This window comes from Eleutherodactylus coqui, chromosome 6 (genome assembly GCF_035609145.1).
Source record: "Eleutherodactylus coqui strain aEleCoq1 chromosome 6, aEleCoq1.hap1, whole genome shotgun sequence".
In the NCBI taxonomy this organism is placed as follows: domain Eukaryota; kingdom Metazoa; phylum Chordata; class Amphibia; order Anura; family Eleutherodactylidae; genus Eleutherodactylus; species Eleutherodactylus coqui.
Window position 1 is genome coordinate 3,964,779 of NC_089842.1, and position 71,917 is coordinate 4,036,695.

At 52.0% G+C, this 71,917-nt stretch overlaps 2 protein-coding genes across 3 annotated transcripts in view; both read right to left on the bottom strand.

Annotated features, from left to right (window-relative positions):
- POU2F3 (POU class 2 homeobox 3) overlaps positions 1 to 4,126 on the bottom strand; it is a 120,834-nt gene extending 116,708 nt beyond the window's left edge. The window contains exon 1 of one of the 2 annotated variants that reach the window (XM_066606083.1): positions 3,979 to 4,126. In XM_066606083.1, the coding sequence (XP_066462180.1) occupies positions 3,979 to 4,006 (28 nt within the window). In that variant the 5' untranslated portion in view covers positions 4,007 to 4,126. The remainder of the gene's footprint in view (positions 1 to 3,978) is intronic. The other variant, XM_066606085.1, reaches the window with a different exon arrangement.
- Positions 4,127 to 29,748: 25,622 nt separating this feature from the next.
- OAF (out at first homolog) lies at positions 29,749 to 49,739 on the bottom strand. The gene is made up of 5 exons (XM_066606086.1): positions 49,598 to 49,739; positions 47,224 to 47,485; positions 36,637 to 36,771; positions 35,448 to 35,628; positions 29,749 to 31,344 (listed from the first exon to the last, which is right to left on the bottom strand). Exons 2-5 carry the CDS (start codon positions 47,434 to 47,436, stop codon positions 31,070 to 31,072), a joined length of 804 nt encoding a protein of 267 aa, XP_066462183.1. The 5' UTR covers positions 47,437 to 47,485; positions 49,598 to 49,739; the 3' UTR covers positions 29,749 to 31,069.
- Between the last annotated feature and the right edge of the window lie 22,178 nt (positions 49,740 to 71,917).

Sequence of the window (71,917 nt, forward strand, 5' to 3'; positions counted from 1 at the left end):
CGGACTTTGGAGACTTCCTCCACAGCTGTTCAGCACATCTAGAGCACCGCCGGATGAAGCGCACTTGAGGCGTGAGCCAGGGTTGCTGCGGTCTGCATCGGATGACCTGGGTCACGGGGGGCGCCGCTTCATCCAAGGCATGTTTGAGGATTCTATTGTAATGTGCGTCAGCCAGGTTGGGGCAGGAGAGGAGAGAGATAGGGGACAGAGAGGACTGTAGGGACTCAGCAAAGTCCTGGGTGTGAACGGACTGAAGTTTCCTGTAGGTACTGTAGGTAGGTGGGTCTGGGGAGATACTAGGGTGCGTGACAGAGAAAGAGAGGAGATTATGGTCCGAGAGCGGGAGAGGGGAGTTAGTGAAGTTTGAAGCAGAGCAGAGACGGAGGAAGACCAGATCCAGAGTGTTGCCATCCCTGTGAGTGGGAGAGGCTGTGAGTTGTGAGAGACCAAGGGAGGAGGTGAGCGATAGAAGCTGAGAGGCAGATGGGGAGTTGGGGTCATTTATGGGGATGTTGAAGTCTCCTAGGATGAGGGTTGGGATTCCGCAGGAGAGGAAGTGGGTCAGCCAGGTGGCAAAGTGGTCCAGAAACAGGCGAGGAGCACCTGGGGGGCGGTAGATAACTGCTACTCGTATGGACAGCGGGCGGAAAAGCGGTAGGACATGTACCTCAAATGATGGAAAAGTGAGTGATGGTACCTGGGAGATGACCTGGAAGGTGCATTACGGGGAGAGAAGAGCACCTACTCCTTCCCCTCACCTGTCTTCTGTTCTTGGGGTATGGGAGAATTGCAGGCCATTGTAAAACAGTACAGCAGGGGAGGCCGTGTCAGACTGCTGTATCCACGTCTCTGTTAGAGCGAGCAGGTTTAGGGATTTAGCAGTGTCTAGTTAAAAATATTTGTATTTCTGTTGCAGTATTCCTTTAAGTGTAAACCAATCACATCCATGTCTGTGCCTTGTCATACGTGTGTGTGTGTATATATACTGTATATATATATATATATATATCCATGTCTGTGCCGTGTCATAAGTGTGAGTATATATATATATATATATGTACATCCATGTCTGTGCCTTGTCATACGTGTGTGTGTATATATACTGTATGTATGTATATATATATATATATATATATATATATATATATATATATATATATATATATGTACATCCATGTCTGTGCCTTGTCATAAGTGTGTGTGTATATTTATGCCCCTTCGGATCTGTTTCATTCAAGCCTACGTTGGTTTGGAATCTCGCCGTAACATCATGTGTGTTTGTAGCCATTACAAGGTCTCACATCTACAAGATTACTTGGTTTCTCCGGCTGGGAACAATCACATTTTGCTTTACTGGTAACACCGGACCGAACCTTTGTTTCATTTCACTATGCTGGGGAAGATGTAGCAGCATGATGGTCTGTGGTGGTCTGTGATGGTCTGTGATGGTCTGTGATGATCTGTGGTGGTCTGTGATGGTCTGTGATGGTCTGTGATGGTCTGTGGTGGTCTGTGATGGTCTGTGATGGTCTGTGATGGTCTGTGATGGTCTGTGGTGGTCTGTGATGGTCTGTGATGATCTGTGGTGGTCTGTGATGGTCTGTGATGGTCTGTGGTGGTCTGTGATGGCCTGTGGTGGTCTGTGATGGTCTGTGATGGTCTGTGGTGGTCTGTGATGGTCTGTGGTGGTCTGTGATGGTCTGTGGTGGTCTGTGATGGTCTGTGGTGGCGAGGCGCTGGCAGACAGAGGTGGAAGCAACACCTTTTTTTTTGAACAACTAACCTTTTAGGGTGAGGGTCAGATAATTACACTCCTTAGGAAGCCCGATAGATTGAACTTTGTATCAAGCATCACCTGGCGGTATAACTCATGACGTGGAACACTCGGGTACATCTGCTTTACAGTCCAGCTGGAACGGGCCTTCCTGAAGTACGCCCAGCACTTACCTCACTACCTGTATGTAGCCCTTTAATGCCCTGTAGGACACACACTTACACCAGGACAAATGGCGTCGCACACCTAAATACTGCCAAGGCCTCACATACTACAGTACTGTATCTTTCTGGACCGTAGTCGTCACATCAGACGTACTTCAATAATCACCAATTGCTATGCTCTCTCTATAAACACGATCCCTAACAATGTGCACACCTAATGTTGGGTATCCCTCTTACATGTCCATTTGTAGGAGGTATGACCTCGCCGACCTCCGGTGCCATTAAGTGGTGCCACGGCTATCTGTCACTGTCCTGACCTGGCTACTTGACCAGGGTATGCCAGACTCACCCGGCATCTACTATTCCTCTCCCCCTTTAAAGAAACAATCCAAACCACTTAGTTGGAAATTTTTGGCCACAGCAGCCATTTATTAAACAAAAATTAAACCTTATCAGTTAACCTATACGGGGAGGAGGCCCTTGGAGACCCAACCAAGAAATAAAGGGTCTGGCGTATAATAAACATAACCAACCGTACTCCGATTCAGAGGCCCAACGAGCCCCTCTGGGAGGCTATAAACACATAATATTACAGGCCACCCGGGATCCCTTCCCTGGCCTTCACCACCGCGCCAGACCCAACCAAAATACCAGTAGGGTGATAATCGCTCCAGGTGAGGCCGTCCCCACCGTAACTCCTTCCACCCACCGTAAACTGCCTCCAAGGACCCCCCCCCCGCCCGCCAAGCTGCCATGACATGGTCAATGCATTTCGACGTTCCCCCCGTCCCAGTCACAAACACTTGTATGTATATATATATATATATATATATATATATTTTTTTTTTATACTATACTCATATAAATGCATATAAACTTACTCTACGTGCATCCACACACGCACACATACAGACACCCCTCCATATACCAAAAAATGGGAGGGTGGGCTCTCAGATTTCTTTCAATAGATGGAGCTCCCGCTCAAAATACCCCCCTTTTATGCACTCCCCCCCACTGACCCCCCCCTTATTTTCTTAACCAATCCCTAACCTGCCTAACGCCAACTGACGCTCCCCCCCCATATCTTTCCTTATCAAATTAACCCTTCCCATGCCATCTTGTTTCCCTGCCAACCCTGTCATGCAGGGCCTCCACCTATGTGCCCCTTCGTGGCCCCTTACGGCCCTTTTCTTTCCTGCTTGTGGCTCCGGATGACAGTGGCTATTGGTCTCTCAGTCCTTCTCTGCCCACAAATTGTATCTATCAATTTCATCTATATCTATCTCCTATCTATCTATCTATCTCCTATCTATCTATCTCCTATCTATCTATCTATCTATCCATCCCCTATCTATCTATCTATCTATCTATCTATCTATCTATCTATCTATCTATCTCATATCTATCTATCACATATCTATCTATCTCATATCTATCTATCTCCTATCTATCTATCCATCCCCTATCTATCTATCTATCTATCTATCTATCTATCTATCTATCTATCTATCTATCTATCTATCTCATATCTATCTATCACATATCTATCTATCTATCTATCTATCTATCTATCTATCTATCTATCTATCTATCTATCTATCCATCTATCTTCTATCTATCTATCCATCTCCTATCTATCTACGAATAATGTTATGACTTATCCCACACATGGTATTTTGTACATTAGATGTATTCATAGCTGTAAGTATTATGTTGTTATTCCTATTATTATACATCGCAATGATATAATTTACAGCATCATTATAGAAGTATATATCTACAGAACTGCTGGGTACCCTGCATATATTGGGATAGTCTCAGTCTGGATAAGCAGTGCTCATCTCTGCCCATCATCCACCTCAGTGTGGCAGGATGGGGGCACCTCTGTATCACACGAGACTCTGAAGTTGGCTGTCTTCTTGTTTGCCTAAAGTTTGCACTGACGAAGAATAAGTTGCAGCAGGGCATCACACAGCAAGCAGGGGGTGCCCACAGCAGGCACAGTGGCAGACTGGCAGGCAGGAGAAGCAGTGCACCTACCTGGGTGACTGTACTCCACATTGACCATGCTGCTGGTGTGTAGGACTGTCGCTGTGTCGGTTGCCTGCTGAGGATGGCATGTAGGTGGCAGATGCTGGCACTAAGAGGCAGACGAAGTTCTAGAGAAGCCACCACACCTCTTCCATGCAGCCAACATTCTGCGCCTCTGGCTGGGGGCCAATGCAAAGCACCCATTTGCATACTAGGACTGTGCCAGGAGAGCAGGAAGCAGGGATGGGAGCAGCTGGCACCTGGGTACCTTCACAGCCCATTTCTGAGCTCCACACCTGTTTCTGCTGGCTGTGCATCTGCCACCTGTGCAGTATGATGTCTGACAACACTGCCACCTAGGGGAGAGAAGCTGGAAGTACAGCAACATGAAAACTGCTAATAACCCTCATAATAATAGTAACAAGTATTTACCTGAGGTCAGAGGTCAGCTTAACCCCTTCAGGACCACAGAATTTTGAATTTTTGTAATACTGTTAAAAGGTATCTGCTAACGGAGCAGAAAATAGTGCAGCTTGTCCACAACAGACAATCCACCACAAATTCCTTCATCTAAGCTATGACTCAAAATGCGATGAAAGTTGTGCCCTTTGAGCGGACTGTGATGGCGCTTTTGATCCCGATCAGCAGCAGGCTTCACCCTTTCAAAAACTAGACAAAATCTGTGCGATTGGTGCAAATATTGACACAGTTTAAAACCGAACTAAAACCTGCACCAACAGCGCAGTGTTGTCTAATTACTGTCAGATTAAGATGCAGAACTTGACACTGTGCACCATTTTCGGATGTGCGGGAACATACCCCAAGGGGTGTCTCACATGGGACGGAATATTCCAGAAGAACATTACAGAACATGCAGTCTCAGAATTAAACACCAAAATCTGCACATCTAAGGGCTCATGCCCAGGATTGTCGCGGGATACGTCCGCAGATTTACGCCACGGGAGTACCGCGATTAACAACGAAATAGTGCCTGATGGTGATCGTGGATTTCAGCGGTCTCCGTAATGCTATATTAATGGAGACCTCTCGCAGCGTACAAACGCGGCAAATAGAACACGCTGCAATTTATTTCCCGCTGCGGAAATCTGCGGTAGAATTATGCATGTGAGCGTTGGCAGGAAGAAAGATATTAGGTTCAACAGAACCCAAAAGCTTCAGGAAACGCGGTAGAAATCCGTCCGTGGGCGTTTACCCTAAATGTGGGTATCGATGCAGGACTCCACGTAGAGGAACGTTCCGTCCTGAGCGAACGCCCCTCTGGATATGTTCACACGGCGGGAATCACCTTGGAATTCATTTCACTTGAATTCCACCTCTAAAACTACCGCCAAGTCGGCGTCCGTCTGCCGTCGCGGGGGGAGGGGCAGATTGTGCCAAGGTTTTTAGAAGAAAAATTGAGGTGGAAAATCCCATGGAGAATACCGCCGTGCGAACAAACCGGATCGCTCCGCATCTTGTATTGTTCGGCGACACGGCCGTCTGAGCGCTCGGTTTCTGCAGTACGAGTTGTTGTTAAAGGTACCATTTAATGAGCCCTATAAAGAACATAAAAAGGGGAGAACAATGACAAATTGTGATTTTTGGCAGGCTGAGTCTTCTTGGAGTTCACGCTCTAGCAGAAATGACGTGGACCTTGTTCTGTGGGTCGGTGCGATTATGGAGATCGCAACGTCGTACCGTTGTTTGTGTGGAAGAAGTAAAAAACCTTTCTTCAAACAAAAGGAGCTTTTTGTCTCCACATTCTGAGATCCAGAACTTCTTCTATTGATAATCGGCCGTGTTGGTGGCGGGCGGCCATCTTTACTACCATTTTGGGGTATATCTCTCATTCTGTACATTTTCCCTACAGTGTTCGTCATACAAGACAAATAATGCAACATTGTAACCATTTAGGCTTTTACAATGGGGGTATTTTCATAGTTCAGAGCTGTTTGATGCCTTCTTCTACACTCTATAATGCGGATCCTTCTACATCGGCTGCTGAGCTTCACTTTCCGTCTCTCTGCTCCGTTTTTTAAGCAGAGAAACGGAATTAAAACTTCAAACGACGGATCCGTTTTCTTCCCCATTGATGTCAACGAGGTTTTAAATAAAAAGAAAGGCAAATGGAAAACTTTCAGACCGATCCAGTTTCATTTGTTTGAAGGACAATTAGCGCAGTCTGCAGTGTTGTTCGTCCGTCAAAGAATGGAACCCAAGTGGGAAGCCTTCTGTTCGCTTTCTGTTTTTTAAAATCCCATTGAAATCAATAAGGAAGAAAACGGATCCATTTCTTTCAGTTTGAATTCAGTTTCTCTGCTCTAAAAAAGGAGCAGAGAAACAAAAAGCCCTAATGGAGCCCTAGTGCTGGTGTGAAAGGCCCCGTAGACTCCAGAGGGGACTTGAGCTTGTGATCATTCATATATAGTATGTTGCCTATTAAGCCGTCACAGGCTACAGGCAGGGCTTAATAGGTGTTCATGCATGGCAGCCTTGAGAGTCTTCACTTGGCTCCAAGCTGCCATGCTAGACTATGGGAGCTGTGCATTCGGACACCAGATGGGTAGCCAGGAGCAGAGGGATTTCAAATTTTCCGGGGCGCGAGACACTCTGAGTATGCGTCCGATGTATGATGTGGGGCTCGCATGTGCAGAAGGGGACTTCAGGTCCCGGAAAACCGGGACATCGCGGAGGACCTGGGGTGAGTATTTTCACCTTCCCCAGGGGTGGTGAGGAGAGGTGAAACCTGAACTTTTTTTAAACTTTTTAAAACTTTTTTGTGATCGACGCTATCCATTGGATAGCGGCGATCACAGGCCTGGGGACTGATCACCGCGGTCCCTGGTGACATCTCCTGTTTCCCAGCTACCTTTAGGAACCAAGGGCCAGGAGATTTTAAATTGGCCGCGCCTCCCGGGCCTTCTGCGCATGAGTGTGACGTCAAACGTCTGGTGCGCATGCGCAGAAAAGCGGCGACGGGTCCTGGAGGACCAGTTCACTGCAGGACACCACGGACAAGGCGGGTGAGTAATCTCAGCTGCCCTGATGGATCCGATCCATCAGGGCAGCTGAATCTCTTTTTTCTTCACTTTATTGCGATCGGCGCTATCCAATGGATAGTGCCAATCACATTGCCCAGGGAGCTTCCTGCAGCCCGGGATGACAGCTCCAGGCATGAAGCTGTCACGTCCTCAGCCAACAGGGCTTTAATCCAAAGAGGAAGCATGTTTTTACGTCCTCTAGAATTAAGGTCCACTTAGCTAGGACATAAAAATGCAATGGGGCTGTCACTGAGGGGTTAAGAGGTAAAATGCTAAAGCCAGTGGGGGAGGGGTGGGGTAAAATCTTGCTGCACTGTGGTGTTTGGTGCAGCTCCAAGTAAAGCTTGTGCTGCACTGTGGTAACTATCTGGTGATACTTTATGCTTCGCTATGGTAGTACTTTGGCACTGCTGGGGCGATATTCTTTGCTGCGTAAGGGTATGTGGTGTTGCTGGGACAATAGTCTCTGATGCACTGGGGTGTTTGGTGCTGTTGGGGAGATAGTTTTTGCTGCTTTGTGTCATTTGATAAATCATCACTATAGGCTATCACTCGTGGCCGAGCATGATTGCCTTCCAAGTATGAGGGCTTAGCGGTGAGTCTGTAGGTGACTATAAAGACCTATTCTTGATCCAGCGGTTCTTTCGCAGTGGAAACATCGGTTTCCAAGTGGAAGACGGTCCCGACAAGGATTGGCTTGGCGTTCTTTCCTCTTTATACGTTTCTCTTTTTTGCCATCCATCTGTGCCTCTTCAAAATTCCCAGCACTGTAGGTAACGGCTGACCCCCAAATTGAGCGTTGGGGCCAGGGCTTCCCTGTTCTCGATGTCTGTGCCGCAGCTTTTAAGGTTAGCTTTAAGCCCATCTTTAAATCTCTTTTGCCGTCCACCGGCATTCCGTTTTCCATTCTTGAGTTGAGAGTATAGTAGTTGCTTTGGGAGACGTGGCCAGCCCAGCGAAGTTGGTGGCGAAGGATCATCGCTTCAATGCTGGTGCTCTTTGCTTCTTCCAGAACGCTGACACTTGTCCGCTTGTCTCCCCAAGAGATTTCAGGATTTTTCAAAGGCAACACTGATAAAATCGTTCCAGGAATTGAGAGTGACGTTTGTAGAAGGTCCCCGGTTCGCGGGCATATAACAAGGTTGGAAGGACAATAGCTTTATAAACCAGCATCTTGGTATCCCCACGAATGTCCGGGCCCTCAAACACTCTCTGCTTCATTCAAAAAAATGCTGCACCCGCAGAGCTCAACGGTCTTGTATTTCGGCGTCGATGTTAGCTTTTGTGGAGGGGTGGCCGCCAAGGTAGTGGAAATGGTGAACACTTTCCAGCGTTCCACCATTAAGCTGTATTTCTGGCATTGCAGAAGGATTAGTTGGTGCTGCTGATAGAGCACTTTGTAACATAGTATATTAGGCTGAAGGGAGACAATGTCCATCTAGTTCAGCCTGTTTCATCCCCCTTGTTGATTCAGAGGAAGGCAAAAAACAAACAGTGAGGCAGAAGCCAATTTAGCCTATTTGGCAGAAAAAAATCCTTCCTGACTCTAGAATGGCAGTCAGAATAATCCCCGGATCAACGTTTGAAAGTTCCTACATGACTGTGAGACCCGGATCACCAACCGCTGGTCACCTAATGTCTATATCCTGTAATATCATAGAAAGACATCTAGTCCCTCTTAAACTTCTCTATGGATTTTGCCATCACCACGTCCTCAGGCAGAGAGTTCCACAGTCTCACTGCTCTTACAGTAAAGAACCCCCTTCTGTGTTGGTGATGAAACCTGCTTTCCTCTAGACATAGCGGATGTCCTCTTGTTACCGTCGCAGTCCTGGGTATAAACAGATCATGGCAGAGATCCTTGTATTGTCCCCTCATGTATTTATACAGTTATTTGGTCGCCCCTTAGCCGTCTTTTTTCCGGGGTGAAAAATCCCAGTTTTGGTGCCTCTCTGGGTATTCCAGTCCCGTCAGTCCATGTATTAGTTTCCCAAAAATAAGACCCTATCTTATATTAATTTTTATGGGGATGTCTTATTATACTTACCTAGCAGGCTTGGTCCAGGTCCCTCCCGCTGCTCTCCGAAGCTCAGCTGCGATCAGCTGCGGAATGGATTGGCTAATTCATAAATCACACCTCCACAACATGATGGCTATGATTGGTTCTTCAACCTCTACTCAGCCAATCAATGTAGCGTTCGAGAACAAATCAAAGCCATCGCTTTGCGATTTATGAATCTGGTAACCAGGAAATGATCTTCTGTGGGTGAGCGAGGACTGCAGGAGGAGGACCCGGACCAAGCCTGCTAGGAAAGCATTTATTTTTTCTTTAATGTAACGTAGATAGGGCTTATTTTCAGGGTAGGTCTTATTTTTGATGCCTTCCCGAAAATCAGGGTAGGGCTTATTTTCAGGGTAGGTATTATTTTCAGGGAAACATGGTAGCTGATCAGCTGAACAGTATTTTGGAAGCCCTGCCATGAGAGGAACACATGTGGCTGCAGGATGTGCTGAATACATCGCTGTGCTGTCATTGTCCCTCATACCACTACTAGGGGGACCGGCTATCATATGTGATGACCCCCTCAGACCATCACACCTGCAGGGGACAGGATTGAGGCGCTCACCCCGAGGTCTCCAGACATAAACACGGCTGTCGTCGGCGCCCAAACTAAGCCTGGATTCATTGCTGCAGACAACCCATTTCCCCCTCATAGCGTCCAGTTTCATTGTTCACAACATCACTGCAAATGGAGGCGACAGTGGGTGTCAGAGGTCATACATGTAATGGGGGCCATGAGACCAAATGTCCTTCAGCCAAGCACCTGGAAGTTGTTCCAACAAACACAGGGTGTTACGGTATCCTACCCGATGATACGCCAGCCTGGGTTGCCCTAGAACTTACCTGCAACCCCTGCTCCTGCCTACTTGCCTCCACTCCTGGCTAAGCCCAGGCAGGCAACTGGGCGGCGGTCCCTACACTCACTAGGGACCGAGAGGAAGGACTGGCGTACCAAGATGGAACAGGGTAGAATACCGACAGGAAGGGCAGATGGAGAACCAACAGGAAATACAGGCTGACCGAGGCGGATGGGAGAACCTGGCAGATATAGCAAAACATGACACACAGGAGACTGGCAGGCAGGATGCACGCTGACAGAAACCAATAACTGGCAGTGAACAGACCTCACTGCCAGCCTTATAAACAGAAGCCTCCGCCCAGGGGCGGAGAGGGGGAGGCGACACCTCCCAGCAGAATCCCATAAACAGGGGCTCATGCATAGAGTTGCACTCACAGGCGCACGCGCGCACGCCGCCTCCCGGACCCACGAGTGCACACACCGCGCCGACCAGCCACCCATGCCCCCAGCAGCCGGACAACCAGCCGGGGGAATTCGCCCCGACCACGGGACCCAGGGCCCTGCTGCCCCAGGAGGATGCACAGCCGCAGCATGGTAACACAGGGGTGTAATAATTGCGCCCCCTGTGTCTGGACGGCGGAGAATGAAGCAGTTAGAGCTGTTGGTGCTTGTCAGACAATCAGATGCTCTTCTCTACTGGCGGTCTGTAAGGGGCATCCTAAGTCCAGTCCCCTTGTGTGCCCTCACCCATCCACTGGTCCCAACACATTGTCTGGTCAGATGCTCCTCTCTACTGGTGGTCTGTAGGGGGTGTCTTGAGCTCAGTCATCTTGTGTGCCCCCATCCACTGGTCCCAATACCTCCTAACAGTCTGGTCAGATGCTCCTCTCTACTGGTGGTCTGTTGGGGGCATCCTGAGTCCACCCCCCTTGTCTGGCCCCATCCACTAGTCCTAACACCTCCTAACAGTCTGGTCAGAATGGCCGATGGGGGACAATTCATCGATACGACCATCCAGCTTCTCACATCCCAATAATGCGCCCTCAACAGTGGCTCGTGTAACTCACTGTTAGGAAGATAGGTCCCAAACTTTTTCCTCCACACTGCGATTGAATGAGGGAGCTTGTAGATGCTTGCTTCCTTCTCCGGACATCGATAAACCTCTCCACTCTGAGGAGCACCTCCTCTCACGTCCTCCTCCGATGACAACCTCCTCACTACTCCCTCGAACTCCTTCACTTCCTGTCTCCTCTCCCACACTTTCCCCCAAACTCCTACCAATATCCTGCCTCGCCCTGCTCATTTTCCCGCTCTAGGCTCTCACCCTTTCCCCTCTACCAATCAGGGATAGAATGACAAGCAGCCAATCTGCAGCCAGCTGTTGCCAAGTAGTTAGCTTAAGCTTGTGAAGAAAGGGGAAAGATAGGGTCTTTCTGACATACGGCACCCTCTATGTCTGCTAGGAGCATATAGCTAGGTGTTACAGGACTGATGATTGTGTGACTACCCTGTAGGACCCTCAGGCCACTAAAGTTTTCCCCAATTTAAAACACAGCTGCCCCCGGGCAGGTACTTAGATCCGAGGGATGGAGAAGTGTACCTACTGGGATGCGTGACAGCACATTATTTTAGGAATTAGAGAACTTGCAAGTATTTTTAGGGAATACGTTAGGCTGAAAGAATCTTAAGTCCCAGCTAGCTATGGGGTCCTTACATTTTTCTTCTCCCCACATTCAGACAGTTTTTGCATAAACACATTAATGCAGTAAAGGACATTTGTAAAGCATGTACTGTACAGTAGGCAACCTGGGAGGGAAGAAATTCATGAGTTAAGCAATAGTAACACATCATTAGTTCAAAGTCCTGTTAAAGAGTCTATATGCATGTAGTAACCTGAAAAAGAAACATGCAATATGACAGTAGTTTCAGCTTTGCAAACCTTTACTGGTGGCCGTTTTGCCACAAAGGGTAGGTGTAAGTCCATCCGGTGCAAATGAGCAGAATAACAAAGAGTCGAGGACCATGCGGTACACTTGGACCATTGTCTGTGTAAACAACAGGTTAGAGGTGAGCAATAAACATTACACACAATAACAGTAAACTTTTAGAACTCAGTCTCTTGAGGCAAACATACTTGAAAGTTGCTTTAACTTTTCTCTGAGAAGTCCCTCAGGGCACAAACCTGGCTGAACAAAACTTTAATAAATTGAAGGGTATCTGTAATTCATGGGATTTAATTAGTTGACGCAATAAAGTTAATCCTGCAGATGCAGGGGTAGTTGTCCACGAGTGCTTCTGGTGGATTTCCTCAAGACTGGTATTCCAGAAAGTCTCCTCCTGGGGATGGGTGCAATAGGCACTGGTGACAGTTGTGGTGATGTAGATTCTGGAGTTTGAGATAATATTGGTGGTAGTGGTGCAGATGCTGGTCGCTGATACCACAGTCTGGAAAAAGGATTTTGGTACCACAATATCTGATTCTTTAAATCTAAAGGTGAGGGACATTCAGTATCCTGACACTCATCTGTCTCAGATTCAGACTATTCAGGTGCGATGCGCCACATGTCCATTAGGCTGTGTTATATGGTACAGTCCTTTTTCAGCAGATATTACAGTAGCAACAGTATAGGGATGTAATTCCCATCTTGAATCCAATTTCCTTGGACGGTGCTCCTTTTTTAACCATACGTGGTCTCCTACTTCAAGATCTGTGGCGAGTGCATTTCTGTTAAAAAGTCTGTGGATTGCTTACTCCGCACTCCTTCCAGGTGATTATCCACAATATCTTAAGCTTCCTTGAGGCGACGCTGATAGTCTTGAACCTATTCTGTTTTAGGCATAGGATTTGTGTCGTCAGAAACTTGAACACCTAACTTCAAATCAGCAGGTAGTTTTCCTTGCCGTCCAAACATAAGGTAGTCCAGGGTACAGCCAGTAGAGCAGTGCGGAGCACTGTTATACATGTGTACATTAGTTCAGGTAACAACGCTGGCCAATGAGCTCGTTGACTCTGAGGAATGGTTCTCAACAGTTCTAGGATTGTCTGATTAGCTTCTTCACATAGTCAGTTCCCTTGGGGATGATACGCTGGGGTTTTCAACTTTTTACAATGGTAGACATCACATAATACCCGAATAGTTGGGATTCGAATGCAGAACCTCTATCAGACAGTATTTAGTTAGGGCATCCGTAGTTCAGTATGAAGTATTTCCAAACAATAGCTGCTGTAGTCTTTGTTGTCTTTTATTGGAACAACTACGGTGAATTTAGTGTAGTAGTCAATTAGGGTGGGTACATAACCATATCCAGAGGAACTAGTCTCTATTTTAAGATGATCAATTGCCAAAAGTTCAAGAGGCTTGTTAGCAACAATTGGATGAAGAGTGGCCTTTTGGTCATTTTTAGCTCTTCTGCGGGTCTCACAAACGGTTCACTCCTAACACCATTCTTCAATGTCATTGCTAATCCAGTAAAATCTCTGTCTTATTGTAGCTTCAGTCTTGCGTACTCCACAATTACCTGATTGATCATGGTATGCTAACAGTACTTGACTCGCATGTCGGTGGAGAATGAGAATTTGATTAACACGGTTTCCAGATTCAGGATCAGTGGAACTTCTGAGGATGAGATTCTTTTTTAGAAATAGTCTCTTTCTTTGTCTTCAGAGACGTTGCAGTTCCAGATCAGAAGACTTGCGGAGGATTTCTTTAAGTATAGTTCCTGACAACAAATATTCCTGCAGTTCACCAAACATTCTGCTATCCTGTTGTAACAGGAGCCATCTTTGAAGAGTATCAGTGGAATCACAAGTAGGATTAGAATCATTTGCTGCGGAATAACAATGTTGTTGAGCTTAATGAACTTCGAAATTGGGCATTTCTATTTCTTCCCACTGGTCTTACTCAGAGGTGTATTCTATTGCTTCGGATAATCTAGAGAGAGCGTCAGCGTTTGTGTTTGTTTTTCCAGCTCTGTATTTGACGATGAAGTTGAAGTTGAGAGTATAATCTGGGTATGCTAGAATAGGAGGGGTGATCAGTCTCTCTTTAAGGGTCTGGAATGCTTGTTCTTCCTCATTCTCCCAATTAATTGGTAAGGGTCTTTTGAGAGATTCTTTTTAGCGCCCCCTCAGGACTTCTTGTAGAGTGGAGGCTACATGGGTGAAATTAGGTATGAAGCGCTGATAATAACCTACAAACCTCAGAAAACTTCTGACATCTTTGAGCGTCTTGTGAGTGGGTCAGTTTCTGACTGCATCAATCTTCTCAGGGTCAGGATACTCTCCATTAGCACTAACAACGGGACCCAGGTAGCGCACCTGTGTTTGCAGCAAGTGACACGTGGAGGGCTTGATTTTCAGCCTGTGATTTACTAAAATTTGGAAAACTTCTCTCAAGTGCTGCAAGTGATCTTCATAGGCCTGATTACACCATCTAGGTATAATAGAACTGACTCAAAGTTCTTATGGCCTAAGCATCTTTCCATCAATCTTTGGAAGGTCCCCGTGGTATTACAAAGTCCAAATGGTATGCAATTAAATTCAAATAAGCCCATGGGGGTAGTGAAAGTGGTCTTCTCTCTGTCTAACTCACTGAAGGGGACTTGCCAATAACCACTGGTTAGATCTAGAGTAGAGAAATATGCGGATGTGCCCAGTGTGGTTCAGGACTCTTCTATGCGTGGCAGGGGGTGGGCATCTTATATATTATTTCATTTGCGATAATCTACACAGAATCTGATGCATCCATCCTTTTTTTCACTAGCACAATGGGTGCGGCCCAGGGACTATAGCTCTCCCGGATAATCTGATTATCTTTCATTGCTTTAATCATTGCTTTCACTTCCTGGTAGGACGAAGGGGGTATAGGGCGATACCTCTCCTGATTGGGGCATAGTCATTGGTGGGTATTGTGTGGGAGATGCCTTTTACTCTACCAAAGTCCATGCTATTCTTGCTAAAGGCAGCCTGTTTCTCCACAGCAACATCTCGCACACCTTGAATTTGGGTTGCAGGGGTCTGGGTATCTCCTATATGAAGATCATTTGGCCAAGTTGGCGAACTGCATTGTTATACTTTGATTGGCGGCGCCCCCTGCTGCACGCTACTTTCCTCACAATCCAGCACATCATCTGGTGACAGTAATGATACCGGAGCAACGGCCGTATATATTTTTTAGCTGTAGAGGGACATATCCTATAATCATCGGATGGATCGGGACTCTCCCATCAGTGACTGTGCTTCTAGCAGCCATTAAGAAAGGGTGTCCATCAATATGTATGGGTTCCACTAAGGCCTCGTACTCTCGTTATTCTGGGCCGCATCTGGCACAACAATATGAACTCAGACTTGGGGGACTACTACAGGTCTGATGTCTTATACACGGCCCCTTCCCACATGACCCTGTGATGGGCTGCCAATGCTTTTATAGCGGTCTTCAGCGGTGCCCGTTGGGCCTGTGATGCTGCCGGCACGGTTCGCTGTACAACCTCCAACGTTTCTACGCAGGAGATGCAAAGGATATTCATACCAAGCGTGATAATAATAGGGGTGTTTGTATCCGGCACATCAACAACAAGAATGCCTTGTTTATGCCGCTCAGCTTCCCCTTCAATGACTGTGGGTTCCCAGTCGCCGACTACAGGCACAGGCAGTCCGTTGCTGGCTACAACGCTACGTAACTGTTTGGGCGGGCGGCTTAACACACCTGGTGACCGTGGTGACTTGTGACCCTGTGCCCACTAATGCAGGCAAAGGCATCCCGCCCACAGAGAGCATTACCTCGGGACGTGGGCCCCCATATTTAGAGATCCCGTTAAGGGGTTTTGGACCTATTCTCTGTCCACCCGGGGTAGGTCTTTCTTCTCGGGGGTCGCTTGTTTAAAGCCCAGCAAGTCTTTTCTTCATGTCCACACTTGCAGCAATATTCACAAAATGACCGGGGTGCAGGAGAGTAGCCTCTGGTAGGCCAGGGCGGCCCAGGCGGTAACCTGCGTTCAGGGACTGGTGGCTGGGGCGATAATGTCTGGCCCTCTAACTCGCTCAGCTTCTTACACAGAGCCGCCACACAACGGGTTAGTTCTGCCATTTGCCGCTGCACCTCTAGCAGGGGCTCGTCAGCAGGTACACCGGCCTGTTCAGCCTGCCGGTATACTTCTCGCTTGCACGGGCGGGACAACTTCTCTTCCCCCATTAAACTCATACAGGGTTTAGCTTCTTCTGCCGCAGCCGTCAGGGGCGCCGTACCCAGGATCTGCATGGCTAATCCTTGAACTTAATAAAACTGCTGTCTGGATGCTGCAGAGACAACATCGTAAGTCGGCCCCGGGGGGTTCAGTTAACGCTCCCTCAATAAACTGCTCTCTCAGAGCCTGATCAGCGCCATCAGCTGCTTTAGGGTCGGCATGTACCACCGCCTTCATGTCCTCCTGTAGACGGAGCGTACTCTCTCAGAGATTCACCCATTTTCTGACTCTAATTAAAGAAGCTTTTCTTAATTTCATACATTGTACGCAAATCAAAAATGCTCTGCAGTCTTTCATAAATATTCTCTCCACTATACTTTGGCAGCCATTGAGCACCTAAACAGTATGGCATGGTTAATTACGGGAACCCAGCGCTAGAGGGTATAAGAACGCCATCTGTGGCAACTGGAGCAGCAGCAAGCGCTTATTGGTTGGCAGGTTGATTAGCCTCACTGTCAGACATGTTAAAAGTCCTCTAAATATCAATTTGTTTTCACTTTTTGGTGCGTTTTCAATTTTAGACGCTGTTTCTTTAAATACTCAGCATTAACACAACCATGTACATGCGGTCACAGAGGCGGTTTATCCTGTTCATGTCGCCAAAGCGTAGATACAGTATCCAAGCAGGGCATGCCAATGTGGGGGAGGTCACAGGTAAAACAAGATGGATGTCACGGATGGCTCTGCGATCTCTTCCTGCAATGGCGGTAAAGGGGCTGGCTCGGTGGCGCACAGTGGCAAAAGAATCAATATGGGCAGCAATTATCAATGGGTTTTTGTCACGTGACACCAGTACCCCTTCCTTAAGAGACTCAAAGGGTTAATGTAGAAATAATTGACGCGAGTCCTAGTAGCTTTGATTTGGAACCAGGAGGTACTCAGTTTACTTCAGCTTTTGTAACAATTGAGAAAACAACAGGTACAGATCATCAATGGTGCAGAGGTATTGCTTTGCATTAAATAATGTTGCTCCAAGTTCTCAGTTTAGTAGAACACCAAGTTAAACTTCTACGCTGTCTCTCTTTGTGCATTGAGAGGTGACTCAGTAGAATCCCCACAGTCCGAGTTATCTGAGGGTTGACTTCTAGAAGTCAATTATGCAGTTGATGAAGTTAGATTACAGATGCAGCATGAATATTCTCTTATTCTTCAGAAGATCGTGAAGCCGATGTATGATAAGAAGGACATGCTTTTCGTTATCTAATCCGTGCCATTACATGTCTACATTAAGATACAGCCAGAGGACCGGTTTCAGCCCTTAAACAGAGCCTTGATCACAGAGCCTACATTACAGATGGGTCTTTTTCCTTTTTCCTGACTTTGCTTTGAACAGTGGCTCGTGTAACTCACCGTTAGGAAGATTGGTCCCAAACATTTTCCTCCACACTGCGCTTGAATGAGGGAGCTTGTAGATGCTTGCTTCCTCCTCCAGACATCATTAAACCTCTCAACTCTGAGGAGCACCTCCTTTCACGTCCTCCTCCGATGACAACCTCCTCACTACTCCCTCGAACTTCTTCACTTCTTGTTTCATCTTCCCCACTTTCTCCCAAACTCATCCCAATATCCTGCCTCGCCCTGCTCATTTTCCCGCTCTAGGCTCTGACCATTCTTTCTACCAATCAGGGATAGAATGACAAGCAGCCAATCAGCAGCCAGCTGTTGCCAAGTAGTTAGCTTAAAGGGGTTGTCCCACAGAAGCAAGTGGGGTTGTGCACTTCTGTATGGCCATATCAATGCACTTTGTAATATACATCGTGCATTAAATATTGGCCATACAGAAGTTATACACTTACCCCCTCCGGTGCTGGCGTCCCCGTCTCCATGGCGACAACCAAACTTCTCCTCTGGTCGCCGCAACAGTCGTGCTTGCGCAGAGAGGAATCCTCTTCTGGATGGTCCGGGTTCACAAGCTGCGTCCTGGCTCCTCCCCGTTCTCAGCGTCATTGCGTAGCTCCGCCCCGTCACATGGTGCCGATCAGCCAATGAGGTGGCTGGAATCAGCAGTGGAGCGCAGACAGCAGAAGAACATCCACGGTGCACCATGGGAGAAGACCCACAGTGCACCGTGCGAGAAGACCAGCGGCAGCCATCTTGGAAAGAAGATTTTTTAAAGTTGCTGAACGGGGATTCAGGTAAGGGAATTTTTTTTTTTTTAATAACACCTGGCAGCAGTATTCCTTTACAGGTACTGGGGGACTGGGCAAAAAAAAAATTTTTCTCTCTAGGCGCGGGACAACCCCTTTAAGGTTGTGAAGAAAGGGGGAAAGAAAGGGTCTTCCTGACATACGGCACCCTCTATGTCTGCCAGGAGCACATAGCTAGGTGTTACAAGACTGATGATCGTGTGGCTACCCTGTAGGACCCCCGACCACTACAACTTCACACAAGGAGCCTCTGAGAGCCTTTTATAGGCCAAGGGGGCAACCACTTTTAGAGTCTCAGGTGACAAGACTGTTCATCTATGATGAATAAAGGATGGCAGCATCACGATGGAATAGAAAATAAAGAACTCTTTATTCTCCCATGATGAATATGTGACGTTTCGGTCCAATAGAGGGCCTTTGTCAGCTTGAAAGAAGATCCGGCCGCGACGGACGGGAACCCGCAGCGACCGGACAGGTGAGTTAAATCTTTTTTCAGGCCTCATGTCCGCTGCGGGCCCGAATTTCCTAGTGGACATGAGGCCTTAAGTTTATGTTCCAAGATGGTTCCTTCTTAAGACCTTACCTCTAACTACACCTATCCGTCTTCCGATATTTCCTGCCTAAATAAGAAGAAAGGACAAACAAATCACTCATTTCCTCTGTTCTGAGTAACTCCGGCCCGAACCCCACTATTACTATATGCAGAACATATGTCTATAGGAAGAACACCCCTAAGAAAGCCCGGGATATCGGTTCTATGGCCACCGCTACAAGTCTGAACAGAGGTTAAGTGTTACTAGTCTATGCAGCGCCTCTGCAGGAAAAGTGAGGAATTGCATAGTCTAAAATCATAGAGCAGTGACTTATAATTCCCGATCCGGCCCTGATGATGCCCCTCCTCGCACACCTATAGATCCTACGGGAAGAGGTTGTCTCTTGTAGATAAGTGGGATACAAGTCCAATCTCTGGTTACTACTGATGAGCTATCCTCAGAATAGAAGATGGGGAAGGTCCACTGCTGGAGACCCGTGCCAGTCAGCTGCTCACGAGCCGGCATGCGCTGCAGGGGGCTGATTTCTGCAGCGATCAAGGATAATAGTAGATTGGTGAGGGGTCCCAGACAGCAGACCCCTCCAATTCATGGTCTATCCTGCAGATCGACCGTCAGTCGTTTAAAACTGGACAATCCCGCTAAAACCCCAAATTATAATACAAATGATACAAAATGTATTTCTAAATGAAGAATCTAGTAATGCTAAATGTTACAAACGAGTGTCCGTACCTCCTGAGGCCTGCAGGGGGTGCTAGAGTCACTCCTTGTGAATGAAGCTGAGGAGACGAAAATCTAAGAGTCGTTATTAGTAAAAGAAACGGGAGAAGAGAAAACACGAAGCAGTCAGTTACACACAATGCATGGCGGCAATAGGAAATGTGTCTGGATGACGCCATCTGGAGCGCGCCAAAAGTAGACTTCACCGTGGTGGGGGGGGGGGGGTGGGGGGTGGCGTAACCTTCTGCCGGTATGACTATATAGTGGTAGAGCAGACATACATGAGCATATATATAATACAGGGGGCACATGTCTTAGGAGATGGGTCCACGGAGGGGCATTTATAATACAGGGGGCTCATGTCTTTGGAGATGGGTCCACAGAGGGGCACATATCTCTAGAGATGGGTACATTGAGGGCATTTATAATAGAAGGGGGCACATGTCTCTGGAGATCGGTGCACGGAGGGGCATTTTCATTCCAGAGGGTACATGTCTCTAGAGATGGGTGCATGGAGGGGCATTTATAATACAAGGGGCACATGTCTCTAGAGATGGGTGCATGGAGGGGCATTTATAATACAAGGGGCACATGTCTTTGGAGATGGGTCCACTGAGGGGCCTTTATAATACAGGGGGCACATGTCTCTGGAGATGGGTCCACTGAGGGGCATTTTTTAATACAGGGGGCACATGTCTTTGGAGATGGGTCCACTGAGGGGCATTTATAATACAAGGGGCACATGTCTCTAGAGATGGGTGCATGGAGGGGCCTTTATAACACAGGGGGCACATGTCTCTGGAGATCGGTGCATGGAAGGGCATTTATAATACAGGGGGCACATGTCTCTGGAGATGGGTCCACGATGGGCATTTATAATATAGGGAGCACATGTCTCTGGAGATGGGTGCATATAGGGCCTATTATTAATTTTTTTAATGCCCACTACTTCCACCAGTTCAGGGGTACGGCGATGAGGACTTCATGTGCCCCATCGTACACCAATCTATACCTGGGCTGGTGAGAGGAAAAGAATGTTTTCAAATCCGAAAATGCCCACTGGTTTGACCCCATTCTTATGTGGCTCAGATTCACGGATGATGCCCTGATTTTCTGATCGGACCTGAACCCCCATGTCAGGAGGTTGTAGATGTACTCAATCCCAGTGATTTCAATCTAAAGGTCACCTCTGAAATCAGTAACGCCGGCATGCCTTGGTTTGAGAATTAGCTTTTTACCAGATGGCAACATCACTTCGACTCTCCTTCTCAAAGAGACTGCCACCAACACTGTCCTGAGATGGGACAGCTTCCAGCCTCCTTCATTAGAGCGTGGGATTCCCACAGGACAATTTCTTCGGCTGAGGAGAAATTGTTTGGATGAGTCGTCATTCCTGAAAGAATCGGCCAAAGTTACAGAGAGATTCCGGAAACTAAATTATCCTTCAAACATCATCAAAGATACAAGCAGCTGTGTGAGACGAGAAAGAAGAAGTCTGATGATTCCTCGAAGGAAAACGGATACTAATGACTTAAGGCTAATAGGAACCTTTGACTCTGGGAGTAATCAGGTGATAGAAGTACTAACGGACTATTGGGAAATCTTAGAAAGTGACAAAGACGTGGGCGATCTGATCCCGAATGTCCCAAAATCAGCCTTAGCCGGGGTCATGACATCAGAGACTGCTCATTAAAAGACACCTCCCCAGCTCGGTGGGACAAACATTCGAAGAAAGGAGACCCCTCTCTTAGCAGATCACATTTGGGACAACCATGAAGGGAACCTCGATGTTCTCTGTTTCCAGGGATTTGAGCTGGTAAAACCGGACATCAGAAGAGGAGATACTGAACGACCATCGTTACAAGAAGAAGCAGGATGGATACATAGATTCAATTCCCTCTCCCCATAGGGTTGAATGAGATCTTTTAATGCTTCCTCTGAGATACTCCCCTATATCTATTGGGACTATGATGTCATCATCTGTAATCTATGCTCTGAATGATGTCGGTCCAACACCCCTATAACACCCACAGTGGGCTCTATAAACAATATCTGTCCCTCCCTAAATAAGAAATGTAATACGTCACATACCTGCTATCATTATCCCCCTGGGAATCTGTGATATCCTGCGCCCCGGAGTGTACTTTATTCTTAGGATATAGTTATAATATAGAATAACATGCCCTATATATATATATATATATTCCTTTTGGAATGAAGGCTAATTAAATTATACCACCCTCCAATATCGGAATAATAAACAATACAGTAGTGGTCTTGGGGGTAACAACTCCTCTAATAACCTGTGATATATGGTGCCTTCAATATATCTTCCGGCCATTATTACTATATGGGTGTTATATTCCATTTATCCTGGAATTATAGGCAACGTATTATACTATTGTTCACTACCGTGAGAAATGTAAGAATAGCGGTGTTGTATGGGGGCGAATAGATCAGGTTATTCCACATCTATCGGATGGATTGCCCACTCTGGCTTACCCCTCAGATGCTATTTTTGGCTACAAGGTGGCTCCAGATTATCGGGAATGGATCTCCGAATTGTGGTAGGGTGACTATAATAGTTCGCCTGGAAATGTCTCCTTATGACGCGTTGCATGAATCTGACAATTCCATCACTGTCCACTGAAGCACTGAAGCTACCAGGACAACGGGGATGCTTCCTCCGACACGCCACCAATGACACGTGTACGTGCGGACGTCCAGCAATTGTCATCACATCGGGGATATCTCGATACAACGGGGATCTGAACCGCGATTAGGAGATTGCGCGACTCCTGACGGCTAAGCCCTGAGGTATTGGCCTTGTGAGAGGTTGGGACATTGATGACATGAGGATTGTAATGATTGAGCAGATAATCTTATTGGAGGCTGATGAGCCTACACAGGGGTTAATGAATTGCACATTGATTAGATGGGACCTCCCACCTATGTGCTAATTGGATAAGGACTTTGGGCGACACCCCCTTGAGGCATCCTTAGGAGCATATATGAGGAGGGCTCAGGCAGAGAGCTTCAGATACCCTAGTCCACCATCAGGGCTAAGGGCCATGCTCTCTGGTGGACTAGGGTATACCTAGTCCACCATCAGGGCTAAGGGCCATGCTCTCTGTATCCTAGTCCACCATCAGGGCTAAGGGCCATGCTCTCTGTATCCTAGTCCACCATCAGAGCTAAGGACCATGCTCTCTGGTGGAGTAGAGTATACCTAGTCAACCATCAGGACTAAGGGCCATGTTCTCTGGTGGAGTAGGGTATACCTAGTCCACCATCAGTGCTAAGGGCCATGCTCTCTGATGGACTATAGTATACCTAGTACACCATCAGGGCTAAGGGCCATGCTCTCTGGTGGAGTAGGGTATACCTAGTCCACTATGAGAGCTAAGGGCCATGGCCTCTGTGTCCTAGTCCACCATCAGAGCAAAGGGCCATGCTCTCTGGTGGAGTAGGGTATACCTAGTCCACCATCAGGGATAAGGGCCATGCTCTCTGTTGGAGTAGGGTATACCTAGTCCACCATCAGGGATAAGGGCCATGCTCTCTGTTGGAGTAGGGTATACATAGTCCACCATCAGGGATGAGGGCCATGCTCTCTGTTGGAGTAGGGTATACCTAGTCAACCATCAGGGATAAGGGCCATGCTCTCTGGTGGAGTAGGGTATACCTAGTCCACCATCAGGGATAAGGGCCATGTTCTCTGGTGGAGTAGGGTATACCTAGTCCACCATCAGGATTAAGGGCCATGCTCTCTGGTGGAGTAGGGTATACCTAGTCCAGCATCAGGGATAAGGGCCATGCTCTCTGGTGGAGTAGGGTATACCTAGTCCACCATCAGGGATAAGGGCCATGCTCTCTGGTGGAGTAGGGTATACCTAGTCCACCATCAGGATTAAGGGCCATGCTCTCTGGTGGAGTAGGGTATACCTAGTCCACCATCAGGACTAAGGGCCATGCTCTTTGGTGGAGTAGGGTATACCTAGTCCACCATCAGGGATAAGGGCCATGCTCTCTGGTGGAGTAGGGTATACCTAGTCCACCATCAGGGATAAGGGCCATGCTCTCTGGTGGAGTAGGGTATACCTAGTCCACCATCAGGGATAAGGGCCATGCTCTCTGCTTGTTATTTTGTGTTTCGCTGCTAGAGAACTATAGGCAAACAATGAAGCTATCCTGATTGAGGGGGATGGGGAACAGTTTAGTTGAGATTGGTTATCCTGAACACTAAGGATTAACCAAGTTAGACAAACCTCTGATTGGGGGTATCTATATGAGGGGAATTGACCTCTGATAAACACTGTTAAGGGACATTGATCCCGATAGAGACCATGCGCCGATACAACCGGCTGGAAGGTGATTGATGCAGTTGATCCACAGATTTCAGAATTTTCAGAGAACAACAAACTTTGAGTTACCCGTGCCAACTGTTACATGGCAGACGCCCCTCCTGCCCCCAAGTTATACAAATGTGTGAAGGTAGAGGCGGTGTTGACATCAGCCAGCACGGTTCTGCCATGGGACACCTTATCCAGACAACCCATCGATACAACTGGTATTTACAAGGATTGGAAGAGAGCTGAATCTGTCATCCTGGGTGCAGCCCGTCTAGATGTTCCTGATGAACCCCGATGTAAGTGGGGAGACGCCTCGAATAAATGACCCGAGTGACATAAGAATAAATGAATAAGAGAACTTAAGGATGAATGTAAGGAAGAACACATGAACTGAATGATACAGGAGGGAGCAGATGAGTGATGGAATCAGGCTGTAACTCCTAGATCCCTCCCATCCTGAAGACGTTGAGCAAATGAAGAACGTCTGTTGTGGCTACAGCCTGGTTCTCATCCTCGGTCTATATACCCACCGTGTTCTATATACGGCCCCCCCTACACATATGCTACACCCATGATCCCAACAGAAATCATCCTGATGGCATCTTATAGGAATGTGGCCTACCTGTCACTATCAGGGGGCCATATTACCTGTAGGGGTACATGGGGTGTCTAGCGGAGTCCGGCTGACATCGTTCACACAGTTTGTGTTCTGCCAGAATTACATTATAAAAGTTCCAATCACAATGATTGTTTCAGATGGATGTGTCGATTCTGTGAAGGGCTTTAGTAACTAGAGACTTTGTTCGCCATGTGAGTTCATTTATATTACGGGGGGGCACATGTCTCTGGAGATGGCTCTACGAGGGGCATTCATTATACAGAGGGCACATGTCTCTAGAGATGGAGGGGCATTTAAAATACAGGGGCACGTCTCTGGAGATGGCTCTACGAGGGGCATTCATTATACAGAGGGCACATGTCTCTGGAGATGGGTGCAAGGAGTGGCATTAATAATACAAGGGGGCACATCTCTGTAGGGATGGGTGCAAGGAGGGGCATTTATAATACAAGGGGGCACATGTCTGTAGGGATGGGTGCATGGAGGGGCATTTATAATACAAGGGGGCACATGTCTGTAGGGACGGGTGCATGGAGGGGCATTTATAATACAAGGGGGCACATGTCTGTAGGGATGGGTGCATGGAGGGGCATTTATAATACAAGGGGGCACATGTCTGTAGGGATGGGTGCAAGGAGGGGCATTTATAATACAAGGGGGCACATGTCTGTAGGGATGGGTGCATGGAGGGGCATTTATAATACAAGGGGGCACATGTCTGTAGGGATGGGTGCATGGAGGGGCACACGCCCCATTCACAGTGATCTACGATGTCCTGTGTGATCTGATGTCTTTCTATCATGGCTAGCAGGGACGGGATCAGGAACTTGCACTACAGTCGCTCTTCTGTGGGATCGGACCAGACGGGCGGCCTTCATCCCCCCACATCAATGAGTCTCGGGCACTCATGACCCAGTTACTGCTTCTCCTTCCTTGGTGTATGCTTGGTAAATACTAACCCCTGCATACCGGTACACCCCACAACACCGGCCATTCTGAGGACTCCATATCAGTATTCGGCCACGGTCACTCAAGTCCACACACTTCTCCATTGTTCCTGCTTTCAACGTCAACTTCAAGAACCGACTGATCACTTCCAGCCATATAGCCCCCTCCTGTGACCTGCGCCCTCGTCACCAGATCATCGTCATTCACGTCACGGTTTAATGTTATGGCTGATTGTTGTACCTGCAGCCTGAGATAATCGCCCCCTAGTGGTACTCTGACTTGATCGCCCCCTAGTGGTACTCTGACTTGATCGCCCCCTAGTGGTACTTGGACTTTCTGGGTGTTTGGTGCTACACAGATGTATTCAGCACACCAAGGGTGGATGGTCAGCCTAGCAGAAGAGTCACATGACCAGTGATGACAGGGACAAGTATTCTCGAGATGTTTCACAAGGTGCGGCGACTGTCGGCTCCGCTGCACTTCTGGACAAGTGGTGCTTTTTATGCTAAAAAATGTCCCAGGAACTAAAAGTGCGCAGCGAGTCCCGCGTTCACATGAACCGCTCTTATCTGAACACTGATCATTGCTGGCCGCGGCATGTAAAGGGTTCACAGAGGGAGGGCACTGCCTTTATGATGTTATTGGCCCTCCGCCATGTAATTGTGGAAGACCGATGGGGTGTCGTGGCGCCTGGTCTGCCACGGCCTGTGATCGCTATAGTGATAATGCATTGCAGTACAGATGTACTACAGTGTATCAGAGCATTCATAGCAATGTGGTTCAAGTCCCAGCGACATAAAAATGTAGAATAAATAATAGTAAAAAAAAAAAAATATGCAAAAAAATAGTAAAAAGAAAAAAAAAATTTTGCACATTTTCCCTTGTTTAAAAATAAATTTAAAGAATACCGACATGGCCTCATCAGATCCATAACAGCCCGTATAATAAATGGAAGACACTGGTCATCCCGCATGGCAACATTTGTGAAATGAAAAAAAGAAAAAAAAGGGGCAAAATTGCTTTTTTTCTGTTAATTTTGTTTCCCCAAAAATGCAAAAAAATCAAAAAAGCCGTATGTACCCCAAAAATAAAAAATAAAAGCTACAACGTTTGGAAAGCGCCGATGGAAAGATGCGACAAATTTATGAACATCGTGCAACATTAAATCTGTCCCATACTAAACTGGAGAATGGAGGAAAGCGGCCATAAAAGTGGTCAGAAGCCCCCTAATGATCAACTCCCCCCAGGTAAGTAGCGAGCCTTAAAGGGGTTTCCCCAGAATCGCAGGTTATCTCCTACACACAGGCTGGGTGGATAACTTGCTGATCGGTGTCGGTCCGACCACTGGGACCCTCACCAATCCCAAGAAGGAGGGTCTTGACCGTGTCCCCACCTCCAGTCCTCGGGGACCCCCGCAGGTCATGTTTTCAGGATTTCCTCCGTGTTGCACCAGTGATGTAATTATTGTCAGCGCCTCAATCATTCACAGGGGTTCTTACTGTAGGATATCCTGAACACACGATCTGTTGGGGGTCCTGAGGACTGGAGTTGGGAAACACTGGACTCAGCCATTCAGTAAAGATTGCTGTCACTCCACGCCACTGAGCGCCGGAGACAGCCGAGGACTTGTACTCTTTGCAGGCCACCCTTGTTCGCCCACCGCTGCACTCCCTACTCAACACTCCGGTGTCTCCTCAGGATTCACAGGGGACCTCCAAGTAATCCCCCCAACTGGAGCAGTTCTGGCGTCAGCAGATGGCAAACCTGGAGAGATGCCGGGGCACGCTGCCATTACTGACCAACAAAGAGGGGTCAGGAGGGGGGTGGGGGGGTCTCCTGGATCAGACAGCAGTCCGACCCCCTGATTATAAGTGTTTAAGGGGAGGGGTGTATGTACTGGGATTTATTTTATGACATGCAAGAGATGTCGGGGGCCGTATTACTGAGCCCAGGTAAAAGGGGGCACTGTTACTGAGTGGCACTTACTGTAAGAGGGCAGCAGGGGGCACAAATAGGGACAGTACTACTGTGTGGGGTACTGAAGGTAGCATTATTACCAGAAGGAGGATTCTGTAAAGGTGTAGGGAGGTGATGGAAAAGCAAGAATTCAGAAGACGTCTGTGTGTCAAATCTAGAGACAAGTTGTGGCCAGGAGAAGACATGGCGGTCTGGGACGGATGCAGAAGAAAAAGGGTACAACTCCTCCAGTCAGAGAGGACATCACCTGTGATGACTGGATAGAACAGTACTGTAATCCCCCATATAGAGCTGGTATCTACCATTACAAGGTCACTGTACGCATCGTTGCAGATTTACGGTCACATGCGTTGTGACACACTACCGAGGGGTCCACTGAGACTCTGGTGCCTAAGGGCCCACACATGCCTGGAGCCGGTCCTGATCCTGGGGACAGTAACTGAGAAAACCCCTTAAAGCTAACTCCACACAGGCGAGCGCGATTTGTGAATCCGCCGCCATAATGCGCTCCCCACCATGTGAAATACCCGGGGAGCTTTCATCGGAAAAGAGCCCCGCATGACATCAGGGACGCAGTACTCCTCCGGCGCGGCTGTCACGGACGCAGCATAGGATCGCAGAGGTTCTCCCACCGCTCTCAATGTGGCTGGTGGCAGCAATAGGCGCTGTGATGTGAGGTCACGCATGGAGATGGAACAGGCTGCCACCCGCTTCTCATATCGCATCGCGGTGCCATGCAGGGGAAACAAAACAAACAATGGCTCGTGTGTGCGCCGCCATCACAAGGCTGGGCTTCAGGACGTCTCATAACGCACGCACCCTACGCAGTTTTCCCGGCCGTGTTAAGCTGGCCTCAGGGTGGTTTTACGCGGGCGATCGCGATATTGCTGCGAGACAATCACTGCTATTTTGCTCCTGAGACGTCTGAGTATCAGCGCTACTTTTTCTCGCAAAAACATCGCGGCCGCTTGCGATTCTGTTTGGGTCTAATGTTAGAAATGCATCGCACGAAAATCGCAAGTTCATGTGTTGCGATAAAAAAGAGGCTTCATAGGGAAACGCGAGCTCGGAAAAAACCCCAAAAAACTAAAAAAAATGCCACGCCAGTGAAAACATCGCAAATGTGAAGGAAACCATGGAAAAGCATGGGTGTCAGAATTCTGCGTCTTAACGCTCTCGCAGAACGCGGAAATGGCGCTATTTCAACGTCCGTGTGAAACCCGCCTAAGGGTGCGTTCACACGGCCGATTTCCTGGGGATCTTCTTCAGCTGAAATAAGTCACATCTGCAGCTTTGGGGCGAGTTCAGGCGGGGTGGATGGTGGGGCGAGTTCAGGCGGGGTGGATGGTGGGGCTCGCCGGTACAGAGATCAGCACCGCTCACCACAGATTGTGCGCAGATCCCCACCGGTCTGTTGTGTGCGAGCAAACCCTTAGCTGCGGAATTTAACACAGATTTTGCAGCTGATTTTCCGCCTCAGGCCGTGTTACCACATCCCCTTAAAGGGGTTTCTGCGTTACAGTAAGATCGGGGGGGGGGGGGGGGGGGGGGGATGAGATGGTGCCGCTCCTGTCCGCCACAGCAGTGATGTTCTGTCTACATGTGACTACGGCAGCCAATCGCTGACCCCCGCACAGCACAAGACCACCGAGGACACTAACTGGTCGCACGTACAACTTGTGCTGGGCGCACTGCTGTAACCGCTGGCGGCGACTCCTGTACGTCACGGACGGCGCAGTCACACTGGCAGCCACTTTACTTGCAAAATTTCTTACAGAATTAAAAGTGCAATTTAAAAAATCATTTTATTTATTTTACAAATGATAAATATTTTGTTCAAAAGTTTTGTTTTTCTCCCATTTCAGGACTCGCGGATACGAAAAGGCGTCTTCATACAAAAATAACAGAACTATATTAAAATACATTATATAGAGTGAAGAAGGCACGCGGAGAATCTGGGACGCTCAACGCACGGCCGTCAGCGGGACGGGGAGCAGCGATGACAGATGTAGCAGAGTGCGACTTGGCACAAGGCGCAGACGGCGCTGCAGAACCTCTTGCCTTTTTAATGGCTTCCACTGTGTTAGGAGAGCTTGTTGCAGCGTCGCGTTAAGGGAAGCGCTCACCACATTCTTACTACCAAAAATAGCAAGACGGCGGCTGTAAAGGAGTTGTCTGGTTGTCGGACAACCCCACCTCAATAGGGCTGCATGGGTTATAATAAACGGAAACACACTTACCCCTCTGCAGCTGCCAGGATCCAGCACTGCTGCCCCGCTGTGGACCTGGTGGTGGTTGTCATAGCGGCTGTCACTGGAAGTCAGGTGATCGCTGCAGCCTCACCTCTCGCTCTCCTGGCACCGACGCTCACACCCTGAGCCCCATGGTGCCAAGACTTCAGGATCGTGATGCTGCAGCGATCACCTGACTTCCAGTGGCAGCCGCTGTCACAACCACCATTGGGTCCACAGCGGGGCAGCAGCGCTGGACCCCGACAGCTGCGGAGGGGTAAGTAGCTTTCAGTTTCCTATTTTAATCCCAGCAGCCCTATTGAAGTGGTGCCACCCGGTAACTGGACAACCCCTTCAAGTGTGTAAAGGACATGTTGGTAAACTGGGTCTTATAGTCCGGCACCTTGTTTTCATGTAATCACCGTCCAAACATTTCCTGCCGGTTATGCAAATCAGGTTTGAGTCTGGCATATATATAGTCCAGTATATACATGAGCGCTACAAATAACCGGTCCCCCTCGGCCCAATTGATAGCGCCCCTATCTTCTGTGCCACGTGTGTACGCTGGGCGCAGGAGCAGCTCTGGATCCCAGCAAACATCAGCGGTTTATTGCGCATGCACAGGTGGAGGAGGACTGACGTCACGCTATGGAGCCGAGGCGTCCTCACCGGCGCATGCACCATAAGCAGAGGTCCGCGGGGATCCACAGCTGCTCCTACACTGCTGCTCACACACAGGGCAGGCGAGGGATTTCCATCCATAGCTATAGATAGCGGGGAGGGGCAGAATCCGTAGGGAGCGGCCCAGAGGCCCGTCTGAATGTAGCAAAGCCTCAACACTGATAACATCTGCAAGTTAGCATACCTAGCGGGAATTGTTTGGTCGGCGACTACATGAGAACAGCAATGAACTGGACTTAGAGAAGAGCTTGCCGACACGTCCTTCAGACCCACCGCAGCAGGACTGGTATTTTGGGTTCTACAAGCGCGCCGACGCGGTCCCTTTCTACTTTGCTACATCTGTAACGAATCGGCGACTGTCCGTCCAACCAAGAGCTCAATCGTCCCCAGAGGTTCACAGTTCCTTTAATACTGGTTCTCTCCATAATGTCCTACTGGAGACCTCGGTGCGTCCTCCGGGGGCGTAAGACAAGTTATATTCATGGTAAGGCACGTAAGAGTGCTGAGAAGGGTCGGTCGTTGTGCAATTCATGTGGATCAGCCGGTTTCTTCTCAACAAGACGAGAAAAGCAAAATGTAAGGTAGATGTGCGCAGAGCTACTTCTTAGAAGATCCTAAAACTTCACAGTATAAAAGGGTCTTTAAGGCAAAATGTACTTGTTGGATCTTCAGAAGTTGTGGTCCTGGGTCGCTGGTGGCACGCCGGTGGAGGTATGTGAGCGGCCGGCTCTAGGTCTCCTCATCCCACAGGCACAGCTGCTTCTGGGTCACGTAGAAGTGGAACATGTAGCCTTTCTGGCAACTACGAATGCCGCACTTGTAAGACGTCGTCTTGCCAGAGGAATCTCGAGTTTTGCAGTATTTTAAGCTACAGGGAATCCACTCCAGACTTAGGCGGTAGGAGCAGATGCAGGCCTTCCAGTCGTGGGAGCAGACCTTGCAGGGGTGCAGAACGAGAAGAGATGACGACTGAGGAAGAACCTCGAACATCGAACCGTCAACACCTTATAAGAAAGAGGAGAAATAAGGGCGTGTGATGAAGACGTCCGCTCTGCTTGAAAACCGCCCCTCACCCCCCTCACGGTGTGATGCAGTAACAGGAATATGGATAAGTGCAGGTCTGCCAATCCAAGCTCAGAGCATCATAGGGATCTCCGATGCCCCGAGTTCGGGTCGGCAGACGCACGGTCGGGCTGGGAAACTTGCTCAATCCTATTATGGGTGCAAAACTGCACCCACATCATGCTTGTGTGAAACTGGCCTTACAGTTGAGTAGTAGTCCCATTTTGGGGGGGGGGCGACCACTGTCCTTATTCATAGATATGACCCCTTACAGGTAAGGCCCATTACTGCTCCGATCATGGTCAAGGCTTTCCCTGATCCCCCGGGACGGGATCCCCGGCACTAACTGTATGGTGCAGAGCAGTTATAATGCGGCCAATATAGGCATTAACTTCATTGGAAGCCGTCCATGGCGAATCTGCGCAAAAACGGAGAATGCTGCGATTTCTCCTCCGTGAGTGTAAATTGCAGTTGATTTCCATTGGTGTGCGGGCGGCTGTAAGGTCACTTGAAAATCAATGTGATGAAGTACGTAAAGTTCGGTCGCCCTCGCATCCTTTTGCATCTGATCTTTTGTTTCCGTTTAGTTTAACCCTGGGAAAAACTCACAATGTTTCCACTTGACGGAGGCTGTGATGGGGGGGGAGGGGGTCCTGCGACGGAGGCTGAGATGGGGGGGGAGGGGGTCCTGCGACGGAGGCTGAGATGGGGGGGGAGGGGGTCCTGCGACAGAGGCTGAGATGGGGGGGGAGGGGGTCCTGCGACGGAGGCTGAGATGGGGCGGAGGGGGTCCTGCGACGGAGGCTGTGATGGGGCGGGGGGAGGGGGTCCTGCGACGGAGGCTGAGATGGGGGGGGGGGAGGGGGTCCTGCGACGGAGGCTGAGATGGGGGGGGGGAGGGGGTCCTGCGACGGAGGCTGAGATGGGGGGGGGAGGGGGTCCTGCGACGGAGGCTGTGATGGGGCGGAGGGGGTCCTGCGACGGAGGCTGTGATGGGGCGGAGGGGGTCCTGCGACGGAGGCTGTGATGGGGCGGAGGGGGTCCTGCGACGGAGGCTGTGATGGGGCGGAGGGGGTCCTGCGACGGAGGCTGTGATGGGGCGGAGGGGGTCCTGCGACGGAGGCTGTGATGGGGCGGAGGGGGTCCTGCGACGGAGGCTGTGATGGGGCGGAGGGGGTCCTGCGACGGAGGCTGTGATGGGGCGGAGGGGGTCCTGCGACGGAGGCTGTGATGGGGCGGAGGGGGTCCTGCGACGGAGGCTGTGATGGGGCGGAGGGGGTCCTGCGACGGAGGCTGTGATGGGGCGGAGGGGGTCCTGCGACGGAGGCTGTGATGGGGCGGAGGGGGTCCTGCGACGGAGGCTGTGATGGGGCGGAGGGGGTCCTGCGACGGAGGCTGTGATGGGGGGGGTCCTGCGACGGAGGCTGTGATGGGGGGGGTCCTGCGACGGAGGCTGTGATGGGGCGGAGGGGGTCCTTCGACGGAGGCTGTGATGGGGCGGAGGGGGTCCTGCGACGGAGGCTTTGATGGGGCGGAGGGGGTCCTGCGACGGAGGCTGTGATGGGGCGGAGGGGGTCCTGCGACGGAGGCTGTGATGGGGCGGAGGGGGTCCTGCGACGGAGGCTGTGATGGGGCGGAGGGGGTCCTGCGACGGAGGCTGTGATGGGGCGGGGGGGGGTCCTGCGACGGAGGCTGTGATGGGGCGGAGGGGGTCCTGCGACGGAGGCTGTGATGGGGCGGGGGGGGGGGGGGTCCTGCGACGGAGGCTGTGATGGGGGGGGGTCCTGCGATGGAGGCTGTGATGGGGGGGGGGGTCCTGCGACGGAGGCTGTGACGGGGGGGGGTCCTGCGACGGAGGCTGTGACGGGGGGGGTCCTGCGACGGAGGCTGTGATGGGGGGGTCCTGCGACGGAGGCTGTGATGGGGGGGGTCCTGCGACGGAGGCTGTGATGGGGGGGTCCTGCGACGGAGGCTGTGATGGGGGGGGTCCTGCGACGGAGGCTGTGATGGGGGGGGGGGTGTCCTGCGACGGAGGCTGTGATGGGGGGGGTCCTGCGACGGAGGCTGTGATGGGGCGGAGGGGGTCCTGCGACGGAGGCTGTGATGGGGCGGAGGGGGTCCTGCGACGGAGGCTGTGATGGGGCGGAGGGGGTCCTGCGACGGAGGCTGTGATGGGGCGGGGGGGGGGGGGTCCTGCGACGGAGGCTGTGATGGGGCGGGGGGGGGGTCCTGCGACGGAGGCTGTGATGGGGCGGAGGGGGTCCTGCGACGGAGGCTGTGATGGGGCGGAGGGGGTCCTGCGACGGAGGCTGTGATGGGGCGGAGGGGGTCCTGCGACGGAGGCTGTGATGGGGCGGAGGGGGTCCTGCGACGGAGGCTGTGATGGGGCGGAGGGGGTCCTGCGACGGAGGCTGTGATGGGGCGGAGGGGGTCCTGCGACGGAGGCTGTGATGGGGCGGAGGGGGTCCTGCGACGGAGGCTGTGATGGGGCGGAGGGGGTCCTGCGACGGAGGCTGTGATGGGGCGGAGGGGGTCCTGCGACGGAGGCTGTGATGGGGCGGAGGGGGTCCTGCGACGGAGGCTGTGATGGGGCGGAGGGGGTCCTGCGACGGAGGCTGTGATGGGGGAGAGGGGGTCCTGCGACGGAGGCTGTGATGGGGGAGAGGGGGTCCTGCGACGGAGGCTGTGATGGGGGAGAGGGGGTCCTGCGACGGAGGCTGTGATGGGGGAGAGGGGGTCCTGCGACGGAGGCTGTGATGGGGGGGAGGGGGTCCTGCGACAGAGGCTGTGATTGGGGGGAGGGGGTCCTGCGACAGAGGCTGTGATTGGGGGGAGGGGGTCCTGCGACGGAGGCTGTGATTGGGGGGGGGGGGGTCCTGCGACGGAGGCTGTGATGGGGGGGGTCCTGCGACGGAGGCTGTGATGGGGGGGGTCCTGCGACGGAGGCTGTGATGGGGGGGGGTCCTGCGACGGAGGTTGTGATGGGGGGGGGGGTCCTGCGACGGAGGCTGTGATGGGGGGGGGGGGGTGTCCTGCGACGGAGGCTGTGATGGGGGGGGGGGTCCTGCGACGGAGGCTGTGATGGGGAGGGGGGGGGTCCTGCGACGGAGGCTGTGATGGGGGGAGGGGGTCCTGCGACGGAGGCTGTGATGGGGGGAGGGGGTCCTGCGACGGAGGCTGTGATCGGGGGTCCTGTGACGGAGGCTGTGATCGGGGGGAGGGGGTCCTGTGACGGAGGCTGTGATGGGGGGGGAGGGGGTCCTGTGACGGAGGCTGTGATGGGGGGGGAGGGGGTCCTGTGACGGAGGCTGTGATGGGGGGGGGGTGGTCCTGTGACGGAGGCTGTGATGGGCGGGGGGTCCTGCGACGGAGGCTGTGATGGGGGGGGGGGGGTCCTGCGACGGAGGCTGTGATGGGGGGAGGGGGTCCTGCGACGGAGGCTGTGATCGGGGGTCCTGTGACGTAGGCTGTGATCGTGGGGGGGGGGGGGGGGTCCTGTGACGGAGGCTGTGATGGGGGGGGGGGGGGGTCCTGTGACGGAGGCTGTGATGGGGGGGTCCTGTGACGGAGGCTGTGATGGGGGGGGGAGGGGGTCCTGTGACGGAGGCTGTGATGGGGGGGGAGGGGGTCCTGTGACGGAGGCTGTGATGGGGGGGGGGGTCCTGTGACGGAGGCTGAGGGAAGCCGCTGTGAGGCGCCCATAACCCATAGGCTATAATGTATCCATTTACAAGGAACCTGGCATGACCTTTGAACCCTATACATTGTGTAACAAGGCTTAAAAGTGATGGAAGTTCAGGGGGCCACGTTTCCTGCTCCCCAGGCACCCCTCTTCTGAAGTTGGCGCATGCACAGGGTGGGCGGAAGAGTCATGCCGCTGCACGCCAGCTCTGCCGACATAATGCAGGTTTTTATAGCTGCATAAATTGGCCGTACGATAAATATTACCCTTCGCTGTTCGTCCGTTGGCGGCGTTTACACAGAACATTACCGCTCGGCTCCTATCCGGCAATTAACAGTAATTACTGTGTATCAGAGGACCGACCTTTCTTGAGCCACGCCCGCACGTCTTCCTGCCGCGTGTAGATGGCCTCCCTGGCCTCGGCGCAGACGTTGTGGATGTGGGAGCTCAGCTGGATGCCTTTCGTAAAGTTAACGGCGACGTCCATCTGCAGATTCTCGAATCCTCGCAGGTCCTCCGCCTGACGCACCGTGTGCGGGTTTTTCTGTGAGACATAAGAGACTGATATTACGTCTTGACATTAAGTATCTTTACAGATTCATCGAGGCGCCCATAAATACGGCAGATGGGACATCTGATCCTCCCAGCCGAGCGCAGCAAGTCGCCGAATGGCCAACAGTCAAGGTTCAGTACATTATAACGCAGCGCTGATTATATAGGGTAGTTGGGCCATGATAGAAAGTTACTCATCAGATCGGTGGGGTCTGACCGCTGGGACCCCCAACCAATGCAGAGAACGGGGCTCTGGAGCATCTCGGAAAAAAAAAAAACGAATGCAGCAGCAGCCACAATACACACGGCCGTTACATTCAAGACAAGCCATCAATAGTAGATCTATGGGAATCTGCCTCCGGGAGCCGGACAATCAGCTTTTCACCGAGGAGATGCACTTCTACACAGAGACGATTTCTGCAGGAAGCAGACTGCTCCGTCCCTACTGCAGTGGCTAGGCCTGGTACTACAGGCAAAGTTCCCATTCTTTTAAATGCCTGTAATACCTAGTCTGGCGACTGCAGTCGGGAACGGCACCCTACAAAGAGGACCTGCCATGTCCTCAAGCTTGCGACACCAACTGCATAGCTATACAACCCCAGCCCGCTGACTCGAGCTTTTCTTCTGTCTTTTTTCCCCCATTCCGACTCTTCTTGGATTCTGCTCTGGGTGCTTTGAAGTGTCAAGTGGACGTTCTCCACTGTTCAATATCGGCGTCACTCATTGACCGTGAGAAGAAACCGCCCACTTGACAGATTCAAAGCAGCAGGAGTCAAAGCTGACAGGTCGGTGCAGGAAAACGACGTGGGGGGGGGGGGGGGGAGGGGTGAGGTTGGGAGTAGAGAAAAAAGGAAGCTACAAGAGCCCCTTCCCGACAGGAAATTCCAGCAATTCTGCAATAACCTTAAGACCTTCTACACTCAGCGATAGAGTAACCCGACCATCTCTGAACGTAGCAGAAGGCGCTCTTCCATCATCACCTCATGAAGACTATCCTTACCTGTCGCAGCTTGGCCATAGATTCACTGGGGATGATCTCATTATTCTGCAGCTGAGTGATGAAGCAGAGGGCTTGGAACTGGCTCTGTCCGCGCTCCAACTCCCCCAAGATCAGGATCCGAAAAATCTTCACCTCCTGAAAAGAAATCAAAAGGTTTGGCGTGAGACTTGGACGATTATTAAACTTCTGTAGGTCTCGGCGGTCCCGTCTCTCCTGGTGGAGACCACCAGAACTGGCTTAGGGAGTCTTGTTGGCTGAGCAATGCTTCTTGGGTAACAGGTTATGTAAATTTGCTCTCCTCTAGAAAGAAGAAAGCTTTTTCTCCAGTGCCACCTATTCAAGATGGCTTTACAACATGACTAAGGAGATCAGCCCAATCTGGAAGAGACCACCATCTGCGAGCAGCCGCTTCCCAACACTACTGCAGAGGGTGCTGGTCAGAGCAGGTGTTGGTCACTTAAAAGGGGTTGTACCAAAACTGCCGAGACCCCCACGATCCCGAGATCAGGGATTCCATGTTCTCCGTCCTCCTGACTGTGGGGTTATGGCATGAAGCACTGGTCAAGCACACTCCAAGTGGCACCCGACGGGTATTCCCGGTAACCCCGTTGGAATGAATAGGGGGCTGACCGCTCACGCTTGGACAGCGCTCTCTTCGTGCTGAGGGAAGAAGTGACCCCCGCAAGTACAGGCTGAATGGGACAGCAGCGAGACCCCCGCGATCAGCAGGTTATCCTGGTACAACCCCTTTAAGGCGCATTTACACGGGATGACTGTCGGGCGCTAAAGCGCCTGTCGGCTATCTCAGCGATGATCTCTGCTTTCACATAGGAGGATCATCGCTCAATCAATGGAGGTGGAGCCTGAGATCGCTCTGCTCCGCCCTCATCCATTCCCAGTAAACAGGCGGTCACTCATAGACGATACTGCCTGTTCACACGATGCAGCGGAACAACAACGATGATCACTTCTTGGTCTGCATGAAGGATCCGATCAGCGAGTTAAGCCCCGATGGCTCTTTCTCCGCCTTCGTTGACACCTGACAATCATCGTGCCGGATACAAGGGCCTTCAGCCAACCAGAATATGAAGCAAACAGCAAGAATAGCAGGTGATACAGAGTATAAACCGCACCACCTAAAGTACTGCAGAGGAACGTCCCCGGGGAGGGGGAACAGGAACCCCCATGTGAAGTCACCCAATAACAGATCCCAGCGGGTGAATACAGAACAGGAACCACCAATATATCTGCAATGTGGTAGGGATACCACATATCCCCCACGTATATCCCATCAAGCGTGGCTTCCTCAGGAGAATCATCAATCCCTACCCCCACCCTTATATACACCGAATGCCCCTTTATTAGAGCCCCCAGCCTTCGCATGATTGGCGCTCCCCTGTATGGTAATTCCCTTGTGACCCTGGAGCAAAAAAAAAATATATATCACATGACCAGTTTTCCGTGGATCAGTATCAGTGTGAATCCACATTAGATGGAAGATCCAGCGATCGGAGCGACTTCCAGCGAGGCCGGTCATCGGTGCTAGACTAGCCGGGGTCTCACTGCCAACCGCGGGGGTTTTTTCTCATGTAACAGGGGGGGGCGAGTATACAGAGAATGGCGCGATCGAGGAAAACATCCAGCGAAAGGGGATCCTGCGGACGGAAACAACTCATCACTGAAAGGGGTCGGAGGAGGATGTCAGGAATCGTTCTGACCAACAGGCTGCACAGTCAGCTGAATACAACGCTGGAGCTCCAACTAACGTGTCCGAACGCACAACTCGCCGTTCCTCCGCATGGATGGTATAACAGCAGGCGACCAGTTCCAGCGTAATTTGGTCTAAGAGGAACAGAAAGACTCCAGCGGGCAAAAGAGCGCAAAACTTGTATCACTGAGCAGCGGGAAAACATCTCCTGGTCAGATGGGTGCAGATTACTGTTGTTAATGGGAGGTCAGAATTTGGCGCAAGCAGCATGAATCGCTGACCCCTTCCTGTCAGCCTGTCAGAACATGTCAGCACCGCCATCTAATCTGCAGCAACTACAAGAAGCTTCCTGTCCGCAGGGGCCGGTATTCCTGCAGGAGGATTTCATCACCAAGTGGAGTCTACAACATGACGAATCGCTGCGGTTAAGAGGGCCAAAAGAGTCCAACGCTACAAGATGGGGGCTGATAAAGGGGCGGTCGGGGCACGACTGAAGTGTGGAGGAGATAAAGATATATCACCAATCACACAGGAGCGTTTATGGTTCCCACGTATCGCCTATATACATATCATGTAGATTAGTTCTATGTACGAGTCTGGTTGACCCCTCAAACGGCTACAGCTATACTGTATACATGGGAAGTTAGCGTTTGATCATTGTCTAAGCCGTAGTACCTACCTTCTCTAAACTAGAGCTACTTACTCTCCCGTAAATACGGTATTTCCCATCATACAATATCTCTGGGATCACCTATTGGGGAGTCATTCTTTTATGTTTTCTTGTGTGTCTCCCGGAAACTTGTATATTTAATAAAAGTTATATTTTAAGTTATTTCCTCGAACCCTACAGTGACAAATCCAAAGTTCAGGCTGAGTCACAGACAAGGGACAGTTCCTGCCACACCATGCAGCGAGGAGTCCGCGGCGCCCACCTACCTCCACTAAGAACTCCTCTACCAAGGAACTGCAATAACATCTGCATCAGAGGAACAAGCGGGGCTCATTCCCTTCTATCTTTGGCGCCTGTCTCTACAAGGCGGCCGTTAGTTTACGTTGTTGTTTTTGCAGTACAGATGACTGCGCCATTCTGTACTCCAAATATAAAGGAAACGATCGGGAGCCTCATAAAACGGACACCAAAGAGGAGCTGGCAGCATAATAGAAGTGAATGAACCGCCGAGTGGAGACATCATAGCGCGTATGATAAGGGTGCGCGGACGCTCCACGAGGACGGCTGCTGCAGGTCCGGAAACTTGGCCAAACCCATTGGATACGTTGGGCTTTTGTCCTCCTTAGGCTCCTACACGGGCGAGCGCCATAGCAGCGTGCGTTTTCATGCCAATGTGAAGTGTTTTTCTGGCAAACGCACCTCCCATCACTTCCGTAGCGACCCTGCGGCGCAGCTTCCAGCCATGTTGGAGGATCGGCAAGCGGTTTCCATTGTTTTCAAAGGGAAGCCTCGCCTCGCGTGCGCATTACAGGCCACGAGGCGTTTCACAGTCCCGTTTTTTCCCGCCCCGCATCCCTCATGGATATGACTGCATTCAAAAGAATGGGGTTCGTATTCGCACAAGACTGTCTCAACGCACAAATCTCGCACGAGTTTCTCGGCCGCATGAAGCCGGTCCTAGAGGATTGTCTCACGCGATTTCTGTGCGCTTGAGATGCGTCGACATCACAAGGGAGGGGAACGTAACGGGTGCATTTACACGCGCCATTGTTCTCTCGCGGGGGTGTTACGTGCGATGCGTCTCTGCTGCCATGGGGAATAATGGGTGAATGCCAGGAACGTAAAAATCACAAGCGCCGCAACGTGATGCGTTATCAGGAGCAGCGTAGGGGCTCATTCACACGGGGTAAATACCCGCCGTATTACACGCATATTTATTATTTTTACACACGTAACAAGATGTGAATTGAACCTTCTGACCCAGTGCATGATTTTTGGCCATCGCGCCAAATTGAGGTCCGGACCTTCATCAGGAGCGGCTTTATTGGCGCAAATCTCCATATTATTTCTGCAGGATCGGCAGATGGGAATTTACACTTCAAGCACAAATGGCGCTCATCCAACTGAAGGCGAAGCCAAGAAACACGACGACACAATGGAGACAACATGTAGACATCCGTGTCTTCACCGTACGCTATTATCTAAGCTGCACCGGAGATGTCTGAGATGTCACACCTTCCAGCAGGGGGCGCTCCCATTCACCTACATGGCGGAGACCCTTCAGGAACCATCTTACACGCTGCCCATCCGCCGCAGGGGAACGCTCGCTTGTAACAGGCATGACGATGGTTCATAGCGCTGTAGTTGACGCCCCGCGATCTGCCGCACAGCCCTTCTATGCTAAAGAATACGGTAATCTGAGGGCGATCCAAAGTACGACCGCGACGAGACACACGGGCGTAAAGCGCTGACAGAGCTCGTCTGCGCAGCGAATACTTTAACGAAAGTGATAAACACGCGGCTCAAAATAACTAAAGGGGTCGAACCAAGAGTGCAATCCACAGCAAGATCTCCAGAGGGTGGGGGGCAACATACTGACGGGTGGGGGTCTCACGCCAAGACCCTCGCTGGTCTGCAGAACAGGACCCCCGTGTCTGGCTCTGGCAGTGCTGAAGTCGCTTCTCACCCCGCAGGAGCGCCGGCCGAGCCCGTGTGCTCAACGCTCCATTCATATCAGTGGGGCTGATGGAAGCACCTAGCGGGCGCCGCTCGGGGGTCTCCGCAGTCCCACTCAAAGTGCTCTTGTGCGACCAGCACACTGTTCAGTCTCTACATAGGTGGGGGGCTCGGGACCCCGTTATCCTCTATCCACAGGATGGGGGATAACTTGCTGGTCAGTGGGGGTCTCACCTGGAGAGAGGGGAGCGGTCAATCACTGATTGGAACCCAGTGGGCGGCCCGTCAGGAAGTAACAGTCTTCACATCCAATGGTAGCGGTCAGTCACCCGTAGGACCGCCCACTGGACTCCTAAGCAGAGAGTTTTTTCCTATGGAGCTTTATATCAACCTGCTCCTCCTGCTGCCGGCAGCACGACGGCTTCCCTCTACCTGGATCATCAGTAAGGCGTATGCCTAACACGGTGCTGGTCTCCTGTGCTGTTTTACACGTACAGAGGACTTTCGCACCGCCACGTATCACACGGGTGTGCACCGCACTTGTCCGGGAGTATGACGTCACTGATGTGTGCAATGCCTGCGGCGGGGCTATGCGTCATACGAGGAGACGTGCTGCGATTTACGTCTCTGCCGCATGGATACGCCGTCTACACACGCTGTCGCCCATGACTTTCACTGCCTCCATTTACTGCGTAGCATGTGTGTGGCGCACATGTGACACGCAGTAAACACGCCCGCGCACATTAACCCTAACTGTTCATTTATAACAACCTTCGTACAACAGAAGCCTCGTGTGACCCCGCGGATCTACACGGTTACACCCCAAAACGAGGAAATTACAATATATGTAAACGTGTCCAAATATTCTACAGACCCAACGTCCATGTGACGATGCGGACCCGTGTGCCGCGATCAGGTGACTGCAGGCGACACGTTACATACTATGCACACGCTTCTATACACCGTCACCACGGAGAGCGCCGGCCGCTGCCACATGAAGAATGGCGCTCTTTGATCTCTCTGCATGCTAATTCCTTCCAACAACAGGAGCCTCCGGCTGTCATGTGCGGCGCTCGCTGCCTCCGGAGCTGCTTTCCTTGCCTGTCTGTGGGATGTAGCCTGCGGCCATGAAGTGTATTGTAGCGGGGAGGTTCCCAGGGATCGTCTGCACACATTCCAGACAGCAGTTCTCTAGCCGCGGCCTGGGGGCGCTGCAGCACACGCAGGGTTAACCCTTCTTCATGAAGCCTCTTGGTGAGCAGAATATCCAAAAACAGATCCTTGATGTTTGATGGACGGTTGTGAAGATCCGCGCCGCAGTTAAGCTGCATCCTCGCCGGGACGCACGCGGGGCACAGATCCTGAATATCGCCGTCTGAATTAGACCCAGGGGCCACACATACAGTAGAGTCCTCCAAACATGCCAGTGTCTTCTGGGACGGTCAACTATCTTCCCAGCTGATGTCATCAGTGGAAGGATCGGGCATGCTGAATCTTACATGCCCAATCCTCTTGCCCTCACAAGGGATAATCTGCCCCATTAAAGCCCCGGGCACGGGTGGTGAAGCCAGATGCATATGGGGGAGTTTGTGTCCTCGGTTTAGGCTGTCTGGGCACTTTAAAGCCGGTTCATACATTAAAGGGGTTGTGCCAGCTTATCTCCTACTCATAGGCTAGCAGTGGTCGGGTCTACTGCCTCATAGAGATGAATGGAGCGGCAGTCCACATGCTTGACCATCCGTCTAGTCATCCAGGGGGACTTGGGACCCCCATTATTGTAATCAGTTGGGGTCCCAGTCACAAATCAGGTACTTATCTCTCATTTTGTAGAGAGGAGATAAGTGAAAAACTTGGCCCAACCTTTAACCCCTTAGTGATGCGGCCTACAAAGGACAATTGTTGGGGGATCTTCTAGTCCTCTTTGGTTTAGCAGGACCAGACAACAATTAGGAATCTGGTCACTTGGTGGAATATGCGTCCTCTGTGCGGAGTCGGCTTCCAAAATCCACAGCAGGAATCGGTGGCCGAGCCCGGGGTCGTGCCGCCACTCATGTAGCCTCGTGGATCCAGCCCTTCTCACCATGGCGCTGGTCGTTTGGTACCCATGTCAAGCAGCGGCACGGCACGTGTTTCTGGATTTCTATGTATGGAAAACTGTTGTGCCACATAGATTATGGCGCTGATTACCCAAAGTAAAGGGGGGGGGGGGGGGGAGACTTGGCAGAAGATACATCAAATCTGCAGCCAAAACTAGCGGGAAATGTAAACAAACAACCACGCCTGTATCCCGCGCTGCATGCTAAGCGGGCACAAACCACCCGCCGCCGTTCACAGGAACGAGCATCATTGGGACAACGGCCGCCATCTCCCCCACAGATCACCCTGTGGTACATGTATTATTTCTCTGCACTTTGACTTGTGCGCCTGCGAACCGTGATGTATTATTACTAATAGCGGCGATCAGGGGCCACAGGGCGGAGGGCCGACGAGGTCACAGAGGGAGTGTCTTCTCTTTTACATGCCACGCATCTTGTAAGGGGTTAACAGCAGGGATCGGTGTTCTCACCAATCCCCGCAGTTGCCAATCACAGCCAGCCCCTGCTGTGGATGGCGTGGGCTCACTTGTGGGAACTCCTTCCCAGCCAAGACAGATAAGGGGTTTTCCAGGCCTTTACTATTGAGGACCTCAGGATAGGGATCTGCCGATCCGGATCCCCGGCGATCATCTGATCCTTTGACCCACTGTCAGTGCAGCTGAGCCGTAACAGAAAGGCTCAAAATCCAGGGGATCCCCGACGATCAACTGGATCCCCGATGATCCTGAAGATAGGTCATTAACAGTAAATGGCCGGAAAACCCCTTCAAAGGGAAACTAACAAGTTGGACGCCTCCTACTGAAATCTGCAACCCGCTGTTAACGTTTGACTCCTCGATCTACAATATTGCGCTCGCCGCCATGTCCGACGGTCCGAACCAGAAGCGCTACAGCGGAGCCTGACCCGTGGCACGATGAGTCACCCGGCGGTTATAGATGCCATAAACCCATTGGATCGTAGGCCTGCAGTGGACTCTGCGCACCTCGTATCAGTCGGCGGCGGGTATGAACTATCACCAGTGCTGGAGCAAACATTAACCCCTTCAGCACCAGAGGTTTTTCTTTTTTCGTGTTTTCGCCTTCTAAGAGCCGTAACGTTATTCATAGGAGGATTGTGTTTTGCAGGACGAGTTATATATATATAATGTACAGAAAAAGTGGGAAAAAATCCCCCCCCCCCGCAGCCTCCTCCATACAGGATATCTATTGTGACCTATCAGTTCAGGCTTCTACAAACATGGCCAGACCAAACATGTGAGATTTCTGTCGTTTTTAGATCTGTTTAAGGGTTAAATGGGGAAGGGTCTTTTTAAACATTCTTTTATTTTCTTACTGCTTTTATAGATTTGCAGTCCTGTGATCGCACTATATACCGCTGTATCAGTACTGCAGTGTATAATGGTTTTAAGGCCTGAATCGCACAGGTCTTCATATGGATCTGGGAACCTTCAGTCGGCTCCAGGCTGCCCATCAGCGCCCCCCGATCTCGTTGTGGGGGATGGCGATGGGGTGCGGGGGGCGTCCTCCCCTAGTGCTGACTGTTTAGACACGCGATCAGCTTTGATGACGGCACCTAAAGAGTTAACGCGTGATTTGTGGCAGTCCAGCGGCTGTCAGCTGTCAGCCGTCCATTATGGAGCCGACCCGCTCTGCACATTTACATTAGGAGGTCGTGAAGGGGTTAAAGTGCTGTCCTACTCGTATCTGCTGGACGCGCTCCATGCGCCCGGGACGACCTGCAACGACCTGCGAGCTCCAACGGAAGAGCTCGGCTTCTGGGGAAAGAAATCTGAGGTTTGTTCACCTGTACAAACATAGGGAGACAAAAGACTGAACTGGGCAGCTGGGCGGCTGCCACCGGCAGCTCATCAGCCCGGGAACCTGATCGCAGGACGAGGACACAGCGGGAACCCAACCCCGGCCACTGAAGAGGGGCAAAACACCCGGCTGTGGGCAAGAAACCCTCCGCAGAGAGACCGGCGCTGCGAGCATCAAGCCCATCCACAGGAGGTGAGGCCAGACCGCCGAGACCCCCACCGATCGCTAGGAGGGGTGCCCTCCAATGACATGGCCGCGCAGGTGATAAAAGTCTGATCAGCAGGGAAAGGGTGGAGGAGACCCGTGTCCGCGGGATCAGTGGGGGGCTCTGAGACCCCCACTGATCAGACTTATCCTGCATCCTGTGACTCGCTGCTGCACTGTGGGGACCCCACGCACGGTCGCCTTCCATCCCCGCGGTTGCGAACAGGAAGCCCTCCACCGTTATCGCTTCGCTGTGACAGAGACGCAGGTTTGTTGCGCAAATTCAAACGGACACAAACACTGATGTTTCCACCTGTGGATGGCGCTCTAACCGCTTCAGGTAGAACACTCAGTTCACATTTGGGTCAGTTTAGCGTCTATTTCCAAATCTGTTTCCGTGACGGCAGAAGGATCCGATAAAACCAGAAGCCGGCTGCAGCGGACATGGCGCTCCGCGGGACGGGCCGTCGTTCTCCTTGCTGACAACGTGCATCTTGAGTCGTCACTTGTGATGCGGCTCCGATTACAGCGACGTTCCGGGGTCGGCGCGGCCGGCCGTCCTGGCGGCAGCATGAACACAAGATGGGTTTTTCTCCTCCTGCAAACAACAAGCCCCGAAGCAGCGCAGGTCTGAACGTCGCAGACAGCGGCGAGGCATCTGCAGAACAGATGTGGCCACGTAGGAGCCAGGAGATGCAAAACACAGGAGCGGGACGCCAGCAGGGGGCGCCAGGAGGCGGAGGCCGGGATGTTCTGGTGGGAACAAAGTTATACAGCGCTGCACAAGAGACCTCCTGCCATAAAGCGTCTTCCCTCGGGGTGGGGGGAGACGGGCAGCAAAGACCCTCATAAAGGCTCCGGCCACAGCGAGTCTTCAGCCCGCATGGCGTCCGAGTCTGCAGACTAGTCGGCCGCCCGTTCACACTGACACTCAGAGCGCAGGAAAAACACGGCATGCGCCAATCTGCTCTGACTTGTGGAGAATTTAAAGTAACGAGGCCCCCCCCCCCCCCCACAAAAAAAAAAAAACCAAAAAAAAACCAGACAGCGCAGAGATGCCGTCCGTATCTCATGAATCCGCGGCTGAGAAATTGGGCGCAATAAAAACAGACGACAAACTGAAAATAGCCGCAGACGCACGGACAAGAATGAGGAGAAACGTGTGTGTAAACCCAGCAGGAGCCTGTTTTTTGACGCTCGCGCGCCTCTTATTTTTCTTTTTGACACCCGACTAGACGCTTCCTGCCGCCACATGAGGAGCGCAGGCTGCCGCAAGCCTCTCCGGAAGGCAGAGAGTCCCCATGTACCACGGCCCTCCAGGCCAGGAGACACTGCAATGGTCGGGGGTCGATGGGGGAGTCCGTCCTCTTCCCATCCTTTACCAGGAGCCAAAGTCAAGGCTTAGCCCCTCCGGTGGGGGGAGGGGGAGGGGCGCGCCAGAGTCGTGGAGTCTGTAAGCAAAACTTTTGACTCGCTAGAGATGTATCATCCTGAAGGGTCGGCACATCTCTACCAACATCAGGTGAGACACCCGCCGGGCCCCCCACCCCGTAGACCCCCACAGACGGCGCTCCTACTTGCATTACACCAGCTTGTCAGGGTCGGACATGCAACGCCTCATGGACGCTGGGAAAGTCTTGCAGATGAAGCCCAGCGTCCGCAACGTTTACGGCCTGAGGCTACATCCCTACGGCGAGACCCTCACGCCAGTTTTGTGCGTTGCGAGACGAACTGCGCTGCTGCGATGGACTTACTGATACGAGCGATATGATCACAGCGATGCAGCAAAGATAAAGATGGCCGCCCGTTCTACCTCCTCCCGACGACCGTCAACGGGGCAAACACGTGGCACACCGCAGGACGTGGTCTATGGGAAACACAACCCACCAGCAAAGTGATGCGGCCAATCACAGAGGGCGGCGCTGACCCCAGCGAGCGGAGGCCGGCGAGGCACCCAGGAGGCATCGGAGCCGCCGGATATGGTGGACCGTTATTGGATTCTGCTCATTTAGGGTCAAAACACTTGTGTAATTAAAGGGTTAAACCAGCGACCCCGCAGGACCGTCGTCCCGGATGAAAGCACGGAGTCCTTGAGCGTTACCGCCATCATAAACGAGCGACGGCGCCGGCGCTCACCTGTTTGAAGTCGGCCATGTAGGTGATGAAAGTGCCATCCGCCTTCCGGAACTCCAGCGTGATGCAGTCGCGTTCGCTGTCCGCCAGCAGGCTCTCCTCCGCTACCTGACCATCTTCAAGGCGGACGCGGACCTTCAGCTCCCCGAGGCTCGCTTTACAGCACCACAGCAACAAGAGCCACACGAGGTGTCTGGCTGATACCAGAGGACACATCACCGGGCGGGGGGCGCCAGGGCCGAGCGTCTAGCGCTACTGCGTGAGACTGGAGAGAAACACAAGCGTCAAACGGGAGAACAGAAGAGCAGCGACTGAACCGTACAGAGAGTCGCCGGGGCAACGGCGGCGAAACGCAGACAGGACGGGGCAACGGCAGCGCAACGCAGACAGGACGGGGCAACCAGGCAGGACAACGCAGACAGGACGGCGCAACCAGGCAGGACAACGCAGACAGGTCGGGGCAACGGCAGCGCAACGCAGACAGGACAACGCAGACAGGTCGGGGCAACGGCAGCGCAACGCAGACAGGACGGGGCAACCAGGCAGGACAACGCAGACAGGACGGGGCAACGCCGACGCAACGCAGACAGGTCGGGGCAACGCCGGCGCAACGCAGACAGGTCGGGGCAACGCAGACAGGTCGGGGCAACGCCGGCGCAACGCAGACAGGTCGGGGCAACGCCGGCGCAACGCAGACAGGTCGGGGCAACGCCGGCGCAACGCAGACAGGTCGGGGCAACGCCGGCGCAACGCAGACAGGTCGGGGCAACGCAGACAGGTCGGGGCAACGCAGACAGGTCGGGGCAACGCAGACAGGTCGGGGCAACGCAGACAGGTCGGGGCAACGCAGACAGGTCGGGGCAACGCCGGTGCAACGCAGACAGGCCGGGGCAACGCAGACAGGCCGGGGCAACGCCGGCGCAACGCAGACAGGTCGGGGCAACGCAGACAGGCCGGGGCAACGCCGGCGCAACGCAGACAGGTCGGGGCAACGCCGGCGCAACGCAGACAGGTCGGGGCAACGCCGGCGCAACGCAGACAGGTCGGGGCAACGCCGGCGCAACGCAGACAGGTCGGGGCAACGCCGGCGCAACGCAGACAGGACGGGGCAACGCCGGCGCAACGCAGACAGGACGGGGCAACGCCGGCGCAACGCAGACAGGACGGGGCAACGCCGGCGCAACGCAGACAGGACGGGGCAACGCCGGCGCAACGCAGACAGGACGGGGCAACGCCGGCGCAACGCAGACAGGACGGGGCAACGCCGGCGCAACGCAGACAGGACGGGGCAACGCCGGCGCAACGCAGACAGGACGGGGCAACGCCGGCGCAACGCAAACAGGACGGGGCAACGCCGGTGCAACGCAGACAGGACGGGGCAACGCAGACAGGACGGCGCAACGCCAGCGCAACCCGATCCGTACAGCCGCTCGCGATACAAAGGAAAGGGTGGAATCTTGGGACACGCGAGGACACCACAGCGGTAATACGCGAGGGATGGGGAGCCGACGCCGGACAGCGGGCCGCCATGCTTATGACTGACACACGCCATTCTGCCGGACAAATCCAAATTACTGCAATTTACAAGAACTCTCCGCTTTGGTCTTCCTTTATGCAGAAGAAATGGCGCACGGCGGGCGAGATCTGCCGCAGTCACCGGGCAGCGCCACAGCGTGCCGGACGACACATCGGGGAGAGCCTTTAGTAATACACCGCAAGGCGAGGAGCGCGGAGGGAAACTTGTGTGTGACGGCTCGTTAGCCCGGTCCTGGCGTCACGGTGCCCCCTACAGCGCAATGGCAGAGCGACGATCTGCTGCGGTGCTCGGGGGAGTGATGGTCCGCTGCGGGGGGCCCGCCGGGGGGACGGTCCGCTGCGGGGGGCTCGCGGGAGGGATGGTCTCCTGGGGGGGGGGGGGGGGGGGAGCTTGCCGGAGGGACGGTCTCCTGCGGGGGGCTCGGGGGAGCGACGGTCTGCTGCGGGGGGCTCAGGGGAGCGACGGTCTGCTGTGGGGGGGGCTCGCTGGAGGGACGGTCCGCTGCGGGGGGCTCGCTGGAGGGACGGTCCGCTGCGGGGGGCTCGCTGGAGGGACGGTCCGCTGCGGGGGGCTCGCTGGAGGGACGGTCTGCTGTGGGGGTCACTGGGGAGTGACAGTCTGCTGTGGGGGGCTCGCTGGAGGGATGGTCTGCTGTGGGGGACCCCCGTGCCTCTCCAGCTGGTGTAGAACTACAGCTCCCAGCATGCCCCCGCACTCTGCCGCAGTCCGGGCATGCTGGGACTTGTAGTTTCCAGCGGGTGAAGTGGGGGAGCAGCCCGGGAACAGTCGGGGACGGCCGGGGATGGAGCGAGGGGACCGGCATGGAGGAGGCGCACTCACCCCGGCGCGGAGGCTCTCCTCCGGCTGCTCGTCCGGCCCGCTGACCGCTCCGTGTGTCCCCGCTGCCCGTCCCTCCTCATCTGCTGTCCCGGGATGTTCTCCCCCAGGCGGCGGCTCTCGGAGGCCGTCACTTCCTCCAGGACGGCCCCTCGGCTTAAAGGGACAGACGCGGCGAGACAATGGGGGCGGCAGCCGGGAGGGAGAGGAGGTCACCGGGCAGAACCCCCACGGGCGGCCGGGAGGGAGAGGAGGTCACCGGGCAGAACCACCGCGGGCGGCCGGGAGGGAGAGGAGGTCACCGGGCAGAACCCCCACGGGCGGCCGGGAGGGAGAGGAGGTCACCGGGCAGAACCTCCGCGGGCGGCCGGGAGGGAGAGGAGGTCACCGGGCAGAACCTCCGCGGGCGGCCGGGAGGGAGAGGAGGTCACCGGGCAGAACCCCCAGGAGCCGCGGGGAGGGAGAGGAGGTCACCGGCAGAACCCCCACGGGCGGCCGGGAGGGAGAGGAGGTCACCGGGCAGAACCACCGCGGGCGGCCGGGAGGGAGAGGAGGTCACCGGGCAGAACCCCCAGGAGCCGCGGGGAGGGGAGCTCGGTGCCCCCTGAGGGGATGTCGTGCCGTTTGGGGGTCTCTGGTATCTGCCTGCGGTTCTCTCTGCCGATGGCGTCGGGGCTCGTTCACACGTAGTGGTTCTGCGGTTTAGCGGTCTGGTTTCCGCGCACTCTGTACCGCGCTGACCTGCTGGGGGGGTGCAGACGGCGGGGGTCCTGGGGGTCCTAAACCGCGGCGTGCCTGAACATTGGACCCAAACCGCCCATTACAGATGACGTAAATGTGCAGCGCGGCGGCGTCCGCATGGCGGCGGGGGGCTCGGCCATCCACCGCTATAGACCGGCCGCCGCGGATGTTTATTTTAATAACCGATGCGGAAAACGAAAAGAAATGGCGGCACTTTGTTTCCGCGGCGTACATTTTAAATACGCCTCAGTAAACCCGTGTTGTGAAGAGGCCGAGCTTGTGTATCCGCGGCGTGTGGTCAGCATATACGGGAATACGATGTCCGCCGCGCGTCTCCTGCAGGGAATCCGCCGAGCTTCGCTCTGAAAACGCTGCAGACTCCACAACTGAATTCGCCGCTGTGAATGTGCGCAAAGCGTGGAGTCTGCTGCGGATCCAAGGCGAAAATCACCTCCGTTTGCGTCTCGTCACGCGGGAACATGGCCTCTAAGAACCGCGTCAATCTGCGGCTGCTTGATGTGAATCCGCAGGCGTATTCAGTCCTGGGCCAAATCCACGTGCGCCATTCCAAAGTGGAGACGCATCGCCGCTCTGCTCGCGGATCTCGCCTCTGACAGCGACGCCAAAATAATCACTGCAGAAAGTGGTGAATGATGAAATCCCCCAGCGCATCCCGCCATGTGAACGAACGCTCAGCGCGTATTAACAGCGGCGAGATCAGGCCGGAAGCTCAGAGCGCCGGCGCGTAAACCTGCGATGTTTATATTTTATTACATGCAAGTGTGATGCGTTTTGCAAGAAAAACCCGCTGTATCACCGCACTTGCGTGAAAATCGTACCTGCGCGCGAACGGGGTGCTTCCATAGATGATAATGGGCGACGTCACTTAACAACGGGAACGGCTGGGATTTTCGGATCTCGCATCGTCGATGGCGGCGAAAAATCACGATCAACTAACTGAAACCAACAGGTTCTTTTCATGCCGACGTCCGTTCGCGTCGCAGTTGGATGGAATTTGCACGTGAAAACCGTTTGTGTGAATCACCTCGTGGCGCTTTGACACAAATGAATCGCCGGATGGCGAATCTGAACAATCGCTGTAAAAGCCGTCAGCGACTGAACGGACGATTACTTGTTGGTTGTTCGGATTGCGCAGGCATGCAAACCGCAGGACGCTAGGCCCGTGTAAACGGTCATTATGTAAGGAAGCGCCTTCATGGCGGGGCGGTCCCACTGCGAGAGGACGTGCGTCTTACACCAGTGAGGTCCGGCGCACGCGGCCGTCTGGCAGTCTGCTGCGGGGTTCCGTCTGTGTTTGTTAATACTTCCCACACGGCCGCTTAGCGATTCCGCAGCTGCTCAGCGTATGGACTGCGGTATATCCGCGACCGTGGAGCACAACGGGCCGCAGATTACGGATATCCGTGGTAAAATACAACATGCTGCGTTCTATTTCCCGTGAGCGGATTACGCAATTCCAACCCGCTAATGTGAGCAGAATTGTGTAACTCAATGCCTTTGATTGAATGGCGCACAACCAGGGATTACGCAATTCCTACCCAGTCGTACGAGACCGCCTTATTAACGTTCATCATTTTCATGCTTGTCAAAGAAATTGGAAGGCGGTCTGATTGGTGTCATTTAAAACTCCCATCAAAGCCCCTGCAGACCTGCAGGCCGTCATCAAGCCTCCGGGTGCCATAGCAACCCATCGGTTGTGGGGGTCCAATGGGTGACAGAGGGAGCTCCCCCCTCTGTCAGTCTATTATATGCTGTGGCCACGGCATGCAAAGTGTTAGCATCGGAGGCCCACTGCTTGATCAAGTGCCAGGCTGTTTTCCAAGAGCCCAGCACCCGCTCCCCCTGGCACAGGTGACTTGTGCCAGGCTTCTGATGCAGCGCCGTAAAAGAGATTATTGCATCATACTAAAGCCCCTTAACGGACGCCGTCAGAAGGTGTATGGGTGGTCCTTAAGGGGTTAAAGGGACTGTAGGCACCATAGGTGAAGTTATGGAGCTTATAGGGCAGATCCCATGGAGTCGGGGGTGCAGCGTTTATACCTACTGGCTCCCCGTTCCGGCTCTGTGGCCCCGGGAATCAGTGGTCTGTCAGCGGGTCTCTTCTTCAGTCAGCCCCTCCCCCTGCTGGTGGAAGGTGGTCCTAGACCCCAAACATACATTCGAGGAATGCAAAATGTACCACACTCGCCAATACAGGTCGTCTGAAGAAAGGCGTGATCCTGTGGGTGCAGATGGTGACCAGCGGCCGGCGCTCCTCTCTGCCGGATGAAGGTTTAATGATGTGGAAACGTAGTTTATAAATAAGTAAATCTGTCATTTTCTACGACATAAAAGAAGGTCCGGAAGTTTTTGGGTTTTTTCCAAGTAAGGTGAAAAATAACCCAAGGTGAGTATTATATTCCAGTGTTCCTCAGAGGGTGCGATGTACAACCTCCTGGACGGGGGATGCCCTTTGTAAAGGCACACTATCCTCTGAATAGTTGCTGGAGCACCCCAACGGCTGCGTTTAGGCAGAGCCATCCTCCACTTGGGGATCAGTTTGGCGATCACTGAACTCCTTGGAGCGGATACTCGGCTACAATATCACTCGTCGACTGGTAGGGGGCCTGAAGTTCTCTGGCAGGCGTGGTTTTTAAATTTCATCCCCCTCCCTCTCCTCGCAGGCGCCTTGGTTGCTGAGTCCACTGAAAGCACATAAATAGGTATCAATGGTCTGTGAGTGAACAGTCGCTGCTGCAGCAGCAGGCGTTTCCTGGATCACCTGAACAGTCGCTGCTGCAGCCAGTGTATCAGTGAGACCAAAACCAGCCGGAGGCGGCAGCAGTGAGCGTTCTTTCGAAGACCAGCAGGGACTGCTCAGTCAAGGATTACTCACCTGGATTTGTTTTTGGGATCCAGTGAATGTTAAGTGGGAGGACAAAGTGTTAAATAATTAACACAGCAGCCAATCAGCATTCAGTGGGGGGTGCATGCCGAACAATCGCACACCTTCTGCAAAGTTGTTGGTAAGTTCTTGAAAGACAGCGATTACCTGTTTACACCAGACAATCATTAACCCCTTCCGTCCCAAAATGTAAATGTTCATCCTGGCTGGAAATCTGTTACTGCGAATGGATATATATCCGACGGATTGCACGGGCTCAGAAGCTACAGCGGGGGCCAACTGTGACTGACCGATCCCCGCTGTTAAGCCCTTACATGCTGTGATTAGTGTTGTTTGCGGCAAGTAAGGGTTCACAGAAGGAGGGCACTTCCTCTGTAATGTAATCGACTCTACGCTATTTAATTGCAGAGGGCCAATGGGTTGCCATGGCAACTGGAAGCTAGACAATGTCGGCCAAGTCCGCCATGGCCTGTGATCGCTATTATTAACAATAATGCTTTTCAGTACAGAAGTACTGCAATCTATTATCAGTGCAATCATACCATCACAGGTTCAAGTCCCTGCAGGGACATTAAGAAGAAGTGTAAAAAAAAATGCGTATTTTTCCTCTTTGTTTAAAAAAACAAACTGAAAACCCACAAATATGACATTGTCGCATCCATAACACCCGCACAATAAACAGAACACTTTGTATCCTGTATGAAAAACTAGATTTAAAAAAAAGCTAAACATTGAGTCACAATTAGAGATGAGCGAGCACCAAAATGCTCGGGTGCTCGTTACTCGGCACAAAATTATCGCGATGCTCGAGGGTTCGTTTCGAGTAACGAACCCCATTGAAGTCAATGGGCGACCCGAGCATTTTTGTATGTCGCCGATACTCGCTAAGGTTTCCATTTGTGAAAATCTGGGCAATTCAAGAAAGTGATGGGAACGACACAGCAACGGATAGGGCAGGCGAGGGGCTACATGTTGGGCTGCATCTCAAGTTCACAGGTCCCACTATTAAGCCACAATAGCGGCAAGAGTGGCCCCCCCCCTCCCAACAACTTTTACTTCTGAAAACCCCTTATTAGCAAGGCATACCTTAGCTAAGCACCACACTACCTCCAACAAAGCACAATCACTGCCTGCATGACACTCCGCTGCCACTTCTCCTGGGTTACATGCTGCCCAACTCCCCCCCCCCCCCCTGCATGACCCAGTGTCCACAGCGCACACCAAAGTGTCCCTGCGCAGCCTTCAGCTGCCCTCATGCCACACGCTGGCCTCATAGCCACACCACCCTCATGTCTATTTATAAGTGCGTCTGCCATGAGGAGGAACCGCAGGCACACACTGCAGAGGGTTGGCACGGCTAGGCAGCGACCCTCTTTAAAAGGGGCGGGGCGATAGCCCACAATGCTGTACAGAAGCAATGAGAAATAGAATCCTGTGCCACCGCCATCAGGAGCTGCACACGTGGGCATAGCAATGGGGAACCTATGTGCCACACACTATTCATTCTGTCAAGGTGTCTGCATGCCCCAGTCAGACCGTGGTTTTTATAAATAGTCACAGGCAGGTACAACTCCGCAATGGGAATTCCATGTGCACCCACAGCATGGGTGGCTCCCTGGAACCCACCGGCTGTACATAAATGTATCCCATTGCAGTGCCCTGGACAGCAGAGCTAACGTCAGATTAAATGCAGGTGGGCTTCGGCCCACACTGCATGCCCCAACCTGACCGGGCTTTTTAATTCATAGACACAGGCAGGTACAACTCCCTATTGTGAAGTCCCTGTGGACCTACAGCATGGGTGGGTGCCAGGAAGCCACCGGCGGTACATAAATATATCCCATTGCAGTGCCCATCACAGCTGAGGTAATGTCAGCTTTAATGCAGGTGGGCAAAAAATTTATTGGATTACACTGTAGGCGAGGGCCCCAAAAAATTGGTGTACCAACAGTACTAATGTACGTCAGAAAAATTGCCCATGCCCAACCAAGAGGGCAGGTGAAACCCATTAATCGCTTTGGTTAATGTGGCTTAATTGGTAACTAGGCCTGGAGACATCCCAGTAAAAATAAAAATTGGTTCAGGTGAAAGTTTCAACGCTTTAATGAGCATTGAAACGTATAAAAATTGTTTACAAAAATTATATGAGTGAGCCTTGTGGGCCTAAGAAAAATTGCCCGTTCGGCGTGATTACGTGAGGTTTCAGGAGGAGGAGCAGGAGGAGGAGGAGGAGGAATATTAGACACAGATTGATGAAGCTAAAAGGTCCCCGTTTTTGATGGTGATAGAGAACAATGCTTCCATCCGCGGGTGCAGCCTACGTATTGTTTAGGTATCGCTGCTGTCCGCTGGTGGAGAAGAGAAGTCTGCAGAAATCCAGACTTTGTTCATCTTGATGAGTGTAAGCCTGTCGGCACTGTCGGTTGACAGGTGGGTACACTTATCTGTGATTCTTCCCCCAGCCGCACTAAACACCCTCTCTGACAAGACGCTAGCCGCAGGACAAGCAAGCACCTCCAGGGCATACAGCGCGAGTTCAGGCCACGTGTCCAGCTTCAACACCCAGTAGTTGTAGGAGGCAGAGGCGTCACGGAGGACGGTCGTGCGATCGGCTACGTACTCCCTCACCATCCTTTTACAGTGCTCCCGACGACTCAGCCTTGATTGGGGAGCGGTGACACAGTCTTGCTGGCAAAGGCCTTGGAGAATGTTCCCCTGCCTGTGCTGTACATGCTGCCTGATCTCCGCGCCTCCCCTGCTACCTGGCCCTCGGAACTGCGCCTTCTGCCACTAGCGCTCTCGGATGGGAATTTTACCATCAGTTTGTCCGCCAGGGTCCTGTGGTATAGCATCACTCTCGAACCCCTTTCCTCTTCGGGTATGAGAGTGGAAAGGTTCTCCTTATACCGTGGGTCGAGCAGTGTGTACACCCAGTAATCCGTAGTGGCCAGAATGCGTGTAACGCGAGGGTCACGAGAAAGGCATCCTAACATGAAGTCAGCCATGTGTGCCAGGGTACCTGTACGCAACACATGGCTGCCCTCACTAGGAAGATCACTTTCAGGATCCTCCTCCTCCTCAGGCCATATACGCTGAAAGGATGACAGGCAAGCAGCATGGGTACCCTCAGCAGTGGGCCAAGCTGTCTCTTCCCCCTCCTCCTCATCCTCCTCATGCTCCTCCTCCTCCTCTTCAACGCGCTGAGATATAGACAGGAGGGTGCTCTGACTATCCAGCGACATACTGTCTTCCCCCGCCTCTGTTTCCGAGCGCAAAGCGTCTGCCTTTATGCTTTGCAGGGAACTTCTCAAGATGCATAGCAGAGGAATGGTGACGCTAATGATTGCAGCATCGCCGCTCACCATCTGGGTAGACTCCTCAAAGTTTCCAAGGACCTGGCAGATGTCTGCCAACCAGGCCCACTCTTCTGTAAAGAATTGAGAAGGCTGACTCCCACTGCGCCGCCCATGTTGGAGTTGGTATTCCACTATAGCTCTACGCTGCTCATAGAGCCTGGCCAACATGTGGAGCGTAGAGTTCCACCGTGTGGGCACGTCGCACAGCAGTCGGTGCACTGGCAGATGAAACCGATGTTGCAGGGTGGCAGCGTCCGTGTGGGACTTGCGGAAATGTGCGCAGAGCCGGCGCACCTTTCCGAGCAGGTCTGACCAGCGTGGGTAGCTTTTCAGAAAGCGCTGAACCACCAAATTAAAGACGTGGGCCAGGCATGGCACGTGCGTGAGGCTGCCGAGCTGCAGAGCCGCCACCAGGTTACGGCCGTTGTCACACACGACCATGCCCGGTTGGAGGCTCAGCGGCGCAAGCCAGCGGTCGGTCTGCTCTGTCAGACCCTGCAGCAGTTCGTGGGCCGTGTGCCTCTTATCTCCTAAGCTGAGTAGTTTCAGCACGGCCTGCTGACGCTTGCCCACCGCTGTGCTGCCACGCCGCGCGACACCGACTGCTGGCGACGTGCTGCTGCTGACACATCTTGATTGCGAGACAGAGGTTGTGTAGGAGGAGGAGGGTGGTTTAGTGGAGGAAGCATACACCGCCACAGATACCACCACCGAGCCAGGGCCCACAATTCTGGGGGTGGGTAGGACGTGAGCGGTCCCAGGCTCTGACTCTGTCCCAGCCTCCACTAAATTCACCCAATGTGCCGTCAGGGAGATATAGTGGCCCTGCTTGTCCACGTGTCCGTTGTTAAGTGGACCTTGGCAGTAACCGCGTTGGTGAGGGCGCGTACAATGTTGCGGGAGACGTGGTCGTGCAGGGCTGGGACGGCACATCGGGAAAAGTAGTGGCGACTGGGAACTGAGTAGCGCAGGGCCGCCGCCGCCATCATACATTTGAAAGCCTCCGTTTCCACAACCCTATACGGCAGCATCTCCAGGCTGATAAATTTGGCTATGTGCACGTTTAACGCTTGAGCGTGCGGGTGCGTGGCGGCGTACTTGCGCTTGCGCTCCAACACTTGCGCTAGCGACGGCTGGACGGTGCGCTGAGAGACATTGGTGGATGGGACCGAGGACAGCGGAGGTGAGGGTGTGGGTGCAGGCCAGGAGACGGTAGTGCCTGTGTCCTGAGAGGGGGGTTGGATCTCAGTGGCAGGTTGGGGCACAGGGGGAGAGGCAGCGGTGCAAACCGGAGGCGGTGAATGGCCTTCGTCCCACCTTGGCCATCATATGTCTGCGCATGCTGGTGGTGGTGAGGCTGGTGGTGGTGGCTCCCCGGCTGATCTTGGCGCGACAAAGGTTGCACACCACTGTTAGTCGGTCGTCTGCACTCTCAGTGAAAAACTGCCAGACCCTTGAGCACCTCGGCCTCTGCAAGGTGGCATGGCGCGAGGGGGCGCTTTGGGAAACAGTTGGTGGATTATTCGGTCTGGCCCTGCCTCTACCCCTGGCCACCGCACTGCCTCTTCCAACCTGCCCTGCTGCTGCACTTGCCTCCCCCGCTGAAGACCTGTCCTCAGTAGGCGTAGCAAACCAGGTGTGGTCAGTCACCTCATCGTCCTGCTGCTCTTCCTCCGAATGCTCTGTGCGCTCCTCCCTCGGACTTACTCCAATTACTACTACCTGAGTGATAGACAACTGTGTCTCATCGTCATCATCCTTCTCACCCACTGAAAGCTCTTGAGACAGTTGCCGGAAGTCCCCAGCCTCATCCCCCGGACCCCGGGAACTTTCCAAAGGTTGGGCATCGGTTGCGACAAACTCCTCCAGTGGGAGAGGATTCGGAACCATTGCTGCCCATTCTGGGCAGGGGCCTGAGAACAGTTCCTGGGAGTCTGCCTGCTCCTCAGAATGTGTCATTGTAATGGAGTGAGGAGGCTGGGAGGAAGGAGGAGCAGCAGCCAGAGGATTCAGAGTTGCAGCAGTGGACGGCGCAGAACTCTGGGTGGTCGATAGATTGTTGGATGCACTTTCTGCCATCCACGACAGGACCTGCTCACACTGCTCATTTTCTAATAAAGGTCTACCGCGTGGACCCATTAATTGTGAGATGAATGTGGGGACGCCAGAAACGTGCTTCTCTCCTAATCCCACAGCAGTCGGCTGCGATACACCTGGATCAGGAGCTCGGCCTGTGCCCACACCCTGACTTGGGCCTCCGCGTCCTTACCCGCGTCCATGTCCTCTAGGCCTACCCCTACCCCTCAGCATGCTGTATTACCAGTAGTGCAGAAACAGAACGCTGTAATTAAACGTGCCGCTTATTGGCCTGTGGTTGGAGGCTGACTTCGCTTACGGAACGCACAGCAGAGCCAGGAAAGAATTTTGCGCAAGCCTGCTGTAACACTTAGCTGGCTGCGTATGAATTAGGACAACTACCCTCAGCAGAGACGCAGTACAGTCAGGACGGTCACAGGCAGCCCAAATAGATTTTTTTCTGAAATTTTTTTTGGAAAAGCCCACTGCCTATATAGACTGTATATGTCTTTCACTGTCCCTGCCTCACCACGACTACTGGCCATGGACTATGTAAAATTACTGCAGGACGCAATGCTCTGGACGCAATGCTCTGCACGGCCGATATACAAAAAAAAAAAAAAAGTGCAACACTGCAAAAAGCAGCCTCCACAGTGCTGCACACGGTCAGATGTGGCCCTAAGAAGGACCGTTGGGGTTCTTGAAGTCTAAAATAACTCCTAACGCTCTCCCTATAGCAGCTCCGGCACCAGCAGCACTGTCCCTGATCTCTGTCAGAACGCATCTGTGGCGAGCCGCGGGAGGGGCCGATTTTTATACTCGGGTGACACCTAATCTCGCCAGCCACTCACTGCAGGGGGGTGGTATAGGGCTGGAACGTCGCAGGGGGAAGTTGTAATGCCTTCCCTGTCTTTCAATTGGCCAGAAAAGCGCGCTAACATCTCAGAGATGAAAGTGAAAGTAACCCGAACATCGCGTGGTGCTCGTTATGAGTAACGAGCATCTCGAACACGCTAATACTCGAACGAGTATCAAGCTCGGACGAGTACGTTCGCTCATCTCTAGTCACAATGCTTCTTTCTTCATTTTGCCTGCCACAAAACACAATAAAAGTGATAAGAAAAAGCCCCATGTGACCCAAAAAGCTACTAATAAAAACTACCGCTCATCTTGCAAAGTAACAAGTCCTCACAGCTCCATCCATGGAGAACTAAAAAAGGTGCCGGACTCTGAATGCAGCGATGCAAAAGAGAAAAAAGGAGTTTTTTTTATTATGGAAAGACATAAAAAATATATATAGAATATTTTAGTATTTTGTTGTGTCATTTATGTTAAAGCTGTAAAGAAAACCCAACAGCGGAATGGATGCACTTTTTCTTCCGTCCTGCAAAAAAAAAAAGTTCTACAATACATTATTTGTACCCAAAAAATACCAATAAAAACTACCGCTCGTCGCGCAAGAAACCTCATACTGATGGGGAAAAAGTTATGGCTTTAGAAAAGTGGCGCAGAGTGTTACGGCAGCAGTACGCAGTCCCAAGCTCTCGCTCACGGCCTGAAGGTTGTGGGTTCAATCCCCGCGTGGTTCAGGTAGTGGCTCATGGTTGACTCAATCTTCCACCCTTCCAAGGTCGATAAAATGAGCCCCCAGCTTGGTGAGGGGTAATAAATTCTTTGAAGGCGCTGCGGAATAAGTTGGCGCTACACAAATAACAAGATTTATTTTATTTAAGTGGAGATGAAAATTCCCCAAAGAGACTTGCATCCTTGGGATCAAAATACTAAAACAAAGTTGTACCGGCGCAACAAATTATCCTGTGAGGACGATCCCACGAGAAAGTGCAGGAAGAAAACCCAAATATTGTGTAAAACATTCAGGAGGGACGCTACTGAAAGGTCCCATTAGTCCAAGGTCTCAAGTACACATAGGACATCAACACCCGGGGAACGAGCTGCAGACAGGACCCCTCGGTGAGCTATAGGAGTCAGCGCCCAACCTAAAGCTGAAAGACAAGATACAATAGGCCCGCGGACATGCTTCACCTTCGCAGGCTAAACAATGGGCTTAGGGCTAAAATAGTGTCACTAAGGGGTTAATCAGCGACTATTGTTGGGTGAGCTGAAAAGAATTAACTAGAAAATCAATTCCTCCTCCTCACCTGATTGGTGGCCATGTTTACACAACACAACTGTCTCCTCCGCTCTATTTGGATAGTGGTTGTCCTCGGCTGGGTGTTGTACATGGCAGCCACTTATCACATGAATTGGCAGGCTGGGAAGTGTAAGGCTTGTTCTAGATTATTTGTGTCCCTCTCATCCATGTGAAGCGGCCGTGTCTGTTGTGGACACCAACCCTATTCACATGCAAGCCCCCCTTTATGGTATCTGGTCTGCTGAAGCTGTGATGACTATCGGCCGGGCGCTGAGCTCTGCACACCGAACACAACTGTTTACAGCAGGGATCACAATGTCTAAAGGTTACAGGAAGCCGCATGCTAATGCAATAAAGTCACCTGAACTTGGAAAATCCCTCCGTTACTCATGTTTTCAACTATTCAGATTATTCACTTCCTGATAGAAATAATTGTAATTTTCCTCAGATGTTGCATATTTTTCTGGCACCAAAATGACTAAAGAAGGTCCAGGGGAACGCGGGGTGAGCCAATAGGAAGACTCTGGGAATCAATTCTTTTACATTATGTGGACTAAGGTATTGGGATGCACATTTATTCCCCGGTGTTGGCCACCTTTAGCCTCAATCACCACAGTCCCCCTCCTCGGTCGCTTCCAACCAGATCCCCATAGATGTGTGGAGGGATTTCCTTCCATTCCTTAAGAAGAGCTTCAGATAGTGATGGGAGGGGGATGATGGGTGTGTTGGGTGCATGGATACGGCGTTCTAGTTCATCCCGCTCGATGGGATTGAGATACGGATTTTGGGCGACCAATGAAGTCTGCAGACGGTCTGCCCCTCCGCACTGCGTGCCGTATGACATGGTGCTCGGCCATGTTGGTGGAGACACCGAGCTGTACCGGAGTATTACCACAGGGAAGGTGATGCCACATGGGCTTAAATGTTGCGCCTACTTTTGCAAACATATTTATGTGCACATTTGAGGAGGAGCATTGTAGAGGTGCACTACAGAGAATGGCCTGTAGGGGGCAACAGACAGGCAGTCTGGTGCCTGAGACAAGGGGAAAACACTCACAGGTGTGTTCAGTAAGTAGGATAAAGGTGTTTGTTCCTGCTACAGTCAGAGGTGAAGTGGGCTGCAAGCCAGAGACAGGTCCAGTGAGAGGGACCTGAGCTGCAAGCAAGAGACTGGTCCAGTGAGAGGTACCTGGGCTGTGACAGCCGGAGGCAGGTCCAGTGAGAGGGACCTAGGCTGCAAGCCAGAGACAGGTCCAGTGAGAGGGACCTAGGCTGTGAGAGCCCGAGACAGATCCAGGGGGAGACCTGGACTGAAAGCAAGAGGTCTGGAGAGAGACCTGAACACTAAAGAGACTATTCGTGTGCCTCAGGAAAGTTGGGGTGCAACGTTCCTGGGAAAAGCAGAGTGAGTCCTGAGCTGAACACAACTGGGTGAAGCTGCCCTGCAGAGCGGGTCAGAACCACAGCTGGACTGTTTATTGTACTTTATGAAACAAAAGGACATTTAAGTTTATTTACTGAAGTGCTGAAGCCACATGATAGGGAAAGGGAAAATAAAGAGGAATTCGGAGTGTAACCCATTGGTGTCTACCTGTGATGTGAGCGATTCCTAGCAGCACACGTAATACAACCACTCATACACCAACACACAGCTCTTAGATGTAATGGTCATTAGGGAGCTGGAAGACTGTGCCCCTCTGAAGGAGACACGGAAATAAGATTCTTTTGTTTGATAGTAATCATTGGAAAAGCATGCTAGTCACTCCCCGGGGGTCAGCGGTGAAGGAGGATAGCCGATGAGTATACTGACGCACGACTTCACCAAATGGCCAATGAATTCATGGAGAGGGGATATCCCAAATCGGTGATAGAAGATACGGCAGAGGGTTACAAACAAATCCAGGACTGAATTATTGGCGAATGGTAAGAGAGAGGATTCCGTGACAACATACGGCCCAGACAGCGGTAGAATTAGGAAACGCTGGCCAATGCTGTCTAAGGGGTGTAATGTTAGGGAGTTCTGCCATTATAAAAGAAGCACTAATTTTAGGGATCGGTCGGTGAAGCCTTTTTCACAAAAACAAGATACATTGATACAACAGACACTTGCACCACCTAGAAATGGCAGCTACTCTTGCTTAGGGCTTATTCACACGGGCCTCACCATTTCGCCTGCCGACAACGTAAAAAGCGCGTGAAGGGGTGCACAAATCTAACGTTTGTGCACCCATTCCGATGGCCCTGGCCTGGCACATGTACCCCAAACCCGCAATGCCGTTGGTCGGGGAAAGACAGTTTAGCTCTGCTAAAGACCAGAAGCTGCGATGTCCCCTACTGACTGGTTGGTCAGAGAAAGAAAAGCTATATAGGCAGCACTCACAAGATATACCTCCTCAGGGTGAGGTGGAAAGCAGATGCACACGACTATAATAGGTCAGAGCCAAACATGAGAAAGGCTCATTATGGGCCGAAACGTAGCCTGCCATTTTATAAAGACCATGGAGAAATAAAAAGGTTGCTTTTTTAATATTTACTCCAGTTTATGCTGTCACTACTTCTAATTGCTTCTGTACTGATTGGTTGGTGACATCCCACCACCAGACCCCGTTGTCAGCTCTACACCTGGTGACATCCCACCACCAGACCCTGTTGTCAGCTCTACACCTGGTGACATCCCCCCACCAGACCCCATTGTCAGCTCTACACCTGCTGACATCCCACGACCAGAAGCCATTGTCAGCTCTACACCTGGTGACATCCCACCACCAGACACCATTGTCAGCAATACACCTGGTGACATACCACCACCAGACCCTGTTGTCAGCTGTACATCTGGTGACATCCCACCACCAGACCCCGTTGTCAGCTCTTCAGCTGGTGACATCCCACCACCAGACCCCGTTGTCAGCTCTACACCTGGTGACATCCCCCCGCGAGACCCTGTTGTCAGCTCTACACCTGGTGACATCCCCCCGCGAGACCCTGTTGTCACCTCTACACCTGGTGACATCCCACAACCAGAACCCGTTGTCAGCTCTACAGCTGGTGACATCCCACCACCAGACCCCATTGTCAGCTCTACACCTTGTGACATCTCACCACCAGACCCTGTCGTCAGCTTTACAGCTGGTGACATCCCACCACCAGTCCCCGTTGTCAGCTCTACACCTGGTGACATTCCCCCACCAGACTCCATAGTCAGCTCTACACCTGGTGACATCCCACCACCAGACACCATTGTCAGCAATACACCTGGTGACATCCCACCACCAGACACCATTGTCAGCTGTACACCAGGTGACATCCCACCACCAGACCCCGTTGTCAGCTCTACACCTGGTGACACCTCACCACCAGACCCCATTGTCAGCTCTACACCTTGTGACATCTCACCACCAGACCCTGTCGTCAGCTTTACAGCTGGTGACATCCCACCACCAGTCCCCGTTGTCAGCTCTACACCTGGTGACATCCCACCACCAGACACCATTGTCAGCAATACACCTGGTGACATCCCACCGCCAGACACCATTGTCAGCAATACACCTGGTGACATCCCCCCACCAGACCCCGTTGTCAGCTGTACACCAGGTGACATCCCACCACCAGACCCCGTTGTCAGCTGTACACCAGGTGACATCCCACCACCAGACCCCATTGTCAGCTCTACACCTGGTTACATCCCACCACCAGACCCCGTTGTCAGTTCTACACCTGGTGACATCTCACCACCAGACCCCATTGTCAGGTCTACACCTTGTGACATCTCACCACCAGACCCTGTCGTCAGCTTTACAGCTGGTGACATCCCACCACCAGTCCCCGTTGTCAGCTCTACACCTGGTGACAACCCCCCACCAGACTCCATTGTCAGCTCTACACCTGGTGACATCCTCCCACCAGACCCCATTGTCAGCTCTACAGCTGGTGACATTCCCCCACCAGACCCCGTTGTCAGCTCTACACCTGGTGACATCCCACCACCAGACCCCGTTGTCAGCTCTACACCTGGTGACATCTGATGGTTTCTGTACTAGGATCTCCTGTGTGATCCTCTCCTTTACACCTGATGCTCACACATCTGATTTGCAAATCCCCTTCGCCTGACAGCACAGGATTGCTGGGTGAAACCAATACTTTTGTCAACATAGTGTATATTGCACTTTTGCAGGTCACCAGTGTAGGCCTCAGGTACCCAGCTTTCCTACTGCAAATCACCAGCTCACTTACTGCACATGCCCAAATTCTTTGATAGTGGAAAAGCAGAGTAGACAGTATCACAAGAGGTCGAAGAATGTTTGCAACCAAACAAGATAGGATAGAATCTTAGAATAGAAGAGTTGGAAGGGACCTCTGCAGTGGCCTGAAGATGGCAGGGATGGCCTGAGTGCGGAGATTTGGAAACGTCATGGTGGTGGCCACCCGACCATCCACAGTGGCTCCCATAGCCAACAGATCACTCGTCAAAGGGGTTAGAGCAACAGTCACGTCTCGTTAGTACCTCTAAGAGTAACTTTGTTAAAGGGGTTCTGACATGAAAAATAAAAAATGTACTTACCTTGCCTGGCCAGGACCGATCATTAGGCATCTCCTCTCCATCGGGCATCTTCTTCTGCAGCTTCTTGAAGCAGAGCTGGAGCGGTCAAAATGACCGCTTCCTGCTCTGCTCTGTCCGTGAGCCACTTCCGAGGTGAACGGATGGGCGCCACGTCACAAGCAGTGCTTGCTGTGGGCGGCCTGTCCGTCCTGGCTGAACTCCGCAGTGGAGAGGCGGCCCGTCCAGACTCCTGTCAGAGGGCACCTATCTTTTGCACCTGCGCGCAATCCCGGAGGGGGGTAGCCCATCCTGGCTCGTCGGAGATAGCTGAAAGCCTGCTGGGAGATGACCCCCCGCTGCACAACAACAACAGGAAAAAGGTAAGTATTAGGTTTTTATGCTTTAAGACGACAAAAAAACCTGGGTTCCTTGTGTCCGTTAGGCCGACCAGGGAACAATGGCTGTTAAAGCACAAAAGCCTTATTCGTGTCAGAACCCCTTTAAGTAATAATAATAATAATAATCTGTATTTGTATAGCGCCAACATATTCCGCAGCGCTTACATAGACAGGGGGGATACAGAAAGACAAAATACAAACATTACAGAACCGCGGTTACATAGTAATCAGCTGATGGAGACAATAGGGGTGCGGGTCCTGCTCCAACGAGCTTACATACTATAAGTAATGGGGTGATACAGAAGGTAAAGGGCTGGAGATGTGCACGGTATGGCGGGGTGGAGATGTGTACGGTATGGCGGGATGGAGGTGTACACGGTATGGCAGGGTGGAGATGTGCACGGTATGGGGAGGTGGAGAGTGAGCAATGCTATACACATAGACAATGGTCAGACATTTAGCCGTGTGACGGCCGAAACGGTGTGACTGCAGGAGCGGTTTATGATGGCTAGCAGGGATTGCAGTCAGTAGGTCAGGGAGCATGTTATCAGGCGGAGTACAGAGGGGTCTGTTTAGGGAATGCGGTATGCCTCCCTGAAGAGGTGCGTTTTTAGAGCACGCCTGAAGTTCTGCGAGTCCTGGATTGCTCGGGTAGCCTTTGGTAGTGCGTTCCAGAGGACCGGTGCTGCTCTGGAGAAGTCTTGGAGGCGGGAATGAGAAGTTCGAATTAAAGGGGCGCTCAGTCTGGTTTCATTAGCAGAGCGGAGAGCCCGGGCTGGTTGATGGATTGAGATGAGGGAGGCGATATAGGGTGGCGCTGCACTGTGGAGGGCTTTGTGGATGAAGGTAGCGAGTTTGAATTGAATTCTGTATTTAACGGGCAGCCAGTGCAGTGACTGGCACAGGGCAGAGGCGTCCGAGTAGCGGCTGGACAGGAAGATGAGCCTGGCTGCCGCATTCAGGATGGATTGGAGAGGGTAGAGTCTGGTGCAGGGGAGGCCGATCAGCAACGAGTTGCAATAATCGAGCCGGGAGTGGATGAGGGCGACAATAAGCGTTTTTAATGTCTCCACAGTGAGAAAAGAGCGGATTCTTGCGATGTTCTTGAGGTGCAGCTGACATGTTCGGGCCAGAGATTGGCTGTAAGGGGTGAAGGAGAGATCAGAGTCAAATATGACCCCAAAGCAGCGGGCGTGCTGGGAGTTATGGTGCCACACACTGTGATGGAGATGTCAGGAGGAGGTCGGTTAGTGGAGGGTGGAAATACCAGCACGTCAGTTTTAGAGAGGTTTAGTTTTAGGTAGAGAGAGGACATGGTGTTAGAGACAGCGGACAGACAGTTAGTGATGTTTTGGAGAAAGGGTGCAGAGATGTCACGGGCAGAGGTGTATAGCTGGGTGTCATCAGCGTACAGGTGGTATTTGAGGCCAAAACTCCTGATGGTTTGTCCAATAGGGACTGTGTAGATAGAGAAGAGAAGGGGGCCAAGGACCGAGCCCTGGGGGCCCCAACAGCAAGGGGAAGAGGAGGGGAGGTAGAGCCAGCAAAGGAGACACTGAAAGAGCGGTCAGATAGGTAAGAGGAGAACCAGGAGAGGGCAGTGTCCTTTAGGCCAATGGAGCGTAGCATACTGAGGAGGAGTTTGTGGTCAACAGTGTCAAACGCTGCAGAAAGGTCGAGGAGGATCAGTAGGGAGTAATCGCCCCTCGATTTGGCTGTCAGTAGGTCATTGGATACCCTAGTAAGGGCAGTTTCTGTCGAGTGTTGAGGTCGGAAGCCAGACTGTAGGGGGTCTAGGAGAGAGTTCTCTGATAAGTAGCTTACAAGGCGGGAGTAAACTAGGCGTTCTAGTAGTTTGGAGATGAAGGGGAGGTTTGAGATGGGTCTGTAGTTGGCAGCATCAGTCGCGTCCAGAGTCGGTTTCTTTAGCAGTGGGGATATGATGGCGTGTTTGAAAGAAGAGGGAAAGATGGCAGAGGTCAGAGAGAGGTTGAATATAGTGGTGAGATGGGAGATGACCACTGGGGAGAAGGAACGGAGGAGGTGTGAGGGGAGAGGGTCGCTAGCGCAGGTGGTGGGGCGAGCAGAGAAGAGCAATTTGGAGACTTCTTCCTCTGTCGCTGGTCTGAGTACAGACAGTGAGCAGGAGCTAGATGCAGTGCTGACAGGACTAGGGTCAGGGCTAGTCTGGGATTGGGAAGTTATTTCCTGACGGATGACGTCTATTTTCTTTTTGAAGTAAGCAGCCAACTCTTCGGCACTGAGATCCATCACCGGGGCTGCGGTTTGGGGCTGAGAAGGGAGTGAAAAGTATCAAAGAGCTGTTTAGGGTTGTGCAATAATGAGGAGACTAGAGAGGTGAAGTAGACTTGTTTGGCATGGTGGAGGGCAAGGTTGTAGGTTCTGAGCATGAATTTGTAGTGGAGGAAGTCTGGTGCCGTTTGCGATTTCCTCCACAGCCGTTCAGCACTTCTAGAGCACTGCCGGATGAAGCGTGTATGAGGTGTGAGCCAGGGGTGCCGTGGTCTGCATCGAATGGCTCGGGTCCTGGGGGGCGCCGCTTCATCTAGGGCATGTTTGAGAGCAGTGTTGTAGTGAGCGGCAGCCAGGTTGGGGCAGGAGAGGAGAGAGATGGGTGACAGAGAGGACTGTAGGGATTCAGCAAAGTCCTGGGTGTGAATGGCCTTAAGGTTCCTGTAGGTACTGTAGGTAGGTGGGTCTGGAGAGATGGTAAGGAGCGTGACAGAGAAAGAGAGGAAGTTATGATCTGAGAGCGGGAGAGGGGAGTTAGTGAAGTTGGAAACAGAGCAGAGCCGGAAGAAGACCAGATCAAGAGTGTTGCCATCCCTGTGAGTGGGAGAGGCTGTGAGTTGAGAGAGACCAAGGGAGGAGGTGAGCGAAAGAAGCTTAGAGGCAGATGGGGACATAGGGTCATTAGTGGGGATGTTAAAATCACCTAAGATGAGGGTTGGAATTTCATAGGATAGGAAGTGGGGGAGCCAGGCAGCAAAGTGGTCCAAAAAGTAATAAAAGAGTCCCAGCGGAGTCAGTGTGTGCAAATCCGGAGGTACAGTTTTACTGAAACTTGCAAATCGCATACTTTAACATCCACAGAAGCCGTTCTTTCATCAGCAGTATCCAACAGTCATTTTCTCAGGAGTTTAACAGCAGTCCTCATTGCTCTAACTTTCCCTTTTTGCAGTCTACACTTCCTTGTCTTGATCACACAGCCGCACTGGTCACTCTAAGTTATCTGAACCTTGCTCTGGACGCTTACCTGTGTAGGGAAAACTGCCGGAGCTTGTCAGAACATTGACTTCTTGAAGACCAGGTTACAAGCCACTCATGCTACATAGGCCCGTCTTGCTGTTCCGGAAGCGAGGGGTCGGCTGTTATGCAGACACCTTCTGGTAGGACGCAAGCAGACCCTTGACTCGGCCGGGTTCATCGCTTATTTTCCCGTCAAGCGCAGCTGGACAAGGATCGGGTTCTATCCTGGTGAACCGGTCCCCAAATGTCGGGGCCATCTGCCCAGGAACCACCGAACCACCCTTGGGGCCGACGTACCCCGAGGCTCTCCTTCCTATCACTACACTCGCCTCCCTGCCCACCCCTCTACTATTATTCCACTCTGCAGCCTAAACTGTCCCCAGCTCCACCCCTCAACCAATCCGGATCCAGCTAGGGAGCAACAGACCGAAACCCTGAGTGGGCTAGTGTAGAGGAAACACCTAGAAACACCAAACAACGATCTACTAACAACACATACAGTCAGTCCACACAAAATAAGATGCACACAGAGGCAAAAACACATCAGGAAAGTATTAGTCACCTAAGTGCTGTGGGGGCCCCTAATTTGGACCACTCCACCTCCAGGGTCATCGGGTCCAACCCCCTGCTCAATGCAGGATTCAATAAATTATCCCAAACAGTAGGTCTGTCCAGCCTCTGTAGACTTCCTTTGAAGGAGAACTCCCCACCTCCCATGGCAACCCGTTCCACTCATTGATCCCCCTCACTGTCTATTATCTAATCTGTGTCTCATCCCATTGCTTCTAGTCTTTCCTTGTGCAGATGATAATAGGGATGATCCCTCTGCACTGTGACAGCCCTTCAGATATTCATAGACAGATATTAAGTACCCCATTTGAAACCTTGTGTGGTGCAGAGTGTTAAGGCAGCAGGATGCAGTCCTAAGCTTTCAGTCACAACCTGAAGGTTGCAAGTTCAATCCCTGTGTGGTTCAGGTAGCCGGTTCAAGGTTGACTCAGCCTTCCATTCTTCCGAGGTCGGTAAAAGGAGTCCCCTGAAATTGGACATGCAGCCATTTATGACCACTCTTTGAGTACGATCACTCAGCCTGCTGTGAATCCACCTAACAGTTGCCTTGTCAATCCCAGATTTGGTCATTTTTTTCAATAAGTATGGTATGAGATACTTTGTCAAATGCTTTACTAAAGTCAAGATATACTATATCCACCGCATTTCCCTCATCAACCCAGTCAGTGATTCTGTCATAGAAGGACATTAGATTAGTCTGGCATGACTTGTTTGTTACAAACCCATGCTGGCTCTGGTTATTTACTCCATTCTCATCCAAGTACTTGCATACATGCGGTTTAATAATTTGTTCAAAGATCTTTCCCGGTATAGAAGTCAGGCTCACAGGCCTGTAGTCTTCCCTCAATATCATAGGGAAGATCAGTTTATGTTCCATCTACTTTCTGAGAGATACAAAATAGGAATTTAAAAGTTCAGTCTTCTCAACATCATTCCTAACCAATTCACCATTTTCATCCTGTAAGCATCCAATAGCATCTTTGACTTTTTTTTTTGCTTTTAATCCCCAAATCCTTTTTCATTGCTTTTGGCCTCTGTTACAAGCCTCAATTTATTATCAGCTTTATCTTTTCTGACACTTGCCCTACAGTTCCTGTAGACCCCATTATATTCTTCTTTAGATATTCCTCCTCTTTCCATTTGATAAACATATTTTTCTTCCTCTATAACATGTGTACAAGTTCTGTGTTCATCCATCCGGGTCTCTTTAAATGCTTCCCATTCTTCCTCTTTTAGGGATTGGTAACGATTGTGCTTTGAGGATTTAATTTTGCTAAATTTCCCAAACTTTTGGATGTTTATGTCCTTAAGAACATCCAGCCAAACAGTTCCTACAGAACTCCCAGCTCTGAAGCTTGAATCTCTGTGGAGATGAATGTTCTCCTAACATACAACACAACACCTCCTCCCCTTTTATTAGGTCTGTTTCTTATAAATACATTGTATCTTCCAAGCCTTGTATCCAATCGTGTCTATCATCCCACCAAGTTTCCGTGATGCCTATGACATCATATTTCTCTTCCTGTGTTCGGAGCTCCAATTCTCCTTGTTTGTTTCCCATGCTCTGTGCATTTGTGTAGAAACATGTTAGTTTGTGATCGGGGTCTCTTGCTCCTCTACTTTCCTTCTGAATTTCTTGTCTTGTTCTTTCTTTCCACTTCTAATAATAAGGTTCTCAATTGTATTCATTAGCTGCATATTTTTGCCTTTAACTTCCCTTCCCATATTAAACGCTCTCCTCATGAGTGTAACAAGGCACCTGCCAAATGCTTACCTGTTTTTGTAAGGTACAACCCGTCTCTAGCAAGCAGTCCATCATATAGGTAATTCACTCCATGGTCTAGGAATCCAAATCTTCGCTGACGGCCCCATCGGCGTAGCCGGTTGTTCACCTCTAGAATCCTATTCCATCTTCTTATTCCATGGCCATCCACTGGGAGGATGGATGAGAAGACCACCTGAGCTCCTAGTTCCTTCACCTTGTTTCCGTGGTCTTCAAAGTCTCTTCAGATAGTTACAAGGTCCTTTTTTGCAGTGTCATCTGTCCCTCCATGTATTAGTAGGAATGGGTGGTGTTCTGTAGGACTGAAGAATCTTGACAGCCTATCAGACACATCTGGGATTTGTGCCCCTGGAGGACAGCGGCCTCTGTTCCTCTCAATAGGGAATCCCCCACATCCACCACTCTCCTCCTTATCTTCACAACAGCACTTAATTTTCTCCATCCAAGAGGATTCTGGGTACTTACTAGACTGTTCTTTGTGGGTAAAGCCATTTCTTGCTGTATCCCCTCGTTGTCCTCCATAATAACCTGGTAC

Excerpts from the sequence above, each read along its gene's own strand:
- OAF (XM_066606086.1), bottom strand. The coding sequence starts at position 47,436 with ATGTGTCCTCTGGTATCAGCCAGACACCTCGTGTGGCTCTTGTTGCTG. Across the intron at positions 36,772-47,223 it reads ACATGGCCGACTTCAAACAG|GAGGTGAAGATTTTTCGGAT; the intron begins GTGAGCGCCGGC and ends ATTTCTTTTCAG. Across the intron at positions 35,629-36,636 it reads CTATGGCCAAGCTGCGACAG|AAAAACCCGCACACGGTGCG; the intron begins GTAAGGATAGTC and ends TATGTCTCACAG.